At 45.5% G+C, this 70,726-nt stretch overlaps 6 protein-coding genes and 1 pseudogene across 9 annotated transcripts in view; 2 read left to right on the top strand and 5 right to left on the bottom strand.

Moving 5' to 3' along the window:
- LOC123048307 (uncharacterized acetyltransferase At3g50280-like) overlaps positions 1–497 on the bottom strand; it is a 1,559-nt gene extending 1,062 nt beyond the window's left edge. The window contains exon 1 of the mRNA XM_044471436.1: positions 1–497. This exon is cut by the window's left edge and continues 1,062 nt beyond it. Within this exon, the coding sequence (XP_044327371.1) occupies positions 1–463 (463 nt within the window). The 5' untranslated portion in view covers positions 464–497.
- A 4,629-nt stretch (positions 498–5,126) lies between these two features.
- LOC123055508 (disease resistance protein TAO1-like) lies at positions 5,127–7,692 on the bottom strand. Its single transcript, XM_044479506.1, has 3 exons — positions 7,606–7,692; positions 5,367–6,874; positions 5,127–5,199 (listed from the first exon to the last, which is right to left on the bottom strand). The coding sequence occupies exons 1-3, from the start codon at positions 7,690–7,692 to the stop codon at positions 5,127–5,129; spliced, it is 1,668 nt and encodes a 555-aa protein (XP_044335441.1).
- Positions 7,693–20,147: 12,455 nt separating this feature from the next.
- On the bottom strand, positions 20,148–21,744 carry LOC123048306 (putative disease resistance protein RGA4). Its single transcript, XM_044471435.1, has 2 exons — positions 21,415–21,744; positions 20,148–21,164 (listed from the first exon to the last, which is right to left on the bottom strand). The coding sequence occupies exons 1-2, from the start codon at positions 21,682–21,684 to the stop codon at positions 20,475–20,477; spliced, it is 960 nt and encodes a 319-aa protein (XP_044327370.1). The 5' UTR covers positions 21,685–21,744; the 3' UTR covers positions 20,148–20,474.
- A 3,266-nt stretch (positions 21,745–25,010) lies between these two features.
- LOC123051148 (putative disease resistance protein RGA1) lies at positions 25,011–30,168 on the bottom strand (annotated as a pseudogene).
- An 86-nt stretch (positions 30,169–30,254) lies between these two features.
- LOC123051149 (disease resistance protein RGA2) lies at positions 30,255–43,367 on the bottom strand. 4 transcript variants are annotated; one of them, XM_044473954.1, is made up of 4 exons: positions 42,901–43,367; positions 41,775–42,682; positions 35,517–35,760; positions 30,255–30,354 (listed from the first exon to the last, which is right to left on the bottom strand). In XM_044473954.1, exons 1-4 carry the CDS (start codon positions 43,165–43,167, stop codon positions 30,298–30,300), a joined length of 1,476 nt encoding a protein of 491 aa, XP_044329889.1. In that variant the 5' UTR covers positions 43,168–43,367; the 3' UTR covers positions 30,255–30,297. The 4 variants fall into 4 exon arrangements, with proteins under 4 accessions (XP_044329889.1, XP_044329887.1, XP_044329888.1 ...); XM_044473952.1 differs by lacking the exon at positions 30,255–30,354 and adding an exon at positions 31,935–32,023; XM_044473953.1 differs by lacking the exons at positions 30,255–30,354; positions 35,517–35,760 and adding an exon at positions 36,268–36,367 and having other exon boundaries at positions 41,531–42,682.
- A 1,369-nt stretch (positions 43,368–44,736) lies between these two features.
- On the top strand, positions 44,737–56,195 carry LOC123055507 (disease resistance protein RPV1-like). Its single transcript, XM_044479505.1, has 3 exons — positions 44,737–44,811; positions 54,050–55,985; positions 56,179–56,195. The coding sequence occupies exons 1-3, from the start codon at positions 44,737–44,739 to the stop codon at positions 56,193–56,195; spliced, it is 2,028 nt and encodes a 675-aa protein (XP_044335440.1).
- Positions 56,196–56,743: 548 nt separating this feature from the next.
- On the top strand, positions 56,744–62,614 carry LOC123055506 (disease resistance protein RPV1-like). The gene is made up of 4 exons (XM_044479503.1): positions 56,744–56,755; positions 60,468–61,399; positions 61,431–62,404; positions 62,598–62,614. The coding sequence occupies exons 1-4, from the start codon at positions 56,744–56,746 to the stop codon at positions 62,612–62,614; spliced, it is 1,935 nt and encodes a 644-aa protein (XP_044335438.1).
- Positions 62,615–70,726: the final 8,112 nt, after the last annotated feature.

The raw sequence follows: 70,726 nt of genomic DNA, 5'->3' as shown, positions 1-70,726 counted from the left end.
CGGCTGCGTCCACGCCATGCAGACCATCCAGCGGGAAGAAGGACCGGACCAGCGTCGGGGTGCACAGCGGTGTGTTGACGTCGGCCACGGTGACGCCCGGCGCCACGGCATGGACGAACTCGGCGCCCTCCATGCTGCAGCGAAGCCAAATGGCGATGCTCTCGCCGGGCTCCCCGTCGGCATTGTTCCCCGGCGTGACGGCGAGGCGGCCGGCGTAGGGGTAGAAACGGCCCAGGGCACGCGCGAAGGACGAGGCCAGACGTTGGACAACGGCGTGGTGTCCCCGTCCTTCTCCTTCTTCTGTGGCGGGAGGGTTGGGCAGGAGGACGCCCTTCTGGTTGTACTCCAATGCGATCATCGAGAGGTCCCACGGCGTGAGGTCGATGGTCGTCTCCGGCTCCGGCGGCAGCGAAGTCGGCTCCGGCAGGACCATGCGCCGCGACATGATCCGTACATGGTTCATCTTGGTTCTGTTCTTTCGGCTGCGGGGAGCCGTAGCTAAGAAGATGGTTTAATTTGCTGCGATTGGCCTCTGGACTCCTCTATTTATGCGATGATTATATCAGCATCAAATCCTACATCAAGTTGATGTAGGATGAGATCAGATATGTTAAAGAAACGGGGAAATCTGCTCTGATCGAATCGTGTACAACAGATTACAGAATCTAACAAGTATACAATGATATCATGTACAGTAATAAATATTCCCCCCTCAATCTCAGCTTCTCAAGCGGGAGCATCTTAAATCTGAGCCGTTTACCATGTGAAGGCATCTGCGGTCTGATCAGCGGAGCACAAGCAGCTTGTGCAGTTGTGCCGTGCGCTCCAGCTCTGTGCCAGAAATTGCTTTTTATTGTGATCAGTTTCTGCTTATTTTCCGATGTGCTTCAGTTTCATGCGTCCAACGATAGTATGTCGTGGTGTTAATTGATTGTGAGGCGGGGAGTTACGTTCTGGAGTATGTGACAGCTCAAACTTTCTACTCCCTCCGTTCCTAAATATAAGTCTTTGAAGAGATTCCACTGTGGACCACATACGGAGCAAAATGAGTGAATCTATACTCTAAAATGCATTTAGATACATCCGTACGTGGTCCATAGTGAAATCTCTACAAAGACTTATATTTAGGAACGGAGGGAGTAGATGGTAAGGAAACGACTATATTTTGATCATCCAGAGGATATTGGTACTTGGCTGTTTTGCAATCCTCCAATGTTGAGCCAGTTTATGGGAATTTAACATGTGATCAGTCATGGAAAGGATCATTCTTACCTGAACTTGTATGCTCTGCTCTATTCGCAAAAAAAATAAAAAAAAAATAAAAATAATAGCTTGTATGCTCTGAACTGAATATTACCAAATCGAGTTTAACAGGACATGCCTAGCATGAACTTAGTCTTACATTGGCAAGAGTGAGGATTTGCCAGAGCAGAACGCGGCACATAGTCCGCACGAGAGTTCAGATTGACGTATCAAATTGTACACGAACGCGAAAATAAGTTGTCCAAAAACATCATGTCTTGCTGCCAGAAAGTGTCCGATAGAGGAACGTCGTAGTATGCTGTAAGAATAGCTGATTACCAAATGGCATTCCATTCTGCTACGAAATTTGTTCATCGCAACAAATCTAAGCGGTCGACGCGGCCTCTTCCTATGCCGCATCCACCACGTCGATTGACCTGCGGTCCTCCCTGACCTCTGGCCTGCTAGTACTAGCTTGTTCTCTGTAAAATGAACAAGGTCAGCACTTTCAGACCAGCAATACATGAACCAACGCAGGGGATGTAAAACAGAACAGAATAGTTAACAGCAAGCAGTATGGTACATACTCATAATTACAAATGACATTGTCTTGAAGGAAATCCATACACGCGCTAACTATTACAGAGCAGTTAACCACGCCTCCGGTAAAAGCCAGACCTAAACCTTCTAGAAGGTCCCAGTTCCATTTTTTCCTTTACTTGTCTTTTTCCGGTTTCTCTATTTTTTTAGAAAATCTTTTGAATAATTCAGAAAAATCTTTAATATTTCAAGATGATTGCTTTCTTGAATAAATGTCCGTTTTTTGTTAAAATGTGAAGGATCTAAAAAATGTTCCTGTTTTAAAACAAATCCGGATTTTTTTAATGTGTTTTAAATACATTCGCATAAAAAAGTATTTTTTTTGGAATTTCAACAAATATTCCCGTTTTAAAACAAGACCCAAAAAAGGAAGGATAAATAGCAACAAGAAAAACCCACATAAACTACTGTTCACCGAACTCCAGCGAGCGAGGACAAATTTAAAAGGGAAGGAAAACGGTTGAGTTGCACATTCGATAGGCCGGCCGCTCAGAACCCGTGTATGTGATTGCTCTCAACGGTTAACAAATAACATGAAATCGCCAATTAAGGAGTTTTTCTTGCAAAAAAAACCCCACCTTATCAGGTTGTGACAAGTGGCGTGTTGCATGTGCGCCACTTGTCGCAACATGGGAGTTTTCCTTTTTTTTTCGTAGATTCATTTATTCAAAATGTTTTATCTTTTAAATCGTGCGTCTAAATTTCGAACCGTTTTCATTGTTGGATTCGCCGCGTTGAGAACATCAAAACTAGATCACATGTTGATAGGCTTGGACGAACCTTTTTTTCATGAAAAACCCTGAAACCAGAAGTATGTTTTTTTCCCATTCCGAAGAGGCACGTGTTTTTCCCCTCCACCACAAGAATTAAATCCGTGCCTCACACAAACAATTTCCTTTCCGGGAGGCACGACCGTGCCTCTCGCGAAAGCAAATCCATGCCTCTACGAGAAGTAAATCTGTGTCTCTCGCAGAAGGAAAAAAAACATTTTTCCCTTTTCGAGAGGCATGACCGTGCCCCTCGCTGAAGGAAATCCGTGCCTCCACGAGAAGTAAATCTGTGGCTCTCGCGGAAGGAAAAAAAAGAAAACATGTTTTTCACAATTTTTTTGTCCAAATCCTAAGAAAAACCGAAGGAAAACCAAAAATCAAAAAACATCATCCAAAGCCGAAAGCGTACAAGAAAAATAAAAAAAATCCAGAGAAAGCGCCTAAAGCATGACACATGGCGGCGTCTGAGAGCATGCCAAGTGGCGTGCTCCTAGCCCATCCCAAATGACCCTTACGTGGGCTGCCGAAGAAGTACTCCTTGATTAGTTGCTCTCATACATGAAATCACTAATTTGTGATGGTTACAGGGTTGATGTGCACTGCTTTATGTGTGCAAAAAATAGTGGTAAGCGGCCTTTAGTAATAGCCGAAGGTTGTAATTGGTGCTGCCCGTTAGCAATATCGGTATAGTTTCGTTTTCCATTTTCAGAATTTTGATGATAAACATAAATATAAATATTTGAAAATAACACAAAAGTAAGAAAAATATGTGTCGAAGAAAAAATGTTCACTCATATATAAAAAATCTACGTACTTTAATATGTTTTCATGTAATTTTAAATAATGTGCTTGTTATTTTACAAAGTGTTCGCATATTTTAAACAAAGTTTGTATCATTTTTTACAGGGTATGCGTATTTATTAGAAGTCTTCAAGTATTTATAGAAATGTTCTTTCAATTCCAAAAAGTTCTAATGTCATTTTAAAAAGTGTCCGTGCAAATTAAGTGTTCACACATATTAAAAATGGTACACAAAATCTTTACAGAGCATTCACATATTTACTATGTTTTTCCACATTTTTTAAAATGTTCATGATTATTTTAGAAAAAAATGTTTATAACACTTAAATTTATGAACACGTATTTAGAAAGATGTTTGCACATTTTATAAAAATGTCCAGGCATTTGAAAAAACTCACTTAATTTTAAAAATATTTTCAATATTTTCAAAATATTCATGAAATAAAAATTATGATTTTTTAAAAAAGTATTCAAACCTTGGATAGAGTTTGAGCATTTAAAATGTTCAGATACTTTTAAAAATTTGTTCACACATTCAAAATCATGTTCGCGTACTTAAAAAAAGTGTTCATGTATTTGCCAATAAAAGATATGTAGTTTAGAAAAACTAATTGTTTATCATATTTATATTTCTTGTTTATCTTGCGCACTTGTAGCAAAGAAAGATTCGCGGGCTGTCTGGCCGGGCTTTGAGCCTCGGGTTTTACCCCGGGCTGTTCTCAGGCTTGCATTGTTGTAAAATTTAGAACTTCGGGCAGGGCTCGAGCTTATATAATTATAATTTGGGTTTTGCAAGCCCGGCAGAAAATCCGGCCTGGCTCGAGGAATGCCAGGGTTTACTTGTACAGCAACCAGCTCCTCCTCCATAATGTCTAAAAAAAAGCTCCTCCTCCATAAATGTCTGAAAGGAGAAGGGGAAAATACATCAGGAATATCGAACATTCATAGATTCTTGGACCGAACTGTCTCTTTTGCTTCTCCTTAGTTGTATCCTGTTGAACCTGGTGCATGAGGGCTTTATTAATTTAAAGCCGGACGCGTCTAGCGTCTTCGTTCCAAAAAAAAAAACATTCATAGATTCTTGATTACCTGACACTTGACGCTGTGAAACAAATTAATCCTTGCAAATTAATCTGAAAAGATGAAGCAGAATTCCAACCAAGTGATCTTCGATGGATGGTTAGCAGTGAGAGAGTAATATGTACGATGTGCAAACGCCTAGGTCTTGGAAAGACAAGAGGCGTCTATCAGGTTTCAATAGCTGAACCAGCAAAAAGCTGTCGTGACGCGCCGAAATTTGTAGGAACCTGGTCTGCGAAAGTGCAACTTCTCATGACAACAATAACAACACGAGTACGTACATGGCCAACGAGCTTCTAGATTGGTCATGGAAAGACCCATTCTTACCTGAACCTGTATGTGTATGTTCTGAACTGAAATATTACCAAACCGAATTTAACAGCACATGTCCAGTGGTATGAACTTACTTACATTGGGTGACAAACGTGGCAAGATTCAAGGGTTCAGCTGAGCATTACACAGCATATAAATTATGCTCAAGATCTCAGATTAAATGATTAATTGTACAGAATGCGGAAAGAAGCTGTCCGAAATCAAATCATCATGTTCTACAAGAATAACTGGTAATTTTTTTTCATTATGCTGCAAAAAAATTTCATCACAACAAACACAACCCATTGCCGCTGCATCTTCCTACGCCGCCTCCACCTCGTTGCCCGATCTGTCGTCCTCCTCAATCTCCTGCCTGCTAGTACTAGCAGGTTCCCTGCAAAATGTACAAGGTCAGCAACTCACACAATTAAATCGAGTTCAGATGAGCGATGGGTACTGCATTTTTTGTACACAAACTACTTTGAGAAGCGATACACGAACCAACATAAGAAAAGAAATGTAAAATAACATTAAAACAACGAGCAATATGGTGGTACATACTCGTAATTTTTGTTGGGGATGTGCGCCAGCATTTTCTTGTTCTCCTCAACCTGACACCACTTCTCCAATTCCGGACAGTCAAAAATACACAGATCCTTGAGGCCGGTGAGTTTTTGCATTGTATCCGGCAACGATTTGAGCTGCTTGCAGCTGACGATCTTGAGTTCCTGGAGAGAGGTGAGGTCACCAAAGTACTCCGGGAGACATGTGCCGCTGTAACCATTTACCTCAAGGCACTGCACTGTATGTGGTGGTACTAGTTCCCCTAACAAAGCACTGTCCTCCACTGATCTGTGAGAGTCCAAAGTCCAAGAAAGCTTCAACTTTTGAAGCTTTTGTTTCTCCACCAATTTGATTCTCTGTGCTTCCACTCTAGACCTGACATTCTCAAGGCAGCTTATCTGCAGCTCTTGGCAGCTTACACCCTCCAGCTGAACAATGTTGGTGCTGATATATGGTGCATCTTCATCGACCCAAACCACAAAGCTGCAACTTTCTAGGCCCTGGCAGTTCCACAGAGATAAGAACTTGAGAGACTTCATTGCAGCTACCTTCTTCAGTCTAATGCAGCCTGAGAGGTTCAGTGTATGTAGCCTGTTGAGGTCACCTAGACTTTCAGGTAGACCAAAAAGAAATGTGTTATGAGACAGGTCCAAATGCTCTATGGAGGAGATGCCTTTTACACAATCTGTAATGAACTGAAGACTTTCGTCTTGCGATTTGTGGTGGTAAAAGATAGGATTCAGGCACATTGACAAGTTCAGATACCGGAGTTTGGTGAGCTTGGCCACGGCATCCTTTAGCTCTTGGAGATGGGAGCGGTGTTGAGCAAGATGACAGCAAGGATTTGACAGGTTTAAATGCTCCAGATTGGTGAGACCAGCAAGGCATTTCCCAATCCCTTCAAAACAAGACCAGAATGATAAATCCAGGTGCACCAGTTTGTCGAGCTTCCGCAACACTTCCAGAATCTCTGACAGACGATGGCAACCTGATAGATTGATATGCAACAAGTTGACGAGATCCTCAAATGATTCTGGGAGAGCTGCGAGCCCAGAGCAGCCTGACAAGTTGACATGAACCAAACGGATTAGCTTCCCAAACGACTTTGGTAGGTTCAGTAGCCCGGAGCAGCCTGATAAGTCGATGTGGAGCAGATTTGTTAGATCCCCCAATGACTCGGGCAGAGTTACTAGTCCAGAGAATTCTGATATCTTAAGATACCCCAGGTGCTTCAGTTGCCAGATGGAGTACGGTAGCTTCAGGACGGAGCTCTCCGTTAGTTCCAGGACACGTAGCCCCTTATTACGTGAAAATAAGTCGCCCGTAATCTCCAGTTCTCTACAACCGACACAACGCATCGCCCTTAGATTGCTATCGTACTTTTCATCAGGTTTCCCATGATAATTGATGGCTAGACAGTATGTGAAACTATTTAGAAACTCTTTCGCGAAGTCATGCAGCAGATTGTGCATAGTGAACAATGTTGCACTCTCTTTTCCACTGGCCTGCAAGGCATATACACATAATTATAAGATGCATCACGAAATACAGTATTTATCTTGAGAATGTAACTACTAGTGTTCAAACCAATCAGATATGTGGAACCTAGATGTGTTTTAACATTAACTAAAAAGGAGGATGCTAGGCGTCGGTCGATCGATGGGAAGCCCCGATCAATCACCTCATTAGCCATCAGATGTGGTAGCATATCGTTGACAGATCCCGGTGTCCCAAAATATAAGCTTTGTCGAGATATAGAGTTTCTACACTTGAGCTCAAATGCACCCCCATGAACAGTAAAACAAAAAGAGATTAACAAAATTTAAAAAAACACTATTTTTTTTACAACAAACATTGTTGAATTCTCTAAATACGTTCATTTTTTTTTGTGAAGACAAAACATTAATTGCTAATGGTCTGGACGAAAACAACAAATTTGATGCTCCAAAAAGAGTTTTCTGAAAGCATTTTGGTGTGTTGATTTTGTTATATTTTTTGACAACTCCATAAATGTGATTTCATCACGAAAATTTGCAAGCGGAGAGAAAACTAAGCAATGTTTGCTGTCAAAAATTTAGCTTGTTTTCAACACTTCTTATATTTTTATGCATTTTATTGTTCATAGCAGGAGCATTTGAGCTCGGTATTAGATGAACATTTTCGCTTCTATGCCCCTGCTTCCTCCATGCTACACCATGCCCCTAAAATCTGGGCTTCGGTGTCGCTCTGCTCTGACATGCGGTCTGTCGATGAAGACGCCAGTCGCAGTAGTGCGCTCCCCCACATACAACAGCACCGCGATGGCTGGGATCAATACCGGCATCGCCGTTGTGCAGGCTAGACGCACCACTAGCAGAACCGTCACACGGCCATGCACCACTGCCTCGGCTATCGTAATTTGCAGCTCCCTTTGTCGACAGTCGCATCACACCGTCTTGCAATTCCGTGGTGGATAATATGGTTGCCGCACAACGGTCGCCACTTGTAGCTCCACCAGTCGCTCTCACAGCACAAATGTTTAAATGGGATGGGATGATTAGTCCCACTAAATCCCACTCCCACCTACAACCTGATGTTGCCCCTTGCAGCAACAACAGTTGCCCTCCGTAGGACATCAGGTCGTGCTTGTAGCATAGCTAGTCGATCACGTTGGCGGCTTCAATCACAAGCATTGTCGTTACTGTCGCCGCCTCACATCCTCGCCATTGCCGTGTTGTAGCATCATCGTTACCGCGTCTCAGCACCACTCTTTTCCACTAGCAGTATCTACGGCCACCCTGCTACAATCGTCCTAGTCCGTCGGCGGCTCACTACCAGCACCGAGCGACCGGTTGCAACGCGCACGAGCGGGCGACTGGTCCTTGCAACACAGGCACTCCGACTCTGTTATGTCACCGCCCCGCTCTTGCAGCAGCAATGTCGGTGTGCGAGCTAATCCTCCGATAGAAATGGCCGGTCTGGGGTGGTGAAGGGCGGAGAATGCAACGGAAGGCGATGGCTTCACATGCAGAGGTGGAGGGTATGGTTCCGGAAGAGAATTTTTTTTAGGACCTCTTGATTCGCAGTATTTGTAAAACATGTGAATAGGAAAAACATAAAATAGAGTGGAATGTCATTTTCGTTACTATAGAATAGTATGAGCATTTGATTGTGCACATCTAAATGTAGGATTCTTCACACGGGGTTGGGAGTGATGAAAAATTTCCCATGAAAAGTACAAATGAAACTTAAGAAAAAATCCTATGGATTGTAATCATAGGATCAAATAATGCATGTAAGTTTTTTCCTAAAGATTAGAATTATCTAAATTCTTTTCGAAATCCTTTGAATCAAAGAGTCCCTTAGCGGAGGGGTGGCTTACAAAAGGCTAATGTCAAAAGGAGCCAACGATGTGGAGCTCGACCAAATCGGCCAAATTAGAATCCTATTCTTCCAATAAAAAATTAGTAAATTAGTTAATAAAAATAAAAATTAGTAACAAGGAGAGAAATGATTCGATGCCCGGTCTCATTTCCACCGGTGATGAAGACAAAATTCAAAACAAATACTATAAAAATTCAAATAATGCCAAAAAATTGCATGATAGATAATTTGATGCGGGAGGTGCACTCCAAATTTCTGATCATTTGAAGATTTGAGTAGCTCTCGGCAAAAAAGATAAATTTGGGACAATATGTTGGCTTCTATTCAACTCAAAAGACCCTACTGGCTCACACCACCTTACAAGTCCTTATGTAGGCTCACGAACGCACACAACACAATGGCCACACACACCACTTGCCCACGTACGCACTAACCGGCCACCACATTCGGCCACTAACTAAGAGCATTTCCAGCCGCGCCCCCAACAGGCCCTTCCCAGACGTTTTTTCCGCGCCGAAAACCCTACTGGCTCACACCACCTTACAAGTCTTTATGTAGGCTCACGAACGCACACAACACAACGGGCACACACACCACTTGCCCACGTACACACTAACCGGCCACCACATTCGGCCACTAACTAAGAGCATTTCCAGCCGCGCCCCCAACAGGCCCTTCCCAGACGTTTTTTCGCGCCGGCGCCCAAAAATCGGCCCAGTCGCGCCCCCAGGAGCCCGTTTTTCGCCGGTTTGGGCCGAAACTGGCGTTGGCGAACCCAGGCCGAACCCGACGCGCTCATTTTCCCCCCTCTCCGGCGTAGAAAGCAGCACTCTCCTCTCTTCCTGCCGACGAGAAAGATGGCCGAGAGGTACCCAGCCGACGGCGCGGCGGCGAGCGGCTTCGGCCGCCGCCACCTCCAAGAGCCGAAGGCGCGGCTGCTGTACGAGGCCGAGTACCCGGCGCCCCGGACATGCGGGTGCCCGGGACATGGAGGCTGAGCGCCGGCGATATCCCGGTGCCACCAGTGCCCGAAGGGGCAGTGCGGTGGGCCGAGATCGCCTGCATCCGCTCGTTCCTGACGGAGGAACAGCGGAACGAGCCGCGCTACGCCGCCGACAGCCATGGCCTCTGGACCATGTACTTCCAGCGCCGCCGCGAGCAGATCGCCTCCACCAACGGTGTCATCCCGCAGGGCCGCCTCAACGCCGATGGGTGGCGCGAGTGGTGGGGCGTGCCAGGTCGCACCCTCGAGGCCGTCCTCGACAACATCGAGACCGGCAACATGTCGCACCTCGAGTACCCGCCGCGGCCGTCCTTCTCTTGCCGTCGTGTTAGCTCCTAGACGCCGCGGCGGATGGATCCAGGGTTGTCCTCGTCGTCGGGCTCCGGCTCGCCCGCCGCACTCCGCCCCGTCAAACCCGAGCCGGAGGAGACGCCGCTTGGGCGCCGCACCAGCAGCGGCGCCCTCGTCATCAGCGAGGGTGCCTGGCCCTCCCCGCGTGGCTCCTTCCGCCTGGTCTGGCCGAAGCCGGAGCCGGGGCTGCTCCCGGTGAAGCCGGAGCACGTCGAGATGGCGGCCCCCGACGACGAGTCCGCCCTCAAGTGGGCGAAGGAGGACTATGTCCGGGAGCAGGTACGCCGCCAGCGCCGGGCATACGCGGAGCTCCAGGCCCGGCGTCGTGGTCGCGAGGAGGGCGGCGTCATCGTCCTCGACAGCGACGAGGAGGACGAGGCCGGGCCGTCCAGCGCAACATTGCGCCTCGGCGACCCTGGCCAGGGCTGCAGCAGGGACGGCGCCGGCCCAAGCCAGCCGCGCGACGACGACAACGATGGCGACGGCGGCGACTACACCCACTTCTACAGGCTTCTCGGCATGTAGACGACGGCGACTGCGACGGCGGTGGCGGCTAGGCGTAGTTTAGACGTAGTTTGCATGTTTTCATGTTTTTTGTACAAATTTCAATAAAGTTTCACCGAGTTCGTGCAAAAATCGCAGAGTTTGCATATATTTTGTATGGAACGTCGCCAAACCCAAGGCGACATGTGGGCCAACGACTGAAAGCTAGGACGCCCCACACGCCAATCTAGCGCCGGCTCGTCACCAGGTGGCTCTTTTTCGACGCCTTGAAAGGCTGAACGGCTGGAGATGCTCTAACCGGCCCATGCATGCTGCAACTACTTGCCAGGCCATGGCGCACACTGTTGCCTGACCTAGACCACCACCATGGACACGAACGCAAGCACGGACTCACGCACCACCGGGCATACGTGTTATAGACTCGAGAACATGCCTGCGGACTCGGCATGGCCACGAACCAGTGCCCGGCTCGACCAGCACGCATGCACACGCACACTGGTCACCACCACCGTGGCTTATTCCACCAAAGCGCCCCTCATACATCAAATTATCTACATGCAAAAAGTAAAATTGGATTTTTGACTATATTTTGTATTTTTTGTGAATTGTTTTAACCGCGTGCAAATGAGTCTGGGCTCAGAAATGGATATCCGTCTATATATGTCTTAATTTTTTAGATGTATGTAGTTTTTTCGTTTCACTATATCATGTCCGTCCTGCATACCTACTACCATACCTGCATAGTAGTAGTCCATCCAGCAGGAACAAGTATGATACCCCTTTGTTTACTTATACAAGGCCACTATGAAAAATATACTTTGCATCTATACAAAGCCGTCAACAATCAACACAAAAGTTAATGATATTTTATAGAACTAGTAACCTATTTAATACTTGCATGCATGCAGTCATAATGATACTTCAATCAGCTTTATATCCCTTTCTTGCATGCATGCGGTGTATTAATGATCCCACTAAACAAAAAGAAAAGTGGATTTAGAAAGCAAGACATTAAATTTTACCTTGGTATTTGTAATATGAGTTTGTGGCCTTGTATATAAAAATAAAGGAAGTACAATTTAATCAAATTTTACTTCATTTTTGTGTATCTAAAATTCCACAAATTTTGTACTGTCTCTATAACAAAAATATAAGACTTAATAGTAGAGAATTACTCTGGTCGAACTCTGCAGTATGAAGGAATGACATGTCCTGAAGCCTGGTAATATACTCCTCGGCAATCTGTGTGGCAGACAATATTTCCGATGGCTCAATGAGGTCGAGAGCAATCCAGTGATGAACCAGGTCATCTTTGGCTATACTGTGCCCGTTTGTGAAGATTTCACAATAACAAGCAAAGCATAGCCTCAAATCTGGTGGCATACACTAGTAGAAAACATGGCTTAGGTCACAGGGCAGTTTTCATATTAGCCCCGGTTCAGTCACGAACCGGGACTAATGTGAGCATTGGTCCCGGTTCGTGAGCCCAGGGGGCCGGCCGGGGCCTCGTGGGCATTGGTCCCGGTTCGTATGGACCCTTTGGTCCCGGTTGGTGGTACAAACCGGGACTAATGGGCCACGCTCCTGGCCCACCACCCTTTAGTCCCGGTTCATACCACAAACCGGGACTAAAGGGCTGGTCCTAGTTGCGGCCAGTGTTTAGTCCCACCTCGCCAACCGAAGGGCGCTCACACCAGTTTATAAGCCCGTCCCTCTTGCCTTTGAGCTTCTTTAAAGTGAAAATAGATGCCCTTATACAGGAATTTGACCTAAATTCACAGTAAATTTCATAGAAATTTAGTATGAATTTAGGTTGAATTTTCTCTATAAGCGCATCTATTTCATTTTTTATATTTATAAAATAAATAAACCTTAATAAAATAAATAAAACTAAATAAACCTTAATAAAATAAAATAAAATAAACTATAGTAACTACAATAAATAAACCTTAATTAATTAAGTAAAAATAGCAGCAAGTAAAATAAATAAAAATAGCAGCAGTAAAATAAATAAAAATAAAATAATTAAAGTAAAAGACATAAGTAATTAGAAATAAAATAAATAAGTTTTTTGTTGTAAGTAGAAAGAAAACCTTTTCAGAGTTCATTTGAAATGCTTTTCAATTTTAGGGTCTTATAGCTCAAAATAATTAGTAAATGCATGAAAAATAACAAATGAAGTCAGAAAGGATTGAAAATGATGATGTGGCTTTGAATGGTGCATTTTGAACACACAAAAAGTCAGGAGTTCAAATAAGTTTTAAAAAATGAAATCCCTTTGTAACAGACGAGTTTCCGGATGAAATCCTGATACTTTGAAAGAGATTGTCCGTTTTGTACACGAAGTGCATCCAGTTTTTGCCGTAACCCTCTCAACTTTCTTGCACATGCTATGTGGATGAAATGATGATATCATGCCAACTTTCAACCTTTTCAGAGTTCATTTGAAATGCTTTTCAATTTTAGGGTCTTATAGCTCAAAATAATTAGTAAATGCATGAAAAATAACAAATGAAGTCAGAAAGGATTGAAAAATGATGATGTGGCTTTGAATGGTGCATTTTGAACACACAAAAAGTCAGGAGTTCAAATAAGTTTTAAAAAATGAAATCCCTTTGTAACAGACGAGTTTCCGGATGAAATCCTGATACTTTGAAAGAGATTGTCCGTTTTGTACACGAAGTGCATCCAGTTTTTGCCGTAACCCTCTCAACTTTCTTGCACATGCTATGTGGATGAAATGATGATATCATGCCAACTTTCAACCTTTTCAGAGTTCATTTGAAATGCTTTTCAATTTTAGGGTCTTATAGCTCAAAATAATTAGTAAATGCATGAAAAATAACAAATGAAGTCAGAAAGGATTGAAAAATGATGATGTGGCTTTGAATGGTGCATTTTGAACACACAAAAAGTCAGGAGTTCAAATAAGTTTTAAAAAATGAAATCCCTTTGTAACAGACGAGTTTCCGGATGAAATCCTGATACTTTGAAAGAGATTGTCCGTTTTGTACACGAAGTGCATCCAGTTTTTGCCGTAACCCTCTCAACTTTCTTGCACATGCTATGTGGATGAAATGATGATATCATGCCAACTTTCAACCTTTTCAGAGTTCATTTGAAATGCTTTTCAATTTTAGGGTCTTATAGCTCAAAATAATTAGTAAATGCATGAAAAATAACAAATGAAGTCAGAAAGGATTGAAAAATGATGATGTGGCTTTGAATGGTGCATTTTGAACACACAAAAAGTCAGGAGTTCAAATAAGGTTTAAAAAATGAAATCCCTTTGTAACAGACGAGTTTCCGGATGAAATCCTGATACTTTGAAAGAGATTGTCCGTTTTGTACACGAAGTGCATCCAGTTTTTGCCGTAACCCTCTCAACTTTCTTGCACATGCTATGTGGATGAAATGATGATATCATGCCAACTTTCAACCTTTTCAGAGTTCATTTGAAATGCTTTTCAATTTTAGGGTCTTATAGCTCAAAATAATTAGTAAATGCATGAAAAATAACAAATGAAGTCAGAAAGGATTGAAAAATGATGATGTGGCTTTGAATGGTGCATTTTGAACACACAAAAAGTCAGGAGTTCAAATAAGGTTTAAAAAATGAAATCCCTTTGTAACAGACGAGTTTCCGGATGAAATCCTGATACTTTGAAAGAGATTGTCCGTTTTGTACACGAAGTGCATCCAGTTTTTGCCGTAACCCTCTCAACTTTCTTGCACATGCTATGTGGATGAAATGATGATATCATGCCAACTTTCAACCTTTTCAGAGTTCATTTGAAATGCTTTTCAATTTTAGGGTCTTATAGCTCAAAATAATTAGTAAATGCATGAAAAATAACAAATGAAGTCAGAAAGGATTGAAAAATGATGATGTGGCTTTGAATGGTGCATTTTGAACACACAAAAAGTCAGGAGTTCAAATAAGGTTTAAAAAATGAAATCCCTTTGTAACAGACGAGTTTCCGGATGAAATCCTGATACTTTGAAAGAGATTGTCCGTTTTGTACACGAAGTGCATCCAGTTTTTGCCGTAACCCTCTCAACTTTCTTGCACATGCTATGTGGATGAAATGATGATATCATGCCAACTTTCAACCTTTTCAGAGTTCATTTGAAATGCTTTTCAATTTTAGGGTCTTATAGCTCAAAATAATTAGTAAATGCATGAAAAATAACAAATGAAGTCAGAAAGGATTGAAAAATGATGATGTGGCTTTGAATGGTGCATTTTGAACACACAAAAAGTCAGGAGTTCAAATAAGGTTTAAAAAATGAAATCCCTTTGTAACACACGAGTTTCCGGATGAAATCCTGATACTTTGAAAGAGATTGTCCGTTTTGTACACGAAGTGCATCCAGTTTTTGCCGTAACCCTCTCAACTTTCTTGCACATGCTATGTGGATGAAATGATGATATCATGCCAACTTTCAACCTTTTCAGAGTTCATTTGAAATGCTTTTCAATTTTAGGGTCTTATAGTTCAAAATAATTAGTAAATGCATGAAAAATAACAAATGAAGTCAGAAAGGATTGAAAAATGATGATGTGGCTTTGAATGGTGCATTTTGAACACACAAAAAGTCAGGAGTTCAAATTAGGTTTAAAAAATGAAATCCCTTTGTAACACACGAGTTTCCGGATGAAATTTAAACTATTCAAATTTGGAAACTAATGGATTAACAGAAAGTTTATAATTATTCTGAGCTAAAAGCAAAAAGAATAAAAAAATAAAGCAAAAATCAAAAGAAAATAAATAATTCAAAAAACAAAAAAATACTGGAAAAAATAAAAAAATGCCGCCTAATGGGCCACACAGCCTGCATACGACTAGAAACCCATCTGCACATGGGCCAGGATGCAGGCCCGCAGGCCCAATAGGCCCAACATGGCAATGACAAAGGTAGGCATGTATAATGCCTGCATATTAGAGAGGAGCTCAGCACCTGAGCTGCAGCGCAGCTTATAAACAGGTGCTGAGCTCTCTCAGCTAGCGAGGTGGGACTAAACTTCCCACCGCACCGCGCCAGCACATTAGTCCCGGTTGGTGGCTCCAACCGGAACCAATGCTCCCCTTTGGTCCCGGTTGGTGCCACCAACCGGGACCAAAGCCCTCTGCTTCCCGCCCTTTGCGCTGGTGAAAAGAGGCCTTTAGTCCCGGTTGGTGGCACCAACCGGGACCAAAGGGTGGGTATTGGTTCCGGTTGGAGCCACCAACCGGGACCAAAGCCTTTGCTATATAAGTAGCACTTTGGAAATTTTCTGATTTCCATCGCCAGTGTCCCCCCGCCCGACGACGCCGCGAGCTCGATCTACGCCGCCAGGCTGCCCCGTCGTCGTCGCCGTCGCCCGTGCCCCCGAGCCCACGCCATCGCCCGTCGCCGTCGTCCTCCGCCCCCCCCCGCCGCCGTCGCCGTCGGCCTCCGCCGCGCGCCCCCGAGCCGTCGCCCCGTATACGTCACCGTCGCCGCCCTCCGCCCCCGGCCCGCCGCGGTCGCCGTCGCCCTCCGCCACCCTGTGAGCGCCGCCCCGATCCCCTCCTCCTCCTCCCTGTAATGGCCGCCGCCGCTGCCGCCGCGCCCCCTAGCTATAGTACTGTACGTAGTTTAATTTAGATTTGTAATTTAGTTGTATTAATTTGGATGTGTAGTTAGATGTGTAGTTAATTTAGTTGTTGTAATTTAGATGTATTAATTTAGATGTGTAGTTTAGATTTTTCATATTTAGAAGTCATTTATGTATGTTCATATTTAGAAGAAAAAGAAGGAGAGAAAAAAGGAAAATAAGAAGAGGAAGAAGGAGAAGAGAAGAAGAAGAAGAATAAGAAGAAGAGGAGAGGAAGTAGAGGAGAAATAAATAAGAAGATGAAAAAGAAGAAAAAAAGAGTAGAAGAAGAAGAAATAGAGGAGAAGAAGAAGAAATAGAATAATATATTATTCTATTTTTCTTCTTCTCCTCTATTCCTTCTTCTTCTCCTCTTTTTTCTTTTTTTTCTTCGATCTCCTCCTCTATTCCTTTCTTCTTCTCCTCTTTTTTTCGTCTTCTTCCTCTTCTTATTTTTTATCGGGTATGTCGTTGTCGATATATGTACCCCCCTCCCCGATAACTTTTAGTAAGTACTACTTAGAAAGTGTTTAATAGAATTAGTTAGAAAAATAATAGAACTAGTTAAACTAGCTAGTTTATTTGTAGTAAGTACTACTTTATTCTATTTATAGTAAGGAAATTAATAGAACTAGTTTGTTTTTTTAGTTAAAGCAATTATTCCCGCATCGACGTCGACGATGCCTATCCCGCATCCTCGTCGTCGACTCGGCGGAGGAGGCCGGCTTGATCAGAGGGGCCATGTCCGGGACTGGGCTCCGCCGGGCTGGTTTTGGGAGGTGCTACCTTCCGGTGGGCGTAGGTTGGTGAGGAACCAGCCCGTCGTTGACCCGATCCTTGTTTGGTGGCGCTCGCGTGGGCCAGTGACGGTGCCGAGGCTTCCGGACACCGCGGAGGTGGTACGTCACCGTGTCAGCGAGGAGGACCAGCACGTCCGTCGCTACATGGTTGCGTTGGAGGGCAGGTTCGACAATACCTGGCAGGTTCTTCAGGGATCTCACTGGAGCTATGATCCTGTGATGGTTCCGTCCCTTTGGGTGTCCACCGCCCGCGCCGATACCCGTCGGGCGCTACTGTTCTAGCTGTACTAGCGATGCTATATGTATGATAGTATTCGAGGTGTATTAGTGATAATATTCGGCGATGTACGGACGCATGGAGATGATGTAGTTTTGCTTATAATTGAATGCATCCTAATTTGAATACTACTTTATTTTGTGATTTGATTTTGCTTATTGAATGCTCAAAGTGGAAAACTACTCCGATCCTACTTTGAATGCTAAAATTGGAGAGCACTATGATTAGTTGATAGCTTATAGGGTTTTTGTTTTCGCAGAAATCTAGGAGCCCCCCCGGCCCCTCCATCATCCCCGCCGTCGTCCCCGTCACCGCCCCCTCCGACATCGAGGTGAGACCAGCCAAATCCTCTTTTAGAAAGATAATTAAACGATATTTCGGGTTGACTGTAAGTCTGTCGAGTCTCCACCATATATGAGAGGACGAAGAATCCCGACTGTTGTCGTGGGGGTAGCTTCTCCTTCGTTCCCGTGTGCTAGACAATTTGGTGTAATGCACTCGAGAACGAAAGGAGGAGCTACCATCACCGACGGTCGCAAATGTCAGAGAGGAATCAGTGAGGGAGAGTTCCACCATATATATATGAGAGGACGAAGAATCCCGACTGTTGTCGTGGGGGTCGCTTCTCCTTTGTTCCCGTGTGCTAGCTAGACATTTTGGTGTAATGCACACGGGGACAAAGGGAGGAGCGACCATCACCAACGGTCGAATGTATACACCACGTGAGCTGAGAGTTTTCAAGAAAAGACTCGACAAACCGATAGTCAACCCGTGATGAATAATAATGATCTAACTTAGGTTTTTTAGTACATATATTTAATTGTAGATGTTTAATATTTGAATTATATATGAACATAGGAAATGTCGTACTCGGACGACGAAAGTCTCCCGGGGGAGTGCGACTGGTGCCACGACGACCGAGGTCAGTGCGACAGGCCTCACCTGGACGAAGATCGGCGCTTCAGTATTAAGCTGGAGGAGACGTTCGATGTTGAAACGGTACGCAACGACGACAAGTGTTATTTTTTCGTAATTAAGCACGACTTCAACTATTTCAACGTGTACTTTTCATCTTTTACAATTCGGCTAGCTTATCCCATGCCATGCAAGACGCTACGTCTTGGAGAGGATGGGTTTTGAAGACCATGAAAGTATGGAAACAAAGAAAATTCACCTAAGGACCCATCATGATATAGATTTTGAAGTAAAGCTGTATAATTCTGAGAGCGTAACCCATTTTGGTTGCAAAAATTGGGAAGCATTTTGCAAGATGTATGGTTTTGATGAGGGTATGCTTGTCACCATGGATCTTGGTGATCCTGACATCGAGCAAGACAATATGGACATTTGGGTCCTTGTTGATACGCCTCCAATTCTACCGCTATGTGAGTTTCTCAAACATAGTTATTAGCTAATTTATATTGTTCATTTCAAAATAGTTGACAGCTTATTTTCATTGACAGCTTATTTTGATTGTTCAAACAATGTGCGGAACATGGTAGACAGAACCTACTACACCGATGGCTCTGAGTTAACTTATAAGGAGAAAACTCATCTGGTCGGATTTTGTACTGATATTGAGAATTACAATATCTACAATCAAACTCCTCATCATTATGGTCCTCCATACGTGCCACTAGTGCACGTGTTGAACTACGGTAACTACTATGGAGATACCCTGGTAAGATTTCTTACTATTACGACATCCGTGCATATTTTGCATAGTTCTAAAACTAGTGCATTATCATTGCTAACTATGAAGTTATTACTATGTTTTTCAACAGATAATCCCAGAGGATTGTGTGCCTCATTTGATGTATCAGAATGGTAGGCTTGATGTTTTGAATATACAACCAGGTCATCCTACGAATCTCAACTGTCCATACCGGATTTCTAAAAGAAGTGGAGACATGCAAATCAAAGAATGGAAAAAATGTATGGACAGTCGCAAGGAGCTTCTTGGAAGCAAAAGGAAGCGAGGCGCAAGAATTGGAGACAGGATGATCTCCATTCTCCATAATGGAGAGTCAGGGTCTATATTGTTTTATGCTATTTTACCTTAAAGAGGGTATTTCGGTCCTACCTAATACTGATGATCATGTGCTAAGAACAATTAAGTAGGGTTGGTTCGATGACTGTGAGGATGATGATCGTATGACTTGTTATTAATAACGAGTAGAAGTTGTATGATGATGATTAGTAGGACTTGTTATTATATATGATGATGCATGATGCGTGCATGAAGAGTTATTATATATCAGCGGGTGAAATGAACATGGATTGGATTGAAGTGAAGGCAACATGCATGTGGTGCGTGTCGAAAGTAGTACAATCCAAACTTGATCAAGTCCGGATTAGTATTACTTTCGACATGCACCACATGTTGCCTTCACTTCAATCTAAGCCATGTTTAGGCATAGCAGTACGTAGCGTTGGTAAACCAAGCACGGAGATATAAGAGAGGACACTTCTCTCTAATAGCTACCTAATAACAACCTAAATTAACCCCCCAAAACCCCCAACCCCCCCCCCTTTCAAAAAAAACAAAAACCTCAGCTCCTGCCAGGTGCTGACGCGTGGATGCCTATTGGTCCCGGTTGGTGGCACCAACCGGGACCAAAGGCCCTCCTGCCTGGGCTCCCCGCACCGGCCACGTGGACGGCCTTTAGTCCCGATTCGTGTAAGAACCGGGACTAAAGGGCTAGGGCATTAGTAACGACCCTTTAGTCCCGGTTCCTGAACCGGGACTAAAGGCCCTTATGAACCGGGGTAAAAGCCCCTTTTCCTACTAGTGATACTTCTATAGCTTAGGTCGAAAGTTGGAAGAGCTGATGAAAATTGTGAGTCATAACTCCAAAGATAAGACCAGATACCCCTTTCCATGACTCTTTCCATTGCCATAGCATCTGCGGAAGAAGATAATAACTTGTGTGCATATCTTCGAGCTACTGATGGTACACCCCAACACTTGATTGCGATCTCCCGACCAATCTTCTCCAACTCTTCTTCTCCTTCGAGATACTCCCTCTGTTCGGAATTACTTGTCGCAGAAATGGATATATCTAGACGTATTTTAGTTCTAGATACATCCACTTCCAAGACAAGTAATTCCGAACGGAGGGAGTACAATGTTTTCTTGATTATTTCCAAACACGTGTCATCACCCAACCGATTTAGCCTGTATGGCTCAACTGTACAGATCTTCCTGGCGATGGCATGGTTGTATATATGTGGTTATTATTACGTCCATCTTGTCTCCCAAGAAAGTTAACATGGACTTCAATAACTGTAACTGAATGGGATCCTCCTCCCACAAGTCATCCAACACAAGGAGCACCTTCTTACCATTAAGTAGCTCGTGAAGGCGCTTCATTATACTCTCCATCCCCTCCACGTGTGAAGAAGAATGATTGATCTCTTCCTGCCCCATTTCTGACACATGACATATAATGGAGTTGCCTATTGTATGGAAGTCGAACTGGGGAGACACATAAACCCATACCCGGAAGTCGTAGCCTTGGAGGGAGTGCTTATCGTTAAACACCATTTGTGCCAAGGTTGTCTTGCCGCTGCCTGCAAGCCCAAAGATGGGAATAATGGTGTTGTGCTCTTGCATGATGTTGAGCTGGGTAGATAGCAGGGCGGCTATTATCCTCTCTTTATCTGATTCTCTTCCCAGAACCATTGTTTCCTCCAAAACTGGTCCAGTTTTTCGTTTCTCAGTAATTTCCTGGAACATTATGGTGCATTCTACCAGAAATTCTGAGAACCCACGGAACTGCTGCTGTGCCAACATCACAAGTTTTTTCGTCCCCTGTACCTGGATGGCCATGGCATTCTTCATGATGGCAAGGCGGGGCAACATCCCTCTTGTCATCTGCAAATATGGATCATTAGCTTGTGTAGAGAAAACATCAAGCTGTCTTAAAATCAAAATGTTCCGTTTCGAAAAAATAAATTCAAAATGTTGGAAGTTTTAACAACACTGCAGCTAAAACATCGATCATTGAATTATACTCTAACCAATCTCACGTCAGTGAAGACAGCAAGTAAGTAATGGATAGTAGTATTTGCTTCGCAGGAATAAGCAAGGAAAAAAAAATGAACGGCCAGTTGCAGTGCAATACCGTCGTAGCAGCCTGTGATCTCGCGTCCTGCAGCTCGTCCACAGTGTCTATGGTCCTGTAGGCGGCGTTCAACGCACTATGCAGCCAACACGACGACAGCAGTTTATCCCTGACCAGCTGCGTCGCCACTTTGTCCACCACCGGCTGGATGGCCTCGAGCGCCGCCAACATCTCACGCAGGTCACCGGTGAAGTTCGAACGCGCCACGGCTTCATATCCTATGGCGGATCTGAGCTTCGCGCATGCCCTCTGGACGATGACTTCGGCCATGGCTGCTCCTTTGCTCCTACAACGAGCTCTCTTTGCTTGTGGTCAACGATGGAATGGGGATGAGTTGATTGGCAAATGGAGAGAGGTAGACATGATGCGCACGTTACCGTATTTGTTAATGCGTTTAGCCAGCGGAGGAAGAAGCAACCAGCTGGAGCCCGTCGATCGGAAGATGCACCGGTAAAAGGAAATTATATTTTTGTCAGACAACCATTTTCTACATGTGAAAGACAGATCATTGCTCCGGTCACGATGCAGCCAGCCAAATTTTATTCGAGTCTCGAGACAATGCCAAAATCGGGGCCTACACCTTGTCGACGCAGAAACGAGACACCACACGGTATTTATATGAAAACAAAGAAAGGGAGACTCTTCCGCACGATAATGCCTTCACGAAGCATGATAGGTGTTCTGGTGTTGGATCCATCCAACGAAGCTTAGACAAAAGCTTTTCGGTGTGGAGAGAAAAAAAGTGACGTCGCTGCCTTCAAAAGAAGGACGATGCTCGTGCACGTACACAGGTTGCACGTGCACAAGCATCGTCCTTCTTTTGAAGGCCCGCCGTTCCTCTAGTCACTACTCCCGCCGTTCCTCTGGTCACTGCTCCGGCGTGGCTATGGCGTGTTGTGCTTTCTTCAAGGGCCAGAGGATGAACGCGCAGAAGGTGCTCGATGGAATGCTTCATATAAAAAATAGTGTGAAGAAGATGACTTTCTAGTCATTGACAGGCGGGGCCCGCGTCTCATTTGCAACATCAGTCGGTCAAACTTTTTGGTCTTTGCCATGTCAGCCTGACAGTTGGGCCCAATGTGTCAGTTCCGTTGTTTTCGCGAGCAAATAAGACTATCAGTGCTCTGCGTTACATGTTAGATGCAATTTCGGTGGTTTTTTATGCCCTGACACAAATATGGTACTAAGTTGTTACCCAGCCCTAAGTGTGATGGTTTTAGGTAAATAACTTGTTGGGGTCAGTAGATAGCATGGTGGCTATTATGCTCTCTTTATCAGATCCTCTTCCCACAACCATTGCTTCCTCAAAAACTGATCCAGTTTTTCGTTCCTCAATAACTTCCTGGAACATTATTGTGTTTTCTGCTGTATATTTTGATACCCGACGCGAACTCAGCTCTACAGACATCACTAGTTCTTTCGTCTCCCGCACCTGGATGGCCATGGCATTCTTCATGATGGCAAGGCGGGACAGCATCCTTCTCGTCATCTGCAAATATGGACCATTATCGTTCTTAGAGAAAACATCAAACTGTCTTCAAATCAAAATATTGGAAGTTCTAACAACACCACAGCTAAAAAATCGATGAATGAATTATATATACTCTAAGATTAGGTCTCAAGCGGTGAAGTAAATATAGGAAGATTTGCGCGTCCGAGTATAATTTTTATTCCATTATAGGCTATTGGGGATCGATTAGGTCTCGGTTAGAGGATTAAAACCGGTAGGAATCGGTCAGAAATGTCGTTAGGAGTTGTTTCTCACATAGCTAATGCGTCGCAGATTTAGTGAATTAAACTATTGATACCTATTCTTGAACTATTGATGTTGGCTTCCTTTTGAAGGAGGTGTGTGTAGCGTCGCGACGCAGCCGGTGGAGCATGCGGGAGGAGTCCACCTCGTCGAGGAACGGGCGCACGTGAACCTTGGGCGTGTCGAGGAGACCGAGCCAGTCTGGTACCCCGGGCGAGCAATCACTTGAACGGCTCGAGAGCGGCCTTCTCCGACCTGGACAACGGCGGTGCATGACACCATCAAACTATGCGAAGACTCGGTTGTCGCCATCAAGGGGAGAGGCACGGTCCTCTTCCAGTGCAAGGACGGCGGACATCGCGCGCTCGTCGGAGACTCGGAGTCTATTGCATCCCGAGGCTGAGGAACAACATTGTGAACTTCGCCAACTCGATGAGTTCAGGTGCCAGGTCATGATTGAGGGCGCGTCTGCTGCGTGTGGGATCGGCAGCGGCGGGTCCTTGCAAAGGTGTGTCTCGCGGCCGCAGCCACCTCTGTATCTTCAACTTCAAGGTGGCGCAGCCGGCGCACTACGGCGTCGGCGAGGACTCATGGTTGTGGCACGCTCGCTACGGGCACCTCAACGCTACTGCAGTTGGTTCACGGAGATCCCTGTGGGCGATAACGCCGGCGAGACCGAGCGGCAAGCGATATTTCCTCACGCTCGTTGATGATTGCAGCAGGTATATGTGGGTCACTCTTCTGAAGACAAAGGACGAGGTAGCTGGAGCGATCAAGAGCTTAATTATGAGGTGGTGCAAAGCTTGAAGCGGGCCAGCGGCTGCGCACGCTACGCATTGACCGGGGCAGCGAGTTCGTGTCGGGGAGCTCCCACGACTGCTGCGGGGTGGGTGGTGGGTGTGTAGGGACATCTCACGGCCCGTATTCCCATCAACATAACAGGTCGTGGAGACGACCAAACCATCGTGTCCATGGCACACAGTCTTCTCAAGGCAAAGGATGTCCCCAGCGAGTTCTGGGGTGACCACGACGGTGTTCTTGCTGAATCGCGCGCGCCCCACACAGAGCATCACTGGCATGACTCTGTACGAGGCCTGGCAAAGTGCACGCCCAGACGCTCGCGCCCGTGTTCGTGCTGACACCTGAGCCCCCAAGGAACATAACTCTGCTCTCAAGTCTGAACCCGTTCCTGGCCCCCCTTTGTAGCAACGTGCACTCCATGGTCGGCCGGCTCGTTGGAGGAGCTGAAGCCGGCACGAGTCAATCCCGTGCTCTAAAAGTCCAAGGTGACAGTCAAATTCGTCGCCACACATGTTTGATAATATGTCTACCGTATGTGAACTCGTCTGAGATACACCCTCTGTTCCTAATATTTAAACTGCCAAAATGTTTTACATTTAGTAACAGAGGTGGTACATCTTAGACGGATATGATGGGTAACGGCCTGAGACAATGTGCTTGTCTCTCCAACAGTCTAAGAAATGACTGCCGTGTTTTTCACTGACACATACTGAAGTGAAAACCAGCTCAGATAGTCCAACTGAAACTGATATGGGCTGTTCTGTACTAGTGAGTAGTGACCTAGAAAGATACTCCCTTCGTCCCATAATATAAGAACGTTTTTCTGGCTGTTTTAGCTTGAAAAACGTTCTTATATTATGGGACGGAGGGAGTATTTCTTTCACGACTTGTTCGAACGAGAAATAAATACCTATGAAGATTTAGGATATATATGAGAGCATCACACAGCACACAAGTACAAAAGGTACTACCTCTCTAGTTAAAAATAGTTGAACAAGTCGGAGGAAGTACATATCAACGACTCAAAACAATAGTTGAAGCTGAATAAATGTTTTCAGAAAAAAAAAAGTTTCCTAACTGTATCACATCGATTTTAATCTGTCTTGTCTGAATAGCATGAAACAACAGATATGCAGCTTCTAAGTACAACGCCACTTTCAAGGATAAAAAAACAAACAAAGGTGTCTGAAATCATGCTTTTGTGGACACAAGTGTCCGCAGATGAACACAAATTAAATTGTACTCTAATGAAAAATTGGATTTCTGGCGCAAAGTTTCCATCATACTAGAGGACAGTGATCAGTTCATCATGGATCCACTAAGGAAATGCCGACGGTCTTGCGGTACTGTTCCAGTGGCTAATGCTCACTAATGCAGAACTGAGACACTTCTTTTATATTTCTGGAGGATGCACGCCAGTCTTCCTGGTATCAAATTTCCTGCATAATTAACAGGATGAAAACTTTGATCAGCTACAATTTCAGTTTATTTTTTAAGAGAGAAGCTACAGTTTTAATTGAGGTGTATGATGGCGGCTGTGTTTCTACAGAAGGAACTCTGAGCAGCAAACAGCAGTAAAGCAGCGCCATCCTACTAGCAGGACGGTGCTATTGGTTGAACATAGAAAGAAAAAAACAAAATAGTGTTTGTATAGACAATTTAAGTAGCCAAGATCGGCAGGGGACATACTCAAAATTTATTCGGATGTGAGCAAGCTTCTGTTTGTTCTCCTCTGTTTCACACCACTTCTTCAGCTCAGGACAGTCCCAAATATACAGAGCTTTGAGGCCAGTGAGCTTGGCTAACATGTCCTCCGTCAAAGATTGAATGCCATGGCACTCATCGATCGCAAGTTGCTGGAGAGAGGTGAGGTCACACAAGAACGCTGGTAGTGATTCCATAGGCTCATGGCACTGAGAGAAACATAGTGACTGGAGAGAGGATAGGGCGCTGATAATCTCCGGTGAGCTGGTTAGACTGTAACAGTTATTGATAGTCAAGCTGCAGAGTCCAGGGAGGTGGTGAAGCAAACTCCAGTCACCTAGTTGCACATTAAACAAGCAAAGTAGCACTATTAGGAATTGCTGATGCTGGAGTATTACAAAAAATACAAGTACAGGAGATAATTGCTTCTCAAGGATCAAAATATATTTACAGAAAAGAAGGTACATAATGAAAATCATTACCTAGAGGCAAATTGCAGGTCTCGACCACCAGTTCTGTTACCGGAGAAGAAGGGCCTTCCACACCATCTATTGCTCTGACCGATGAAGACATCACTTGGTCAGAGTCTGATATTAGCAACCTGTGAGCTCTGGGCGGTAGAGATCCAAAGCTCAACAAGGGGCATTTCTGAATCGCAAGCTCATCAACGGCAGCAAACTTAAACTCTTTCAGGTTCTCCATATCATCTATAGTGAACTTAGAGACTCGAGTGAATGCCTCTATGTTCCCTCCACTCAGTGCACCGGCATCAATCGTTGTGATTCTGGCCATCCTTCTGAGAACAAGGCGCTGGAGGTTTGGAAATAGACCCAGCGGCGGCAGGGCCACACACCTCGGGAAGTCCTCCATAGTGACCTCTGTAAGATTACAGAGATGAGATGATACGCTTGGTATCCGCCAGGCAGGGAGGCAGGTTTCCCCACCATAGCCACATATCTCGAGGCACCGAAGAGAATGCGGTGGCACTAGCTCTCCTAACAAAGCATTTTCATCCACCTTCATAGATCCTCTAGCTTCACCAACTGTCCAACAAAGCTTCAACCTTTCAACCTTTTGTTTCTGAACTAATCTTATCCTCTGCGCTTCCTCCAAACACTGCAGCCTCTCAAGGCAGCTTATCCCCAGCTCTTTACAGTCCACAACCTCAAGCTGAGCAAGGTTGCTCGTGCTTCTGTATGCCGCTTCATCAACACGGACCACAAATTGGCAACTTTCCAGACCCCGGCATTTGCTCGGATCTATTATAATCTTGAGACACTTCGTTTCACCTACCTTCCTGATTCTGATGCAGCCTGAAAGATCCAGTGTGTGTAGCCTGCTGAGCTCACCAAGACTCGCAGGTAACCAAAAAGAAATGTATGATGAGACAGGTCCAAATGTTCTAGGCTGGAAAGACCGCTGACACACTCTCCAAGGAATTTGAGACTGTCCTCTTGTGACTGGTGGTAGTAAAAGATAGGATTCAGGCACGCTGACAAGTTCAGATACCGGAGTTTGGTGAGCTTGCACAGACCATCTTTCAGACCCTGGAGATCGGAACGGTGCTGAACAAGATGACAGCAAGGGTGCGACAAGTTCAAATGCTCCAGATTGGTGAGGCCACCAAGGCGTTCCCCAATACCTTCAAAACAAGACCAGAATGATAAATCCAGGTGTACCAGTTTGCCAAGCTTCTGGAGTGGTTCTGGAAGCTCTGTCAGTCCATGGCATCGTGACAGATTGACATGGGTTAAGTTTACGAGATCTCCAAATGATTCCGGAAGAGCTGCAAGCCTGGAGCATCCTGATAAGTCAATATGGAACAGATTTTTCAGATGCCCAACAGACTCTGGAAGAGTTACCAGTCCAGTAAATTTTGATATCTTAAGATACCCCAGGTGCTTCAGTTGCAAGATGTAGTCCGGTAGCTTCAGCACGGAGCTCTCCGTTAGTTCCAGGACACGTAGCCACTTCTCATGTGGAAATGAGCCACCTTTAAACTCCACGTTGCTACAGCCGACACAGCGCAGTGCTCTTATGTACTTACCATAAGGCACATCAAGTTTCCCATGATGATTGGTGGCTAGATGGTAGCTTGAACTTTCTAGGAACGTTGTCGCGAGGTTGTGCACCACACCGTGCATAGTCAACAAAATTGCACCCTTATTGGCTCCACTGGCCTGCAACAAATTAAAGGCATATGCACGTGATTATAAGATGCATCACGAAATATTTATCTTGAGCAAGTGTAACTACTATTGTGCAACTTAGACATGTGGAGCTTAGGTATATTTTAACATTAACTTAAAAGAGAACAATAGGTGTCGGTCGACCGGTCCAAAGGCCCGATCGATCACCTCACTAGCCATTAGATATTGTCGCGCATGATCCAAGTGTCCCAAATCAGCTTCTGCGCCTGCTTCCTCAACGCTACACCATCTTCTCCGTACGGTCCTGCACCGACAGTTCGTGCAAAAATCTAGGCATCAGCGTTGCTCCGGCCTGACCTGCGGTCACCATGGTCATCGCCGATGAAGACTCCCGAACGCACTCCCAGCATGTAGCACCACCGTGACGGCTCGCAGCACCACATGCATTGCCGTGGCGTAGCCTGGATGCACTGCTTGCATCACGCCCATCGACGGTTGCAGCTCGGCCATCATTACTTGCAGCTCCCACAATCGCATCATGACTGTCGCTAATTGTAGCTCTTTGGTAGACAGTTGCACCAACGCCATCGAAGCCATTGCCGCTCGCAGCTCCACCGGTCACCGCTCGCAGCAACAAGAGTTGCACCTCATAGCACATCCAGTCGCCACTTGTAGCACGTAGCCTCACATCTTCGTTGTAGCTGGGGCATAGCATCATCGTCACCACATCATAGCACCACCCTTCCCCACTTGCAGCATCTGCAGCCACCCTGCTGCAGATGTCCTTGTGCGTCGGCAGCTCACTCCCGCCACTGATCGACTAACTGCAATATGCACAACCGGGCGGTCTATCCTTGTAGCACCGACGCTCCGACTCTCTCTTGCATTAACATTAATTATGTGTGAGTTCGTCTCCGGCGGCAGTGTCCGGCCCGGGGGTGGGTGAAAGGAGGCGAACCCCATTGATGCAATGACTTCACAGAGAGAGGTGGAGGATGGGATGGTTCAGGAAGGAAACACACTTAGGGCCTCTATGACTCGTAGGTTTTGTAAAACACATAATAGGAACAAAAAAAACAAGAATTGAGTGTCTTGTCTTCTTCAATACTACAAGAACAGTATGAGTGTTCGATTGTGTGCAGGAAAAATATAGAATTGTTCACATTAGGTTGGAGGGGGTAAAAAAATTTCTATGAAAGTAAGAATGAATCATAAGAATAATACCTATGGATTGTAATCCTACAAATCAAACAATGCATGTAGGAAAAAATCACAAAGATTAGAATTCTACAAAATTATTTTAGAAATTATTTGAATCAAAGAGGCCCTTTGTGGAGGGGTGGCTCAGGAAAGGATAATGTCGAAGGGAGCCAGCAACTTGGGCGGCACGTGTTGCTCGACCAAGGCGGCCGATTCCAGCGCGTGATCGGACAGCCGATTGGATCCTCTTCTTCCAATTAAAAATTAGTAAGTAGCCTATATATGTCTTAGTTTCCTAGATGTATGTTGTTCTTTCGCTTCACTATATCATGTCCCTCGGGCATACCTACTACTATATCCACACATTAGTAATCCATCCAGTAGGAACAAGTATGATACAATTCACTCAAATTTTACTTCAGTTTTCTGTCTTTATAAGTCAGCAGATTTTGTACAATAGAGTAGTAGACAATTACTCACGTGGTCCAGCTCTGCAGTTTGAAGGAATGACATGTTCTGAAGCCTGGTAATATGCTCCTCTGCTATCTGTGCGGCAGACAATGTTTCAGATGGCTCAATGAGGTGCAGAGCAATCCATTGATGAACCAGGTCATCTTTGACTATGTTGTGGCCAGTTGGGAAGACTGCACAATAATAAGCAAAGCATAGCCTCAAATCTGGTGGCATACTCCTGTAGCTTAGCTCGAATCTTGCAAGGGATAACCACACTCGGGAAATATCAGGGTTTTTTCCTTTCACAAAGGGTGAATTTACTGACTCCAAATGAAGCGTCAAGTAGCTATAGACACAATACTCAACACATCTGACTCTACATAGTTAGAATGCACACAATAAACAACATACGCACACACAAACACCAAAAAACAAGTCGGCAAATAGCAAAGTAATACAAGACCAAACTATGCCTAAGCGCGAGAGAGAAAAACTCAAAGCGATCGACAAACTACAACAATGACCTATCCTCACCTGTGACGCCCCCGATTCAATCGTACACTAATCATACACGCAAATGTGTATGATCAAGATCAGGGACTCACGGGAAGATATCACAACACAACTCTAGACACAAATAGAAATAATACAAGCTTTATATTACAAGCCAGGGGCCTCGAAGGCTCGAATACATAGCTCGATACACAAGCAGTAGCGGAAGCAACAATATCTGAGTACAGACATTAGTTAAACAAGGATGCCTTAAGAAGGCTAGCACAAACATCAACGATCGAAGAGGCAAGGCCTCCTGCCTGGGACCTCCTAACTACTCCTGGTCGTCGGCGGTCTCCATACAGTAGTATCCATCGACGGTGGCATCTGGCTCCAGGGATCCATCATTTGGTTGCATCAACCGGAAAGAAGAAAGAAGGGGGAAAAGGGGTAGCAAAGCAACCGTGAGTACTCATCCAAAGTACTCGCAAGCATCAGATGTATACTAAGTATGCATTGGTATCAAAAGGAAGGTTTGTATCTGTGGACTGAACTGCAGAATGCCAGAATAGAGGGGGAAGGCCTAGCCTATCGAAGACTAGCATCTTCAAGCAGCTCCAAGCATCTTGCAGCATGTAGAAGAGTAAAGAGTAACATTTTAATATTTAACAAGCATGTTGTAACATCAACGCCCAGAGATCCTTCCTCGACTCCCTGCGGGAAAGCAATCTCGGAGCCACATATCCATCACATATCTCAAGTATCCGTTTCTAGTTATATAAGATCAGGATATAAGTCTGAACATCCATTACCGCGGACACGGTATTCAAATATATATCTTCCCTGCAGGGGTGCACCACGTTACCCAACACGCTCGATCACTCTGGCCGGACACACCTTTCTGGGGTCAATGCCCGGCCTCGGAAGATCAACACGTCGCAACCCTACCTAGGCTCAGCAGAGAGGTCCCCGCCGGTCTACATCCTAAGCGCTCCGGGGTCTTGGGCCCATCGCCCGCAGCACTCCGGGTCATTGCGCGCAGGGTGAATACCAGTACCGCCTCGGATGGCCAGCACGATCCGACCATGCCGCATTGCTGAACTGGACGTCTGACAAAGCTTCGGCTGATACTGCGACGTCGAGGCCCATATCTATTCTCGCGTGGTGGTTAGTGCGTAAAGGCCAGAGGCCAACTCAGAACAAATACCCAAACCTGTTAGTGCATTGGGGGCTCGCGGAGACGAGCAGAGACTCACGATAATGTGACCCCGTCGCCCCGTCTCATGGACTTACGGCAAGGGCCCAGACTGCCCGGCCGTGCCACGTGGAAAACTCGCGGGTGCTCTACGGGCCCGCCCGATTTTCACATCAACTCGCGGGTACCCCTCAGGGCCGACCCGACTTCAACAATGGTCTCAAGTAAAGTCAAGGTAACCGTGTGTCCAGACATCAAGGGGAAAACCCGGGGAATCACCCCCGGTGGATTCCACTCAATGTAATCATCAAGGTGAATTTAAGAGGGACCACCCTCGAGGTTCACACTTGAGGTGTTGAACGACAGAGCCGTATCAGGAATGGTGAAAGAGGAAATCACCCTCGATGACCACGCCCGAATAGCTACACTACAGAATTATCATCAGGAGTGCATTATGAGGGATCACCCTCAGCACTCGATAGTAGCTCTGCAGAGTCGAGCAACTAAAGGGGCGTGATGTGATGTGAGGTGTCAGGCTCTGGTCATCGATCACGTTGATCGAGTCGTCGAAGATGAAGCAGGGGCAACAAGGACAAGGTGGGGGTCACTAATGGATCACTAACCAACCTATACTAAGCAGTTTAGGATAAGCAGGTAAGGTACAATGAGCAGGTTACAAAAGCAGGCTATGCATCAGAATAGGAACAATCAATAACAATAGCAAAATCTAATGCAAGCATGAGAGAATGGAATGGGCGATATCAAGATGATCAAAGGGGGGGCTTGCCTGGTTGCTCAGGCGAGAAGGAGGGTCGTCGTCGACGTAGTCGATCGTAGGGGCATCAGCAGCGGTCCCGGGGTCTACCGGAGAGAAGAGGGGAAGAAACAGTAAATACACGCAAACATATGCATAACATGACAATAAGCGATGCTAGAGGTGTTCTAACACAGGGTTACACGATATAGGTGAAGGGGGAATTCAACCGGAAATGCTTTCCCGGTTCCGGACCTGTGTGAGACAGATGACCGGAGGGGAAATGTTCCATGTTCAGACAGATAGAGGCATGTGACAGGTAAACGGACCACGCATTCCAATTTGCCTTGTCGTTCTGAGCAACTTTCATGTATAAAACTTTTTCATCCGAGCTACGGTTTATTTTCTACGAATTTTCAAAGATTAAAACATATTTTGGAATTATCTAAATTAACAGAATTGGAATTATGACGTCAGCATGACTAGAGGATGACGTCAGCAGCCAGCTGGTCGGCTGACCAGGTCAAACCTGACCTGTGGGTCCAGCGGGACCCACTGGTCAGTGAGAGTGGCTATAACAGCGAATTAACTAATCTAACTAAACTAATAAGGGGTGTGGGCCCAATATGTCAGTGATACATTAGACTAATCTATTTACTAATTAAAGTTTTAACTTCAAATTAGATTAATTACGCGCGGGACCCACACGTCAGTGGCCCACTGGTGCCCAGTCAGCAGTTGACTGGGTCAACCCAGTCATCTGGGGCCCATGGGGCCCGCGGTCAGTGGCTGTGAGGTGGGGCCTGATGGGCCACGTCGGCGGCGGCACCGGAGACGCGCCGGCGACCATTTCCGCGGCGGAGCATCGCCGGACTTCGCCGAAAAAAGCTACAGGGCACGGGGAGAGATGCGGTTAGGCGCGTTCGACCGGGCGTCCGACGCCGCATCGATCTACGGCGGTCCCGTGGGCTAACTCGACCGGAATGGAGCGCTACATCGACAGTGGCGGGCGGCGCGTTCGGCCGGAGTTCAGGATCGGCGCTACAGAGCGTGTGCGAGCGAAGTAAAGGGCTAGGCGAGGTCTATGGCGCTCCAGGAGCTCGTCGGAGCTACTGGCTCGAGCGGAGGAGCTCGGAGGCGAGCCCTATGACGACAATGGCAGACGGCGGAGCTCGGCTTGCGGGCGAGCTAGCTACGGCAAAAAGCACGACGGGAGGAGAGGAAGGGAGGAAGGGAGGAGCTCACCGTGCGGCCAAGAAAGGCCCGTGAGAGGCTTAGTAGCAGCAGCAGTCGCCGGAGTCGAAGAAGATGGCGGCGACCCAAGGAAGAAGGCGACGGCGTTGGGGGGTGATGCAGGGGGTCCCGGCTCGAGCAGGTGGTCGGGGAGGATGTAGCGAGGGCCGGAGAACCGATCTGTCACGGGGACGAGGCGAGGTGGCGACGGTGGCCGTGACAAGGATGGGGCCATGGCGATGGGCGCGCTCGAGATCGAGCGGGAGGAGAGGGGAGAGGTGGATCTGGGGGAGGGGAGGCGCAGAGGCGAGCGAGAGGGGGCAAGTGGGCGAGTGGGGGAAGGGTTCGAGGCGTCGGTGGGGGTGGCGATCTTATCGCCTCGGCGGCGGCGACGGCGAGGTGGTCGGGCTGCGGCCGATGGGCGCGGGTGCTCGGTCGGTCGAACAGGGCGGGGGAAGACGACAGGGGGAGGAGTGGGCTGGGCCGGCTAGCTTGTGGGGCTTAGCCCGGGGGGTTAGGCCCAGGGGGCAGGGCCTTTTCTATTTGTTTTTTTAAGCTTTCCTGTTTTCCTAAACTTTTTAAAACAGAACTAGTTATATAAAATAGAAGACTTGCACCTAAAATAATATTATAAAATAGGCTACTGCCACATATAATTTGGCACATAAAAAAAGTAGTTTGCATTTGTTTAATAATTAAAAGGATTTAATACTAGTTTTAGCCCCTGTTTTATTTATTTTAGGGCATTAAAAACACATTTTAAAATATAGGTTTCAACATGACAAATAACCAGAGATTATTTGACACACTTTGAACATTTTAGCTTTCATGTTTGAAAATTTTAGTTTTGGACTTTAATTTGAATTTGAAAATTGAACCAATTTCGAACCACGCGAGTTTATCAACAGTAATCATGGTGACGTGGCATCATTACAGAGGATTACTGTTGCTTAATTATTCGGGCGTCACAATTCTCCTCCACTACAAGAAATCTCGTCCCGAGATTTAAGGGGTGGAGTAAGGGGGAAAGACTCGGGAAGGACGGAGCTGAACACAAGATAGGTACCTGGGGCTATCTCGGTGAACATGGCATAGAGGCATCTCTCGAGTTGAAATTCAAGAAAGTCATCGAGAGCAAGGTAAGGAGGAGCAATGGGAATAAGTATTGCATCTGATACCAGAGTAGATCACTAGGTGGGTGGCTCATGATGTACATACGAAGCTAAGTGCGAGGAACAATTTTGGAAAACAGGGATGTACAGGAGAGTCAGGTTTCGATCCTGTGAAACTGTGGGTTATGGGCCCACCACGTGGATCAAAAACTAGGAAGGGTTATGTCATCTTGCACGATCTTGATAGCAAGGCATGTCAGACTATAACCTGTCAGTTATGTCGGCAACAACATCGGTACCAAGGGCGAGGGACGAAGAGAACCATTCTCCTGCTCGTTAAGACGAGGCGGACCAATAGGCAAAGTTCTCCTCCATCGGTGGCTACCGGAATGTCACCCACAATAGTAACATGGTCTTATTGACAGAGTTTGTACACCGAGGTGTTTACATAAGCAGGGAATTGTCACTGCTCAGATATGTTAGGTTACAAGAAAGGTTAAACAAAACAATGGAGACTTGAATCGGTTATCGGTGTTCTCGAGTGTCTAACAACTCAGAACCCGTGGAAAATTTGAATCGACGAGAATAATAGTTGATGAAAAACTCATAAGAAGTTATGTAGTTCCATGATATTCTCGAGATACCAGAGGGTAATACTCGAGGGTATAGCAATGTAGAGGTTGAACAGGTGAAACGATCTGAAGAAGACAAGTACTTTAACTTGTTCGATAAATGGATCAAACAAGAACAATATGGTCAGAACCACGATTGCAAAGGACCAAACATGGATACAAGATGAACTTATCGCAAGGGGGCTATTATCATAACAAGAAGCTTCCATGTTGTTCAAAGATTAGAATTCTACAAAATTATTTTTAGAAATTATTTGAATCAAAGAGGCCCTTTGTGGAGGGGTGGCTCAGGAAAGGATAATGTCGAAGGGAGCCAGCAACTTGGGCGGCACGTGTTGCTCGACCAAGGCGGCCGATTCCAGCGCGTGATCGGACAGCCGATTGGATCCTCTTCTTCCAATTAAAAATTAGTAAGTAGCCTATATATGTCTTAGTTTCCTAGATGTATGTTGTTCTTTCGCTTCACTATATCATGTCCCTCGGGCATACCTACTACTATATCCACACATTAGTAATCCATCCAGTAGGAACAAGTATGATACAATTCACTCAAATTTTACTTCAGTTTTCTGTCTTTATAAGTCAGCAGATTTTGTACAATAGAGTAGTAGACAATTACTCACGTGGTCCAGCTCTGCAGTTTGAAGGAATGACATGTTCTGAAGCCTGGTAATATGCTCCTCTGCTATCTGTGCGGCAGACAATGTTTCAGATGGCTCAATGAGGTGCAGAGCAATCCATTGATGAACCAGGTCATCTTTGACTATGTTGTGGCCAGTTGGGAAGACTGCACAATAATAAGCAAAGCATAGCCTCAAATCTGGTGGCATACTCCTGTAGCTTAGCTCGAATCTTGCAAGGGATAACCACACTCGGGAAATATCAGGGTTTTTTCCTTTCACAAAGGGTGAATTTACTGACTCCAAATGAAGCGTCAAGTAGCTATAGACACAATACTCAACACATCTGACTCTACATAGTTAGAATGCACACAATAAACAACATACGCACACACAAACACCAAAAAACAAGTCGGCAAATAGCAAAGTAATACAAGACCAAACTATGCCTAAGCGCGAGAGAGAAAAACTCAAAGCGATCGACAAACTACAACAATGACCTATCCTCACCTGTGACGCCCCCGATTCAATCGTACACTAATCATACACGCAAATGTGTATGATCAAGATCAGGGACTCACGGGAAGATATCACAACACAACTCTAGACACAAATAAAATAATACAAGCTTTATATTACAAGCCAGGGGCCTCGAGGGCTCGAATACATAGCTCGATACACAAGCAGTAGCGGAAGCAACAATATCTGAGTACAGACATAAGTTAAACAAGGATGCCTTAAGAAGGCTAGCACAAACATCAACGATCGAAGAGGCAAGGCCTCCTGCCTGGGACCTCCTAACTACTCCTGGTCGTCGGCGGTCTCCATACAGTAGTATCCATCGACGGTGGCATCTGGCTCCAGGGATCCACCATTTGGTTGCATCAACCGGAAAGAAGAAAGAAGGGGGAAAAGGGGTAGCAAAGCAACCGTGAGTACTCATCCAAAGTACTCGCAAGCATCAGATGTATACTAAGTATGCATTGGTATCAAAAGGAAGGTTTGTATCTGTGGACTGAACTGCAGAATGCCAGAATAGAGGGGGAAGGCCTAGCCTATCGAAGACTAGCATCTTCAAGCAGCTCCAAGCATCTTGCAGCATGTAGAAGAGTAAAGAGTAACATTTTAATATTTAACAAGCATGTTGTAACATCAACGCCCAGAGATCCTTCCTCGACTCCCTGCGGGAAAGCAATCTCGGAGCCACATATCCATCACATATCTCAAGTATCCGTTTCTAGTTATATAAGATCAGGATATAAGTCTGAACATCCATTACCGCGGACACGGTATTCAAATATATATCTTCCCTGCAGGGGTGCACCACGTTACCCAACACGCTCGATCACTCTGGCCGGACACACCTTTCTGGGGTCAATGCCCGGCCTCGGAAGATCAACACGTCGCAACCCTACCTAGGCTCAGCAGAGAGGTCCCCGCCGGTCTACATCCTAAGCGCTCCGGGGTCTTGGGCCCATCGCCCGCAGCACTCCGGGTCATTGCGCGCAGGGTGAATACCAGTACCGCCTCGGATGGCCAGCACGATCCGACCATGCCGCATTGCTGAACTGGACGTCTGACAAAGCTTCGGCTGATACTGCGACGTCGAGGCCCATATCTATTCTCGCGTGGTGGTTAGTGCGTAAAGGCCAGAGGCCAACTCAGAACAAATACCCAAACCTGTTAGTGCATTGGGGGCTCGCGGAGACGAGCAGAGACTCACGATAATGTGACCCCGTCGCCCCGTCTCATGGACTTACGGCAAGGGCCCAGACTGCCCGGCCGTGCCACGTGGAAAACTCGCGGGTGCTCTACGGGCCCGCCCGATTTTCACATCAACTCGCGGGTACCCCTCAGGGCCGACCCGACTTCAACAATGGTCTCAAGTAAAGTCAAGGTAACCGTGTGTCCAGACATCAAGGGGAAAACCCGGGGAATCACCCCCGGTGGATTCCACTCAATGTAATCATCAAGGTGAATTAAGAGGGACCACCCTCGAGGTTCACACTTGAGGTGTTGAACGACAGAGCCGTATCAGGAATGGTGAAAGAGGAAATCACCCTCGATGACCACGCCCGAATAGCTACACTACAGAATTATCATCAGGAGTGCATTATGAGGGATCACCCTCAGCACTCGATAGTAGCTCTGCAGAGTCGAGCAACTAAAGGGGCGTGATGTGATGTGAGGTGTCAGGCTCTGGTCATCGATCACGTTGATCGAGTCGTCGAAGATGAAGCAGGGGCAACAAGGACAAGGTGGGGGTCACTAATGGATCACTAACCAACCTATACTAAGCAGTTTAGGATAAGCAGGTAAGGTACAATGAGCAGGTTACAAAAGCAGGCTATGCATCAGAATAGGAACAATCAATAACAATAGCAAAATCTAATGCAAGCATGAGAGAATGGAATGGGCGATATCAAGATGATCAAAGGGGGGGCTTGCCTGGTTGCTCAGGCGAGAAGGAGGGTCGTCGTCGACGTAGTCGATCGTAGGGGCATCAGCAGCGGTCCCGGGGTCTACCGGAGAGAAGAGGGGAAGAAACAGTAAATACACGCAAACATATGCATAACATGACAATAAGCGATGCTAGAGGTGTTCTAACACAGGGTTACACGATATAGGTGAAGGGGGAATTCAACCGGAAATGCTTTCCCGGTTCCGGACCTGTGTGAGACAGATGACCGGAGGGGAAATGTTCCATGTTCAGACAGATAGAGGCATGTGACAGGTAAACGGACCACGCATTCCAATTTGCCTTGTCGTTCTGAGCAACTTTCATGTATAAAACTTTTTCATCCGAGCTACGGTTTATTTTCTACGAATTTTCAAAGATTAAAACATATTTTGGAATTATCTAAATTAACAGAATTGGAATTATGACGTCAGCATGACTAGAGGATGACGTCAGCAGCCAGCTGGTCGGCTGACCAGGTCAAACCTGACCTGTGGGTCCAGCGGGACCCACTGGTCAGTGAGAGTGGCTATAACAGCGAATTAACTAATCTAACTAAACTAATAAGGGGTGTGGGCCCAATATGTCAGTGATACATTAGACTAATCTATTTACTAATTAAAGTTTTAACTTCAAATTAGATTAATTACGCGCGGGACCCACACGTCAGTGGCCCACTGGTGCCCAGTCAGCAGTTGACTGGGTCAACCCAGTCATCTGGGGCCCATGGGGCCCGCGGTCAGTGGCTGTGAGGTGGGGCCTGATGGGCCACGTCGGCGGGCGGCACCGGAGACGCGCCGGCGACCATTTCCGCGGCGGAGCATCGCCGGACTTCGCCGAAAAAAAGCTACAGGGCACGGGGAGAGATGCGGTTAGGCGCGTTCGACCGGGCGTCCGACGCCGCATCGATCTACGGCGGTCCCGTGGGCTAACTCGACCGGAATGGAGCGCTACATCGACAGTGGCGGGCGGCGCGTTCGGCCGGAGTTCAGGATCGGCGCTACAGAGCGTGTGCGAGCGAAGTAAAGGGCTAGGCGAGGTCTATGGCGCTCCAGGAGCTCGTCGGAGCTACTGGCTCGAGCGGAGGAGCTCGGAGGCGAGCCCTATGACGACAATGGCAGACGGCGGAGCTCGGCTTGCGGGCGAGCTAGCTACGGCAAAAAGCACGACGGGAGGAGAGGAAGGGAGGAAGGGAGGAGCTCACCGTGCGGCCAAGAAAGGCCCGTGAGAGGCTTAGTAGCAGCAGCAGTCGCCGGAGTCGAAGAAGATGGCGGCGACCCAAGGAAGAAGGCGACGGCGTTGGGGGGTGATGCAGGGGGTCCCGGCTCGAGCAGGTGGTCGGGGAGGATGTAGCGAGGGCCGGAGAACCGATCTGTCACGGGGACGAGGCGAGGTGGCGACGGTGGCCGTGACAAGGATGGGGCCATGGCGATGGGCGCGCTCGAGATCGAGCGGGAGGAGAGGGGAGAGGTGGATCTGGGGGAGGGGAGGCGCAGAGGCGAGCGAGAGGGGGCAAGTGGGCGAGTGGGGGAAGGGTTCGAGGCGTCGGTGGGGGTGGCGATCTTATCGCCTCGGCGGCGGCGACGGCGAGGTGGTCGGGCTGCGGCCGATGGGCGCGGGTGCTCGGTCGGTCGAACAGGGCGGGGGAAGACGACAGGGGGAGGAGTGGGCTGGGCCGGCTAGCTTGTGGGGCTTAGCCCGGGGGGTTAGGCCCAGGGGGCAGGGGCCTTTTCTATTTGTTTTTTTAAGCTTTCCTGTTTTCCTAAACTTTTTAAAACAGAACTAGTTATATAAAATAGAAGACTTGCACCTAAAATAATATTATAAAATAGGCTACTGCCACATATAATTTGGCACATAAAAAAAGTAGTTTGCATTTGTTTAATAATTAAAAGGATTTAATACTAGTTTTAGCCCCTGTTTTATTTATTTTAGGGCATTAAAAACACATTTTAAAATATAGGTTTCAACATGACAAATAACCAGAGATTATTTGACACACTTTGAACATTTTAGCTTTCATGTTTGAAAATTTTAGTTTTGGACTTTAATTTGAATTTGAAAATTGAACCAATTTCGAACCACGCGAGTTTATCAACAGTAATCATGGTGACGTGGCATCATTACAGAGGATTACTGTTGCTTAATTATTCGGGCGTCACAATTCTCCTCCACTACAAGAAATCTCGTCCCGAGATTTAAGGGGTGGAGTAAGGGGGAAAGACTCGGGAAGGACGGAGCTGAACACAAGATAGGTACCTGGGGCTATCTCGGTGAACATGGCATAGAGGCATCTCTCGAGTTGAAATTCAAGAAAGTCATCGAGAGCAAGGTAAGGAGGAGCAATGGGAATAAGTATTGCATCTGATACCAGAGTAGATCACTAGGTGGGTGGCTCATGATGTACATACGAAGCTAAGTGCGAGGAACAATTTTGGAAAACAGGGATGTACAGGAGAGTCAGGTTTCGATCCTGTGAAACTGTGGGTTATGGGCCCACCACGTGGATCAAAAACTAGGAAGGGTTATGTCATCTTGCACGATCTTGATAGCAAGGCATGTCAGACTATAACCTGTCAGTTATGTCGGCAACAACATCGGTACCAAGGGCGAGGGACGAAGAGAACCATTCTCCTGCTCGTTAAGACGAGGCGGACCAATAGGCAAAGTTCTCCTCCATCGGTGGCTACCGGAATGTCACCCACAATAGTAACATGGTCTTATTGACAGAGTTTGTACACCGAGGTGTTTACATAAGCAGGGAATTGTCACTGCTCAGATATGTTAGGTTACAAGAAAGGTTAAACAAAACAATGGAGACTTGAATCGGTTATCGGTGTTCTCGAGTGTCTAACAACTCAGAACCCGTGGAAAATTTGAATCGACGAGAATAATAGTTGATGAAAAACTCATAAGAAGTTATGTAGTTCCATGATATTCTCGAGATACCAGAGGGTAATACTCGAGGGTATAGCAATGTAGAGGTTGAACAGGTGAAACGATCTGAAGAAGACAAGTACTTTAACTTGTTCGATAAATGGATCAAACAAGAACAATATGGTCAGAACCACGATTGCAAAGGACCAAACATGGATACAAGATGAACTTATCGCAAGGGGGCTATTATCATAACAAGAAGCTTCCATGTTGTTCAAAGATTAGAATTCTACAAAATTATTTTAGAAATTATTTGAATCAAAGAGGCCCTTTGTGGAGGGGTGGCTCAGGAAAGGATAATGTCGAAGGGAGCCAGCAACTTGGGCGGCACGTGTTGCTCGACCAAGGCGGCCGATTCCAGCGCGTGATCGGACAGCCGATTGGATCCTCTTCTTCCAATTAAAAATTAGTAAGTAGCCTATATATGTCTTAGTTTCCTAGATGTATGTTGTTCTTTCGCTTCACTATATCATGTCCCTCGGGCATACCTACTACTATATCCACACATTAGTAATCCATCCAGTAGGAACAAGTATGATACAATTCACTCAAATTTTACTTCAGTTTTCTGTCTTTATAAGTCAGCAGATTTTGTACAATAGAGTAGTAGACAATTACTCACGTGGTCCAGCTCTGCAGTTTGAAGGAATGACATGTTCTGAAGCCTGGTAATATGCTCCTCTGCTATCTGTGCGGCAGACAATGTTTCAGATGGCTCAATGAGGTGCAGAGCAATCCATTGATGAACCAGGTCATCTTTGACTATGTTGTGGCCAGTTGGGAAGACTGCACAATAATAAGCAAAGCATAGCCTCAAATCTGGTGGCATACTCCTGTAGCTTAGCTCGAATCTTGCAAGGGATAACCACACTCGGGAAGAAATGGACTTCATAATAATAGACCAGATACTCCATTCCATGAATTTTTTCCATGTAATAGCATCTCGGGAAGAAAAATGTAGAATGGATGCATACTCTTGAGCTACTAATGGTACACCGCAGCACTTGCTTGCGATCTCCCGTCCAATCTTCTCCAACTCTTCTTCTCCTCCTTCGAAACCGATGGATTTCTTGATTATTTCCCAACATGTGTCATCACTCAACCGATTTAGCCTGTACGGCTCAACTGTACAGATGTTCCTAGCGATGGCTTGGTTGGATGTGGTTACTATTACGTCCATCTTGTCTCCCAAGAAAGTTAACATGGACTTCAACAGCTGTAACTGAATGGAATCCTCCTCCCACAGGTCATCCAATATAAGGAGCACCTTCTTACGATGAAGTAGCTCGTGAAGGCGCTTCATTATACCCTCCATCCCCTCCATGTCTGAAGCTTCTTGTCGCCTTTCCAACACGTGACAAATAATGGAGTTACCTAGTGCATGGAAGTCCAACTGGGGAGACACATGAAACCATACCCGGAAGTCATAGCCTTGAAGGGAGTGGGTACCGTTAAATACCATTTGTGCCAAGGTTGTCTTGCCGCTGCCTTCAAGCCCATAGATGGGAAGAATGGTGATGTGCTCTTGCGTGATGTTGGGCTCAGTACTACATAGCAGGGCGGCTATTATCCTCTCTTTATCTGATCCTCTTCCAAAAATCATTGCTTCCTCAGAAACTGGTCGAGTTTTTGGTTCCTCGGTAATTTCGGTGTAATAATTTGGAAACCGACTTGGCCTCTCCTCGTCTGCCCGCATCACTAGTTTTTTCGTCTCCTGCACCTCGATGGCCATGGCATTCTTCACGATGGCAAGGTGGGGCAGCATCCTTGTCAACTGCAAATATGGACCACTATCTTGCTTACATAAAACATCAAACTGTGATGAAATCAGAATATTGGAAATTTTAACAATACCACAGCTAAAATATCGATAAATGAATTATACTCTAACCAATCTCACGTCGGTGAAGACAGCAAGCAAGCGATGGATAGTAGTATTTGCTTCGCCGGAATAAGGAGAAAAAAAATAAACGGCCAGTTGCAGTGGGATACCGTTGCAGCAGCCTGTGGTCTCGCGTCGTGCAGCTCATTGACAGTGTCTATGGTCTTGCAGGCCGCGCTGCAGGCAAGCTGCAGCCAACGCGCCACCGGTATACTCCTGAACGGCTCCATCTCGGCTCTCTCCAGCACCGGTTGGATGGACTCCAGCGCCCCCAACATATAACGCAGGTCACCGATGAAGTTGGAACGCACAACGGCTTCATCTCCTATGGCAGATCTGAGCTTCGCGCATGCCCTCTGGACGATGACTTCGGCCATGGCTGCTCCTTTGCTCCTGCAACGAGCTCTCTTTACCTGTGGTCAACGAGTGGGGATGGGGAGGGGTTGATAGGTACATGGAGAGAGAAGCAGAGGGGCCTTTGGGGATGTCCGGAGCCTACCAATGTAGGATTGGATTTGGGGTTGGCTATGAGAAAAGAAAAGATCTGCAGAATTTTGCTTGGTGGGCAAGGAGAGTGTAGAGATAGAAGACACGGCGTGAATGGATAGGGAAAACCATGTGTGTGGACCGCGGCTTTAGTTTTGATACAGGTGGGCCCCACCTTGTAGAATTTAAGCTAGTAGTGTAGAATTTGAGCTAGTACATCAGTTACAGAGAGAAAAATATGTGGAAATTTAGGTCCATCGTCAAATTTTGGTTTGGTGGCAAATTTGAGCACGCTCACGCTGGGCATGCCCTTGGAGGAGCGGAAGCAACCAGGTAGAGGCTATCAATCGGAAGCGGTTCACAACCAAAAATAAAATTATTTGAGCACATTTTGAAAATACCCGAGTATTATTTTTCATATATGTGAACATCATTCTATAACACACAAAAAGTTTAATTGTTTTCTAACCTGATGATATAAATTAGTCAGATGAATATATTTTTAGATTAAATGAATATTGAAAATCATAAACTAAAATCCATTTCATTTTTCTGGTCATATTTTTAACTTTCCCCAATACATGAGTTTTTTAAATCATATAGGAAATATTTTAAAGTTTATGAACACCTTGCTAAAGTTTATGAAAAACATTTCAAACACATGAGCATTTTTAAAAATCCATAAAGTTTTTCCCAAACGCATTAACATATTTTTCTAACACACTTATCAATTTTTTTCCTTGTACATGAACAATTTCTAATCTATGAAAATTTAAATTTCACATGTATTTCAAATAATACATTTTTCAGTCTGTAAAAAAGCCGGATGAACAGTTTTTTTAGGAAGGGCAGCCAACAATTTTTTTCATCACGAGTTCTAGATTTGTTTTCTCCGCGTGCAAGAGGTAATGGGTCGGCCGCTGTGAGTCTTATAATTGTTATTTGGTGCTTCTTCCTTTCTTCATTTTTGAAATATATACTAATTAGCATGTGCTACGTGCATTAAAACAAATTTTTTGCTAAATTGTAGTTGCCTAATTTCAATTTGACGCTCAGCCAAAATTCCGAACTGGCAAATTTTGGAGCATACACAAATCTCAAAGCGTGTTCCTAGAATATTTGTCTCCGTTTTTTGGGGTTCGTGCTCATGAGTTTTAGTGTATTATTAGCAAAACCCATCTGGTTTGAGATGGAGGGATGGGGTGCATTGTGTCAGTCTGTCCTCGTCTGAGGAAAGGGGCGAGCTATTCGCGGTGGAGGGAGGTAGCAAATGAGGAGAGAGGCATGATGAATTGGCTAGGCCGTCGGGGGAAAGTAGTAGCTACCGCCAGCAATAGGATCTCAAAACAGGCTTTCGCTTCGCTTTAGATAAGCCCAAACGACCGAAGTGAAACAAGGTGGTGGGGAGTAGCCCATACAAGCAAGTCAAAAGATAAAAAAAAGGAGTCGCAACACCTAACATGAAGCGCCCACCGTGCGACCCTTGGGCTGTGGCAGCATCCAAGAAGGCGAAGGCAGCCAAAGCTGGCTACTCTGTTAGCTGCCGCTGCTACTCCGGACCCTCCCCCTCCTCCTCCTCCTCCTCCTCCTTCCCCGCTGCTGGTCGTGGAGGATGAGCTGTCAACACTTGCGGCGACCATCACTAGCGCCCGCAACATGTTCGATAGTATGTCCGAAAGGTAAAGAAAAAAATTCCTTCCTTTTTTATTTCGATTGTGCTTCTAGTGTTGAATGCAATGACAAGTGATGTGTTTTTATGTTGAACTGTGTGAATGTAGTGTTGATGATGAAACATTTCTGCAATATTTAAATGTTGAAAATAAATATTTTATCTCTCAAATTTCCATCTCAAGAGTTTGAAACCCCATATGATGATGAAGAAGGATGAGGGGTTTCTTGATGCTATTATCCTAGGGGAAGAACTGGAAACCACACAAATGGTGAAGATATATTGCTATGTATGGGTTGGAAGAATTGATGCGTCCGTCGGAACCAAGCAACCAATCAACACATATTGGATGCGGATCATTGAGTTCTTCGATGAATGAAACAAATTTTGATTTGACCAGTCGACGCTTCTCTCCGCCGTCGATGGTCCATAATATCTGTGGATTTTATCAAGTCGTCGGTGAAACATCGTGGATACCGCCTAGAGGGGGGGGGGTGAATAGGCGCTTTTAAAATAATTACGGTTTAGGCTTGAACAAATGCGGAATAAACCTAACGGTTAATTTGTCAAGCACAAAACCTACAACAACTAGGCTCACCTATGTGCACCAACAACTTATGCTAAGCAAGATAAACAACTAAGTGATAGCAAGATATATGACAAGAAACAATATGGCTATCACAAAGTAAAGTGCATAAGTAAAGGGCTCGGGTAAGAGATAACCGAGGCACGCGGAGACGACGATGTATCCCGAAGTTCACACACTTGCGGATGCTAATCTCCGTTTGGAGCGGTGTGGAGGCACAATGCTCCCCAAGAAGCCACTAGGGCCACCGTAATCTCCTCACGCCCTCGCACAATGCAAGATGCCGTGATTCCACTAAGGGACCCTTGAGGGTGGTCACCGAACCCGTACAAATGGCAACCCTTGGGGGCGGTCACCGAACCCGTACACTTTGACAACCCTTGGGGGCGGTCACCGGTACCCGTCAAATTGCTCGGGGCGATCTCCACAACCTAATTAGAGACCCCGACGCTTGCTCGGAGCTTTACACCACAATGATTGAGCTCCGAACACCACAAAGGTTGGGGCTATCTCCCCAACGACACCACGAAGCTTCACCACAATGGAATATGGCTCCGAGGTGACATCAACCGTCTAGGGAGCCCAAGCACCCAAGAGGAACAAGCTCAAGGGTACCAAACACCCAAGAGTAAAAAGCTTCTCAACTTGTAACTTCCACGTATCACCCTGAAGAACTCAAATCGATGCACCAAATGCAATGGCAATGGCACACGGAGTGCCCAAGTCCTTCTCTCTCAAATCCCACTGAAGCAACTAATGCTAGGGAGGAAAGTGAGAGGAAGAACAAGAAGGAGAACACCAAGAACTCCAAGATCTAGATCCAAGGGGTTCCCCTCACATAGAGGAGAAAGTGATTGGTGGAAATGTGGATCTAGATCTCCTCTCTCTTTTCCCTCAAAAAACTAGCAAGAATCCATGGAGGGATTGAGAGTTAGCAAGCTCAAAGAAGGTCAACAATGGGGAAGAACTCGAGCTCAAAGGATAAGGTCCATTGGGGAAGAAGACCCCCTTTTATAGGTGGGAAAAAATCCAACCGTTAACCTCACAGCCCGCACAGAGCGGTACTACCGCTCCAAGGAGCGGTACTACCACTAGGGCGGTAGAACCCCTTTGAAAAACAACAGTGAGGAGGCAAAGGGCTGGTAGAACCGCCGGAGCGGTACTACCGCTCGTCCTCACGGTACTACCGCTAGGGGTAACGGTACTACTGCTTGCGAGCGGTACTAAAAAAATACAACCGTGCCTACTTCCGCTGAGTTTCGGACAAGTTTTTGGTCCGGAGCGGTAGTACCATTGTAGGAGCCGCGGTAGTACCACTTTGGAGTGGTAGTAAAAAATTACATCCGCTCCAATTCGCGGTAGTACCGCTGCAGCCTTTTTAGAACACCAAAACTGCCACAACTTTTGCAAACGGACTCCGAATTCGATGAAACCAAGTTTGTTGGAAAGCTAGCGACAAGAGCTAACACAATATTGAAAGAAATATAAATAAGAAGCAAAATAGAAAAGTCTCAAGAGAAAATGGTGAGAACCCTTCCTTGAATAAGACTGGTAAAACCTCCAACACCGAAAACGCAATAGAAGAGGCATATGAAATCCGTTTTCGAAGTACTAGAGCTTGTGACGAAGATAACCACAAGCTCTAAAACCTCAAAATAAAATACAAATAAGAATCAAGAAAGATGATGCAAGGATGCAAAGGTTTGAGCTCTCGATGAACGATACGATCAAGCTACTCACTTGAGAGCCCCCCTTGATAGTACGGCTATCGATCCTATAACCCGGTCTCCAAATTATCACCATGAGACCGGTAAAATATAAAACCTATCAAGGGCAAACCTTTGCCTTGCACGAAGTCCACTTGAGCTAGATGATGACGATCTTGACTCCCTCAAGTTGGACCACCTTTCTTGATTGCGTTCGCTCGATGAAGACTAGTTGATTGCTCCCCCATACCTTCAGAGCACTGTCAATGTCATGTTCAGTCAAATTCAGTTAACAGTGTCTGAACCCCTGTCGTTTCTTCAGTGTCCGTTGCCAATCTCACCAGTGCCCCGGCGTCGCAGTGTTTCCTGTCCCCTCCCCCTTGTCCTCTGCACCGCACGAGCGCCTGGATGCTTGCGGGCGTCGGCGACGAGCAGCAGGAGGTGCGCCGCCCCGTGACCGACGCCAGCGGTGGCTTTGCGGCCGCCAGAGAGAGGCACAGCGCAGACGGCGCCGTCCAGCGCCGCCCAAGCCACCGGAGGCCGCCGCGTGGTCTTCCACTCCCCCGTGCGCGCTGCCACCCTCGCCGTGAACCACTGGGCGCGGAGCGCGCTCTCTGCCGCCGTCATGCCCGTACGGCCACCCCGCCGTGGACCAGCGCCATTACGCCATGACCGACCAGGATTAGCGGGGGAACGGCACCAGTACATCTCACTGATGCTGCCTGGCCACTTAAACCCACTGACCATCCACTGCCTCGCCGTAATCGCTCGCCGGAGATTCTCTGTTCACGGCCACCCCCTCGAGCCGCCTATAAATAGAGGCCCCGAGCTCCAGCTAGTACCCACACCACCTCTGCACTCCACCAAGACCCCGCCTAGCCACTGGAAGAGCCCCGAGGGAGTCTCCTTCCTCAACTCCGGCCGCCGCGACCCGCCACGGGATCCAGCTCGATTCGCTCCTGTGCATGCACCTCTGCCTCCCATCTCTTGCCAGTAGCTCTCTAGTGCATCCCTCCTTCTGACCCGCGCTTCAATTCGAAGTTTGCAGCAGACCACCGGAGTTCCCCACCATCGCCCGAGCCGCCGTCCGCCGGAGAAAGTGTCGCTGTCGACGTGGTGCTCCCCGACGCCCAAGTCCACCACCCACCAATGCGGAAGGACACGCTGATACTCTTGGTACACTCCGATCTCCCTGACTCGCCGTGGTTCGACGCCGGCGACCACCGCAGCCTTCGGGCGCCGGCGAGGTTTTTCAAACCTGACATGTGGACCCCCCACGTCAGCCTCTCTTCTTTCACCCCCGAAGCATTTTCTGTTGGCGCCTTCGGGCAGAGTACGTTTTCTCTGTGGGCTGGCGCGTTTCTATTCGAACCATTTTCTGTTTTCTCAGTTAAGTCCCTGGATATTTTCTGTTTCATTACAGATGAGTCCCTGGACAGAAACCCTTATAACTTTTTAATAAAAAGTGATTTTTGAGTGATTCTTTTTCTGACAGTCTTATAATTTTGTCTAGTTTTTTATGGGATTTATTTGAAAAAAATTTGGAACAAATTTTATGCACGCGTTGGTTTTTCACGTTAGTATGCATTTTTCGCTATACCGTAGGTTCCGGGAGAGGTGACGGAGCCGCGAACTTCGCCGAGCTAGACTCCGACTTCTCTGAACCAGGCAAGCATGTTTGAACCTTTGATATGATAGGTGCTTTGCATGTTTGCGTGAAAGGTTGTGCATGGCATATGAGTATCGGTGAGTATCTCGTTGCATGTGAGGCAACTACCCGTGTGTTCCAAAGTTACTGTGATCTCTGATGAGAGATGGCCTAGTCATGTGGTGACATGAAGGGCAGTAAGGTGGTACTGTTGTAGCATGCCAGCCTTACGTCATCCGATTTATTTCCGACGTTAACGTGGACGGAGTCACGTTATCGTTCTTCCCCCTTCCGTGCTACCACATGTTTTCTGCCAGAATGCGGTTTAGTAAGTTGGTAACCTCTTTCCGTGTACACACCAAATAGAAGGGCCGGGATGAGGGTTCCATGGCCCTGGATTAAAGCCAGTCATCCGGTCAGGGGGCATGGGTGTTTCCGGTTGGGACCGAGAGGGGGGCACCCCTTAGAGCGCGCGTATAGAAATTTGATCCCATGCTACGCGAGGTTGTAGCCTCCCCGTCTCAAGGTTTTTCTTGAACGTTGCCGAGGGTGATTCCTGGCTTCGGAATGTTGAATGGGTGTGTACTGGTTAGACGTGTTTCTTCCAAAACACCGTAAACGGAACTAGTCCCCGTGACTACTGAAATCCGTTGGCTGTGGTTAAAGTACAAACTCTGTAGAGTCAAATCCTTCCGAGTCATCGTATCCAAGGTCAAGTATCGTGATCAGTGTACCCATATCTATGTCAAGTCCTCGTGGTATTATCCCCGGTAACCAAACTTGAGTGGTAAACTTGGTTAAACATTTTTTTCCTAAGGATGGACTAACCCTGTTATTTATCTCATGCCTGATTATTCTCTTGATATGATTTAAAATTCATGAGCTACTAAGCTATGAAGATAAGCCCTTTATGTGATGTCGCTTAGACGTCCGACTGTGGCATGTTTGTCTTTTACTTTGAATATAAGCCCTTTATGTGATGTCGCTCAGACGTCCGACTGTGGCATGTTTGTCTTTTACTTTCGATATAAGCCCTTTATGTGATGTCGCTTAGACGTCCGACTGTGGCATGTTTGTCTTTTACTTTCAATATAAGCCCTTTATGTGATGTCGCTCAGACGTCCGACTGTGGCACGCATTGTCTTTCATTTTCTGTTATAAGCCCTTTATGTGGTGTCGCCCCGACGCCCGACTACGACATTATTGTTCCTGCATTTTCCTCTCGAGGAGTCATTCAGACCCTCGTTTGGCACCCAGTATTTGTTTTGGGATTTCGGGAGGACTACCGCCCGACTTCTCTTTTATCTCCCATGCAGTATTATCTCTATGTCTGAGTGCACTTGTTAAACTGTTCAAATGCATCATGTTTACATTTGTTATATCTTATGTCCGAACTGTCTTGCGAGTACTTTCATAGTACTCACCTGGCTTGTTGATTTGGCCAGATGTTGACGAAGGCGATCTCATGGATGAAGAGTTTGATAGTGAGTCCGACGCCTAGAGGAATCCCAGTCAGTGCCGTGCGATCCTGGATATTGGTCACTTGTATAATATACGCTTCCGCCACCCGCAATAAATCTCCTCGAGCTTCAACCCGATGCTCGAAGAGCTGTAGTTTTCAGGAGTCATATCACCCGCTCCGCTGTGATATTTTCACCACCACTTCTATCGTGAGCTAGTAGTTATGCCACCCTATCCGCCATTATGTTTTAATGGTGTGCATGTAATAAATTGTTGAGCAGTCTCCGCTCAACCTTGTATTATATTCAGTACTCCTGGTATTTTTCTTCCGTGACCAAGATATTGTCTACCAGTGAGAAGGAATTCTTCTTTACTGGTCCGTAAAAGGGATTGGTCTCTCAATAAATATTTTATTGAAAAACCGGTCGTGACAATCTTGTTATCTAAGGTGCAAAACTGACGCTGCTATTAATTGTCTCCATGATACGTATGGAATCCTCGAATATAGGCCGTTTACTTATGTTATGTTTGAAAAGCAGTAATCGAATGCAACCTCGGTAAATAAACAGCCTATATCTGATAATTTGCACTGATAAGTTTGAAATGCCCAAATATATTGATGTTTTGCACTGGCAGACGCTGGAAAACGAAGGCTGGCAGTGTACCCCTAAATGAATATGAGATCGGGCGCAAAATAAATATGATCAGGCCGGACTGGTTCAAATCAAACAGCTAGCTGCACATTCCTCCAAGGAGATCGACAAAACAAGGTGTGGTAACACGTCTCTAGTCTGGCTTTATCTTTTAGCGTTCGTCTTTCCGTATTTTAAACAGTCTCGGTGGACGGCCTATTCTTGGGAATCTTTGTTTACATAATTATTATCGGGAAAAGAGAGGTAATCACATGGGCGGCAGAAGAGAGCAAAACTCGAGGTCATCGTTGGACCTTTGGTGGAGCACGTCACCTCCAATTAGTGGGTTGGTGGCATGATTGATCGTGTCATTTGAACCAAACTGCAATAACCAATAGATAGATGGACAGGGCGATTAACGGAGGATTAGGAATTATCTCGCAAAAAAAGGAGGATTAGGAATTGTAGTAATCTTACACTAATATAAGGACAAAGCCATGATGTGCGGGCCGGCTGGTATACTAATACAAGTTGCCTGTGGTTCAAGTACGTTCTCAATGCAATTTGTTTCTCTTTTCTGCCCGTGGCAGGTGGCGCACGGCACGCTGACAAATCCGTGATGACATTTGTGGGCATCCGGCTTCTAATTCACTCAATTGGGACAAGGTTCGGTTTACAAATCAGAATTACAGAGGGGGTGTTGAAGGAAATATGCCCTAGAGGCAATAATAAAGTATTATTTATTTCCTTGTATCATGATAAATATTTATTATTCATGCTAGAATTGTATTAACCGGAAATATAATACATGTGTGAATATATAGACAAACAGAGTGTCACTAGTATGCCTCTACTTGACTAGCTCGTTAATCAAAGATGGTTATGTTTCCTAGCCATAGACATAAGTTGTCATTTGATTAACGAGATCACCTCATTAGGAGAATGACGTGATTGACTTGACCCATTCCGTTAGCTTAGCACTCGATCGTTTAGTATGTTGCTATTGCTTTCTTCATGACTTATACATGTTCCTATGACTATGAGATTATGCAACTCCCGTTTACCGGAGGAACACTTTGTGTGCTACCAAACGTCACAACGTAAATGGGTGATTATAAAGGTGCTCTACAGGTGTCTCCAAAGGTACTTGTTGGGTTGGCGTATTTCGAGATTAGGATTTGTCACTCCGATTGTCGGAGAGGTATCTCTGGGCCCACTCGGTAATGCACATCACTATAAGCCTTGCAAGCATTGTGACTAATGAGTTAGTTGCGGGATGATGTGTTACGGAACGAGTAAAGAGACTTGCCGGTAACGAGATTGAACTAGGTATCGAGATACCGACGATCAAATCTCGGGCAAGTAACATACCGGTGACAAAGGGAACAACGTATGTTGTTATGCGGTCTGACCGATAAAGATCTTCGTAGAATATGTGGGAGCCAATATGGGCATCCAGGTCCCGCTATTGGTTATTGACCGGAGACGTGTCTCTGTCATGTCTACATAGTTCTCGAACCCGTAGGGTCCGCACGCTTAACGTTACGATGACAGTTTTATTGAGTTTTGATGTACCGAAGGAGTTCGGAGTCCCGGATGAGATCGGGGATATGACGAGGAGTCTCGAAATGGTCGAGACGTAAAAATCGATATATTGGACGACTATATTCGGACTTCGGAAAGGTTCCGAGTGATTCGGGTATTTTTTGGAGTACCGGAGAGTTACGGGAATTCGTATTGGGCCTTAATGGGCCATACGGGAAAGGAGAGAAAGGCCTCAAAAGGTGGCCGCACCCCTCCCCATGGTCTGGTCCGAATTGGACTAGGGAAGGGGGGCGCACCCTTCCTTCTTTCTCCTTCCCCCTTCCCTTCTCCTACTCCCACAAGGAAAGGAGGAGTCCTACTCCCGGTGGGAGTAGGACTCCCCCCTATGGCGCGCCTCTCCCCTTGGCCGGCTGCCTCCCCCTTGCTCCTTTATATACGGGGGCAGGGGGGCACCCCAGAGACACAACAATTGATCCTTGAGATCTCTTAGCCGTGTGCGGTGCCCCCCTCCACCATATTACACCTCGGTAATACCGTTGCGGAGCTTAGGCGAAGCCCTGCGTCGGTGGAACATCATCATCGTCACCACGCCGTCGTGCTGACGAAACTCTCCCTCAACACTCGGCTGGATCGGAGTTCGAGGGACGTCATCGAGCTGAACGTGTGTAGAACTCGGAGGTGCCGTACGTTCGGTACTTGATCGGTCGGATCGTGAAGACGTACGACTACATCAACCGCGTTGTGATAACGCTTCCGCTGTCGGTCTACGAGGGTACGTGGACAACACTCTCCCCTCTTGTTGCTATGCATCACCATGATCTTGCGTGTGCGTAGGAATTTTTTTGAAATTACTACGTTCCCCAATAGGTGTATGCTTGTCAATGGATAATTGAGAGGACTAGAGGAGGAAGGAGGCCGAAACCCCTGCACTTGTTGGCCATCGGGCCGAGCCCCCCTTGATAGTACAGCTATCGATCCTATAACCCGGTCTCCAAATTATCACCATGAGACCGGTAAAATATAAAACCTATCAAGGGCAAACCTTTGCCTTGCACGAAGTCCACTTGAGCTAGATGATGACGATCTTGACTCCCTCAAGTTGGACCACCTTTCTTGATTGCGTTCGCTCGATGAAGACTAGTTGATTGCTCCCCCATACTCCACTATGGGTGAGCCACTCTTTGGAACATCTTCACAAGTCCATTGATACCATAATTGACGGCAAGCTTCAAGCACTTGATCTCTTCGTGATGCTCCACTTGAACTTGCACACGGCAATCTTGTTGACGATCACCACTTGATGTCATCCTCTCCATGGCTTGAGTGATATCTTCCTCTTGACGCATGCCCATACACGTACCTAACCCCACATAGAACTCTCACATAGACCATGGGTTAGTACGCAAAGCACAATGGACAATGCTTACCATACCATGGGATCACTTGATCCCTCTTGGTACATCTTCTACGCTTTTTGAGTTGATCAACTTGATTCACTCTTGACTTAGTCTTGATCAACCTTGAAGGAGAGCTTCCTTCAGAAGCTACCAGATTCTATCTGTCAACTAAGGCACTTGGGGTATCTGAATTTAGCAGGATGCTCTGGGCTAGTAACTTTACCAGAATCAATTGGGGATCTAATAAATATGTTTCATATCGATTTATCGGGCTGTGCCGGACTAGTGAATCTGCCCCAGTCATTTGGGGACTTAATAAATTTGTTGTATCTTGATTTATCACGGTGCTACAGACTAACAGAACTTCCAGAGTCATTCAGCAATCTAAAGAAGATGGAGCATCTGGACTTATCATTCTGGTCTTGCTTTAAAGGGATTGTGGAAGCACTTGGTGGCCTTATCAATGTCAAGAGTTTGAACTTATCAAACCCTTGTTGTCATCTTGCTGATCACTGGCCGCAACTCTTGGAGCTAAAAGATGTTTGGGGCAAACTCCCCAAACTCCGGTATTTAAATTTATCCATGTTCCTAAATCCTATCTTTTACCAACTACCAGAAGATGACAGTCTCAACAATTACCTTGAATGTATCAGTGGCCTTTCCAGTCTGGAGTACTTGGACCTATCTCATAACATATTTCTTGTTGATCTACCAAAAAACCTAGCTAAGCTTAACAAGCTACATACACTGGATCTCTCAGGCTGTGCAAGACTGGAGAGAGTAGACAGATGGATGGGTGAGGTGCACTGCCTGAAGTCAATAGTTGTGAGGAACTCCCAGGGTCTTGAAGCATACCAGTTTGTGGTTTGCTCTTATAATAGTAGGAGCAGCAACTTTGTTCAGCTAAATGATGTAAGTTGTAAAGAGTTGGAGATTAGCCGCCTTGAGAACGTGAAGTCTATGGAGGAAGTACAGAATGTGACATTGGTGAAGAAAGAAGAGCTTGAAACATTGAAGCTTTGTTGGTCTATGGATACTGAAGGACATGTGGACAACAAAGCTTTATCGGAAAAAAATGTGGAGGACAAAGATTTATTTGGGGAATTGCAGCCGCCACATAATCTGCAGTACCTTGAGCTACATGGTTATAATGGCGAAACCTGCTTCCCAGCCTGGTGGACACCGTGCAATCTCCCTAATCTTGTAAAGGTTATTATGGAGGACCTTCGGAGGTGCTTGAGTCTGCCACCACTCCGCCTATTACCCAGCCTGCAAGAGCTTGTTCTTAGAAAGATGGCCAGCATCACAAGAATAGACTTGAGTGGTCGCAACAGAGTGCCATTCCATAAGGTTGAACTGCATGATATGATTAGCCTGAAAATGTTCACCGCCACATGGTACACCAATGAATTGGTGATTCATCAATGCTCCAAATTGGTACTTGGACCACTCCCGCCTAGAGCTCAGAGGTTGGTGATATCAGACTGCGACCAGGTGATGTCTTCATGGAGGAACCAAGGCAGTGGTCTTGTTGTGGAGGGCCGTTCTGTTCTAGTAACTGAACTGGAGGTCCAGAACTGCAATTTTCCTGTAGCTGGCTGGAGTTTGCTGCACCACCTTCCTGGACTCCATAGCTTAACTATCAAGAATTGCAATGGTGTCGCTACCAGCTCATCAGAGATCTTTGAGACCCTATCCTCACTGCAGACACTCTGCTTCTCTGATTGCCACAGCATGAGCTCACTTCCACAAGAATTGGGTTGCCTCGCCTCTCTCAAGGAACTACAGATCGTGTCCTGCAATCAGCTGAACTGTTTGCCGGATAGCATGCAACAACTCACCTCCCTCCAATCCTTGCAGTTCACGGACTGCGATAGCATCACAGAACTTCCGGAATGGCTTGGAGGCCTCACCTCTCTTCAGAAACTTGCCTTCCAAGGATGCCATGCAATTAATTATTTGTCGAAGAGCATCAATCAGCTTGAAAAACTGAAGGATCTCCGTATACTGAACTGTCCAACATTGAAGAAGTGGTGGGAGTCAAATGAGAATATGCAAGAGTTCCGTAACATCCGACCAAAATATGAGTATGTACCATATTTTTTCATATATTCTATTTAAATGGTTATCATATTAATTATAACCATTTAGGCCATTCGTTGCCTTCAAGAATTTCTTCTGGATAGTCATAGTTTTTTTAGTTGATGTCAACTGCAAATATATCTAATACAATTATGTGTTTGTTGTTTACTCTGCAGATAACATGCGACTATGAAGCAAAATTTAAAGGCGTATCTCGGCTCCCTTAGGCATTGAACACTGAGCCCTGAAATCACACAAACAGGGGAAAAAAATCCATCCATGAAGATCCTTGGAGAAATTTTTAAGTTGAGTTGATTAAGAAGGTCAGAAGGTGTATTCATCAGTCACGGAGACTTTCAGCCAGCAAAAGATGATCAGAAGAAGCTTTCCCCAGGTCCTTCCATGCTGTGTAAAGCTCTGGTGAATCCTAAACGTTGCTACACTTTTACCTCAATGTAGTTCATCACTACCGTGCAAGGGTGCACAAATGCTCATTCGGGCTTGTAAATTGGAATTATGGCCATGTTTTACTATCTATCCTTGCAGTGGGCTTCGAATTTATTTTGGAAGTGTGTTCGGAATTTTGGTACTTTGTGAAAAACTTGGGCACACAACATTATATTCAGCTCCTGTTTATACATGGATCCTTTTCTGTGAGTTCATTTTTCCTCAATACGGAAAGACCAGTCTTCAGAATTTCCCGCATGATCAATGGGCCATTTGTTCAACTATTTCGGTAGAATGTGTTCAAGGGTAAGTTTAGCGCTTTAGGCAAGTGAATAGAATTGCATCACTATAATTGGTGGTAATGGGCTCGCTGGCTCATGTAGACACCTAGCAGCATGGTGAGAACCCTAAGATAATCCAATAATTGTGTTGCTTTTTATGCCCTCCCATGTTGAAAATCACCATGCCTTTGCCTGTTTGAAGTTACTTGAGCAAAACCTACTGGCCTGTTCGAAGTTGCTTGAGCAAAACCTACTGGCCTGTTTGAAGTTACTTGTGCAAACCTACTGATCGAAACAAAGATGATGCTTCACCCAGGTACATCTTTATACATTCAGTTTTCTTTTTCTTGAGATTCTGTGTGAAGCGTGTTTGATGAGCAATATCAGGATCTTCCAAATTTGATGTTTGGTACTCCCTCTGTAAACTAATATAAGACCGTTTAGCTCACTACTTGTGTAGTGTTCAAGATCGTGTTATCTAAGGTGCAAAACTGACGCTGCTATTAATTGTCTCCGTGATACGTATGGAATCCTCGAATATAGGCCGTTTACTTATTTTATGTTTGAAAAGCAGTAATCGAATGCAACCTCGGTAAATAAACAGCCTATATCTAATAATTTGCACTGATAAGTTTGAAATGCCCAAATATATTGATGTTTTGCACTGGCAGACGCTGGAAAACGAAGGCTGGCAGTGTACCCCTAAATGAATATGAGATCGGGCGCAAAAAAAATATGACCAGGCCGGACTGGTTCAAATCAAACAGCTAGCTGCACATTCCTCCAAGGAGATCGACAAAACAAGGTGTGGTAACACGTCTCTAGTCTGGCTTTATCTTTTAGCGTTCGTCTTTCCGTATTTTAAACAGTCTCGGTGGACGGCCTATTCTTGGGAATCTTTGTTTACATAATTATTATCGGGAAAAGAGAGGTAATCACATGGGCGGCAGAAGAGAGCAAAACTCGAGGTCATCGTTGGACCTTTGGTGGAGCACGTCACCTCCAATTAGTGGGTTGGTGGCATGATTGATCGTGTCATTTGAACCAAACTGCAATAACCAATAGATAGATGGACAGGGCGATTAACGGAGGATTAGGAATTATCTCGCAAAAAAAGGAGGATTAGGAATTGTAGTAATCTTACACTAATATAAGGACAAAGCCATGATGTGCGGGCCGGCTGGTATACTAATACAAGTTGCCTGTGGTTCAAGTACGTTCTCAATGCAATTTGTTTCTCTTTTCTGCCCGTGGCAGGTGGCGCACGGCACGCTGACAAATCCGTGATGACATTTGTGGGCATCCGGCTTCTAATTCACTCAATTGGGACAAGGTTCAGTTTACAAATCAGAATTACAGAGGGGGTGTTGAAGGAAATATGCCCTAGAGGCAATAATAAAGTATTATTTATTTCCTTGTATCATGATAAATATTTATTATTCATGCTAGAATTGTATTAGCCGGAAATATAATACATGTGTGAATATATAGACAAACAGAGTGTCACTAGTATGCCTCTACTTGACTAGCTCGTTAATCAAAGATGGTTATGTTTCCTAGCCATAGACATAAGTTGTCATTTGATTAACGAGATCACCTCATTAGGAGAATGACGTGATTGACTTGACCCATTCCGTTAGCTTAGCACTCGATCGTTTAGTATGTTGCTATTGCTTTCTTCATGACTTATACATGTTCCTATGACTATGAGATTATGCAACTCCCGTTTACCGGAGGAACACTTTGTGTGCTACCAAACGTCACAACGTAAATGGGTGATTATAAAGGTGCTCTACAGGTGTCTCCAAAGGTACTTGTTGGGTTGGCGTATTTCGAGATTAGGATTTGTCACTCCGATTGTCGGAGAGGTATCTCTGGGCCCACTCGGTAATGCACATCACTATAAGCCTTGCAAGCATTGTGACTAATGAGTTAGTTGCGGGATGATGTGTTACGGAACGAGTAAAGAGACTTGCCGGTAACGAGATTGAACTAGGTATCGAGATACCGACGATCAAATCTCGGGCAAGTAACATACCGGTGACAAAGGGAACAACGTATGTTGTTATGCGGTCTGACCGATAAAGATCTTCGTAGAATTTGTGGGAGCCAATATGGGCATCCAGGTCCCGCTATTGGTTATTGACCGGAGACGTGTCTCTGTCATGTCTACATAGTTCTCGAACCCGTAGGGTCCGCACGCTTAACGTTACGATGACAGTTTTATTGAGTTTTGATGTACCGAAGGAGTTCGGAGTCCCGGATGAGATCGGGGATATGACGAGGAGTCTCGAAATGGTCGAGACGTAAAAATCGATATATTGGACGACTATATTCGGACTCCGGAAAGGTTCCGAGTGATTCGGGTATTTTTTGGAGTACCGGAGAGTTACGGGAATTCGTATTGGGCCTTAATGGGCCATACGGGAAAGGAGAGAAAGGCCTCAAAAGGTGGCCGCACCCCTCCCCATGGTCTGGTCCGAATTGGACTAGGGAAGGGGGGCGCACCCTTCCTTCTTTCTCCTTCCCCCTTCCCTTCTCCTACTCCCACAAGGAAAGGAGGAGTCCTACTCCCGGTGGGAGTAGGACTCCCCCCTATGGCGCGCCTCTCCCCTTGGCCGGCTGCCTCCCCCTTGCTCCTTTATATACGGGGGCAGGGGGGCACCCCAGAGACACAACAATTGATCCTTGAGATCTCTTAGCCGTGTGCGGTGCCCCCCTCCACCATATTACACCTCGGTAATACCGTCGCGGAGCTTAGGCGAAGCCCTGCGTCGGTGGAACATCATCATCGTCACCACGCCGTCGTGCTGACGAAACTCTCCCTCAACACTCGGCTGGATCAGAGTTCGAGGGACGTCATCGAGCTGAACGTGTGTAGAACTCGGAGGTGCCGTACGTTCGGTACTTGATCGGTCGGATCGTGAAGACGTACGACTACATCAACCGCGTTGTGATAACGCTTCCGCTGTCGGTCTACGAGGGTACGTGGACAACACTCTCCCCTCTCGTTGCTATGCATCACCATGATCTTGCGTGTGCGTAGGAATTTTTTTGAAATTACTACGTTCCCCAATAGGTGTATGCTTGTCAATGGATAATTGAGAGGACTAGAGGAGGAAGGAGGCCGAAACCCCTGCACTTGTTGGCCATCGGGCCGAGCCCCCCTTGATAGTACAGCTATCGATCCTATAACCCGGTCTCCAAATTATCACCATGAGACCGGTAAAATATAAAACCTATCAAGGGCAAACCTTTGCCTTGCACGAAGTCCACTTGAGCTAGATGATGACGATCTTGACTCCCTCAAGTTGGACCACCATTCTTGATTGCGTTCGCTCGATGAAGACTAGTTGATTGCTCCCCCATACTCCACTATGGGTGAGCCACTCTTTGGAACATCTTCACAAGTCCATTGATACCTAATGGACGGCAAGCTTCAAGCACTTGATCTCTTCGTGATGCTCCACTTGAACTTGCACACGGCAATCTTGTTGACGATCACCACTTGATGTCATCCTCTCCATGGCTTGAGTGATATCTTCCTCTTGACGCATGCCCATACACGTACCTAACCCCACATAGAACTCTCACATAGACCATGGGTTAGTACGCAAAGCACAATGGACAATGCTTACCATACCATGGGATCACTTGATCCCTCTTGGTACATCTTCTACGCTTTTTGAGTTGATCAACTTGATTCACTCTTGACTTAGTCTTGATCAACCTTGAAGGAGAGCTTCCTTCAGAAGCTACCAGATTCTATCTGTCAACTAAGGCACTTGGGGTATCTGAATTTAGCAGGATGCTCTGGGCTAGTAACTTTACCAGAATCAATTGGGGATCTAATAAATATGTTTCATATCGATTTATCGGGCTGTGCCGGACTAGTGAATCTGCCCCAGTCATTTGGGGACTTAATAAATTTGTTGTATCTTGATTTATCACGGTGCTACAGACTAACAGAACTTCCAGAGTCATTCAGCAATCTAAAGAAGATGGAGCATCTGGACTTATCATTCTGGTCTTGCTTTAAAGGGATTGTGGAAGCACTTGGTGGCCTTATCAATGTCAAGAGTTTGAACTTATCAAACCCTTGTTGTCATCTTGCTGATCACTGGCCGCAACTCTTGGAGCTAAAAGATGTTTGGGGCAAACTCCCCAAACTCCGGTATTTAAATTTATCCATGTTCCTAAATCCTATCTTTTACCAACTACCAGAAGATGACAGTCTCAACAATTACCTTGAATGTATCAGTGGCCTTTCCAGTCTGGAGTACTTGGACCTATCTCATAACATATTTCTTGTTGATCTACCAAAAAACCTAGCTAAGCTTAACAAGCTACATACACTGGATCTCTCAGGCTGTGCAAGACTGGAGAGAGTAGACAGATGGATGGGTGAGGTGCACTCCCTGAAGTCAATAGTTGTGAGGAACTCCCAGGGTTTTGAAGCATACCAGTTTGTGGTTTGCTCTTATAATAGTAGGAGCAGCAACTTTGTTCAGCTAAATGATGTAAGTTGTAAAGAGTTGGAGATTAGCCGCCTTGAGAACGTGAAGTCTATGGAGGAAGTACAGAATGTGACACTGGTGAAGAAAGAAGAGCTTGAAACATTGAAGCTTTGTTGGTCTATGGATACTGAAGGACATGTGGACAACAAAGCTTTATCGGAAAAAAAATGTGGAGGACAAAGATTTATTTGGGGAATTGCAGCCGCCACATAATCTGCAGTACCTTGAGCTACATGGTTATAATGGCGAAACCTGCTTCCCAGCCTGGTGGACACCGTGCAATCTCCCTAATCTTGTAAAGGTTATTATGGAGGACCTTCGGAGGTGCTTGAGTCTGCCACCACTCCGCCTATTACCCAGCCTGCAAGAGCTTGTTCTTAGAAAGATGGCCAGCATCACAAGAATAGACTTGAGTGGTCGCAACAGAGTGCCATTCCATAAGGTTGAACTGCATGATATGATTAGCCTGAAAATGTTCACCGCCACATGGTACACCAATGAATTGGTGATTCATCAATGCTCCAAATTGGTACTTGGACCACTCCCGCCTAGAGCTCAGAGGTTGGTGATATCAGACTGCGACCAGGTGATGTCTTCATGGAGGAACCAAGGCAGTGGTCTTGTTGTGGAGGGCCGTTCTGTTCTAGTAACTGAACTGGAGGTCCAGAACTGCAATTTTCCTGTAGCTGGCTGGAGTTTGCTGCACCACCTTCCTGGACTCCATAGCTTAACTATCAAGAATTGCAATGGTGTCGTTACCAGCTCATCAGAGATCTTTGAGACCCTATCCTCACTGCAGACACTCTGCTTCTCTGATTGCCACAGCATGAGCTCACTTCCACAAGAATTGGGTTGCCTCGCCTCTCTCAAGGAACTACAGATCGTGTCCTGCAATCAGCTGAACTGTTTGCCGGATAGCATGCAACAACTCACCTCCCTCCAATCCTTGCAGTTCACGGACTGCGATAGCATCACAGAACTTCCGGAATGGCTTGGAGGCCTCACCTCTCTTCAGAAACTTGCCTTCCAAGGATGCCATGCAATTAATTATTTGTCGAAGAGCATCAATCAGCTTGAAAAACTGAAGGATCTCCGTATACTGAACTGTCCAACATTGAAGAAGTGGTGGGAGTCAAATGAGAATATGCAAGAGTTCCGTAACATCCGACCAAAATATGAGTATGTACCATATTTTTTTCATATATTCTTTTTAAATGGTTATCATATAATTATAACCATTTAGGCCATTCGTTGCCTTCAAGAATTTCTTCTGGATAGTCATAGTTTTTTTAGTTGATGTCAACTGCAAATATATCTAATACAATTATGTGTTTGTTGTTTACTCTGCAGATAACATGCGACTATGAAGCAAAATTTAAAGGCGTATCTCGGCTCCCTTAGGCATTGAACACTGAGCCCTGAAATCACACAAACAGGGGAAAAAATCCATCCATGAAGATCCTTGGAGAAATTTTTAAGTTGAGTTGATTAAGAAGGTCAGAAGGTGTATTCATCAGTCACGGAGACTTTCAGCCAGCAAAAGATGATCAGATGAAGCTTTCCCCAGGTCCTTCCATGCTGTGTAAAGCTCTGGTGAATCCTAAACGTTGCTACACTTTTACCTCAATGTAGTTCATCACTACCGTGCAAGGGTGCACAAATGCTCATTCGGGCTTGTAAATTGGAATTATGGCCATGTTTTACTATCTATCCTTGTAGTGGGCTTCGAATTTATTTTGGAAGTGTGTTCGGAATTTTGGTACTTTGTGAAAAACTTGGGCACACAACATTATATTCAGCTCCTGTTTATACATGGATCCTTTTCTGTGAGTTCATTTTTCCTCAATACGGAAAGACCAGTCTTCAGAATTTCCCGCATGATCAATGGGCCATTTGTTCAACTATTTCGGTAGAATGTGTTCAAGGGTAAGTTTAGCGCTTTAGGCAAGTGAATAGAATTGCATCACTATAATTGGTGGTAATGGGCTCGCTGGCTCATGTAGACACCTAGCAGCATGGTGAGAACCCTAAGATAATCCAATAATTGTGTTGCTTTTTATGCCCTCCCATGTTGAAAATCACCATGCCTTTGCCTGTTTGAAGTTACTTGAGCAAAACCTACTGGCCTGTTCGAAGTTGCTTGAGCAAAACCTACTGGCCTGTTTGAAGTTACTTGTGCAAACCTACTGATCGAAACAAAGATGATGCTTCACCCGGGTACATCTTTATACATTCAGTTTTCTTTTTCTTGAGATTCTGTGTGAAGCGTGTTTGATGAGCAATATCAGGATCTTCCAAATTTGATGTTTGATACTCCCTCTGTAAACTAATATAAGACCGTTTAGCTCACTACTTGTGTAGTGTTCAAGATCGTGTTATCTAAGGTGCAAAACTGACGCTGCTATTAATTGTCTCCCTGATACGTATGGAATCCTCGAATATAGGCCGTTTACTTATTTTATGTTTGAAAAGCAGTAATCGAATGCAACCTCGGTAAATAAACAGCCTATATCTAATAATTTGCACTGATAAGTTTGAAATGCCCAAATATATTGATGTTTTGCACTGGCAGACGCTGGAAAACGAAGGCTGGCAGTGTACCCCTAAATGAATATGAGATCGGGCGCAAAAAAAATATGACCAGGCCGGACTGGTTCAAATCAAACAGCTAGCTGCACATTCCTCCAAGGAGATCGACAAAACAAGGTGTGGTAACACGTCTCTAGTCTGGCTTTATCTTTTAGCGTTCGTCTTTCCGTATTTTAAACAGTCTCGGTGGACGGCCTATTCTTGGGAATCTTTGTTTACATAATTATTATCGGGAAAAGAGAGGTAATCACATGGGCGGCAGAAGAGAGCAAAACTCGAGGTCATCGTTGGACCTTTGGTGGAGCACGTCACCTCCAATTAGTGGGTTGGTGGCATGATTGATCGTGTCATTTGAACCAAACTGCAATAACCAATAGATAGATGGACAGGGCGATTAACGGAGGATTAGGAATTATCTCGCAAAAAAAAGGAGGATTAGGAATTGTAGTAATCTTACACTAATATAAGGACAAAGCCATGATGTGCGGGCCGGCTGGTATACTAATACAAGTTGCCTGTGGTTCAAGTACGTTCTCAATGCAATTTGTTTCTCTTTTCTGCCCGTGGCAGGTGGCGCACGGCACGCTGACAAATCCGTGATGACATTTGTAGGCATCCGGCTTCTAATTCACTCAATTGGGACAAGGTTTGGTTTACAAATCAGAATTACAGAGGGGGTGTATGCTTGTCAATGGAGAATTGAGAGGACTAGAGGAGGAAGGAGGCCGAAACCCCTGCACTTGTTGCCTCCCCACTTTGTATTGCTCTGTACTGTATCTGTCTAGTGAATTCGTAGCAAGCCCAAACCATATTGGCTGCCCCATGACCAGCCCACCGGTAGGCATAAGGTCGCTGACAGTATACTTGGCAACTCCAACTGCACATTCAGACTCACCTGATGGCCAACTACTTTTGCTGTGTTTTTTTCTCGATAAAGAACACGTGGCTGGTTTACAGAGGAAAACTGAACGCAAAGCGCAACATGGCCCTGAAAGTGCTCCACCCAAGACGCTGTTTGTGACATACGCCCAGCCTTGGAAACGGTGGCTCACATCATCCTGCACCGCTGCACTACACGTCTACACAGCAGCTGACATGGCCGGCAAGCCTTCGTCTTACTTCGCTTCTTGAACTTTTTTTAAATTTGTCAACATTCTTTTCCAGATTTCATGAACTTTTTACAAATTTTATGACTCTTTTTAAAATTCCTGAACTTTTCAAAGCTTTTGAAATTTTTTCAAAATTCTTTAACATTTAGGAATTCACTATTTTTTTAAAAAAATTATTATTTTTTGTATTATTCCCAAAAGTCAGCGATGGAGAGTCAAACGAGATCGAGCAACCAGGGAACCAGTCGAGAGCTTGCCTTCTTCTTGGGCTGGCGCATGAGCGCCAGGGACATGTTCGGGCGCCCGACGGGTATCGGCGCGGGCGGTGGACACCCAAAGTGAAGGAACCATCACAGGACAATAGCTCCAGTGAGATCCCTGAAGAACCTGCCAGGTATTGTCGAACCTGCCCTCCAACGCAACCATGTAGCGACGGACGTGCTGGTCCTCCTCGCTGACACGGTGACGTACCACCTCCGCGGTGTCCGGAAGCCTCGGCACCGTCACTGGCCCACGCGACCGCCACCAAACAAGGATCGGGTCAACGACAGGCTGGCTCCTCACCAACCTACGCCCCCCCCCCCCCGGAAGGTAGCACCTCCCAAAACCAGCACGGCGGAGCCCAGTCCCGGACATGGCCCCTCTGATCAAGCCGGACTCCTCCGCCGAGTCAACGACGAGGATGCGGGATAGGCATCGTCGATGTCGATGCGGGAATAATTACTTTAACAAAAAAAACTAGTTCTATTAATTTCCTTACTATAAATAGAATAAAGTAGTACTTACTAAAAATAAACTAGCTAGTTTAACTAGTTCTATTATTTTTCTAACTAATTCTATTAAACACTTTATAAGTAGTACTTACTAAAAGTTATCGGGGAGGGGCGTACGTATATCGACAACGACATACCCGATAAAAAAAATAAGAAGAGGAAGAAGAAGAAAAAAAAAGAGGAGAAGAAGAAAGGAATAGAGGAGGAGATCGAAGAAAAAAAAAGAAAAAAAAGAGGAGAAGAAGAAGGAATAGAGGAGAAGAAGAAAAAATAGAATAATATATTATTCTATTTCTTTTTCTTCTCCTCTATTTCTTATTCTTCTACTCTTTTTTTTCTTCTTTTTCATCTTCTTATTTATTTCTCCTCTTCTTCCTCTCCTCTTCTTCTTCTTATTCTTCTTCTTCTTCTCCTTCTTCCTCTTCTTATTTTCATTTTTTCTCTCCTTCTTTTTCTTCTAAATATGAACATACATAAATGACTTTGATCATACACAATTTTCAGATTCCTACACAATATGTACATATACATAATTTGACAAAGAAAATTGTATGAACAAAAAAATCATAAAAATTCTATGAACAAAATTACAACAGAAAAAAATCATAAAAATTCTATGAAAAAATTGATATATTCTTTGCATATATATGAACATATGAACATTTGCATATTCAATAATAATATCACCAAAAAAAATCTAAACTACACATCTAAATTAATACATCTAAATTAGAACAACTAAATTAACTACACATCCAAATTAATACAACTAAATTATAAATCTAAACTACGCATATATAATAGCTAGCTAGGGGGCGCGGCGGCGCGGCAGCAGCGGCGGCGGCCATTACAAGGAGGAGGAGGAGGGGATCGGGGCGGCACTCACAGGGTGCGCGGCGACGGCGACGAGGAGGCAGCGTCGGGGCAGGGGCGGCGTGGGGCGGCGACGGCGTCGGGGCGGGGCGGGACGGCGTCGGGGCGTGGCGCAGGGGCACGGCCGGCGACGACTTGGGCTCGAGGGCGGCGGACGACGTCGGCGTGGGCTCGGGGGCACGGGCGACGGCGACGGCGGCGGGGCAGCCTGGCGGCGGCGAGGAGGGTCGGCGTCGTCGGGCGGCAACTGGTGATGAAATCTGAAAAAATGCTAAGTGATGGCTTATATAGGAAAAGCTTTAGTCCTGGTTCTTGGCACGAACCGGTACCAAAGCCCACCTTCAGTCCCGGTTGGTGCCACCAACCGGGACCAAAGGCCTCTTTTCAGCAGCCCAAAGGGCGGGAAGTAGAGGCCTTTGGTCCCGGTTGGTGGCACAAACCGGGACTAAAGGGGGGCATTGGTACCGGTTGGTGCCACGAACCGGTACCAATGTATGCCTTTAGTACCGGTTGGTGGCACCAACCGGGACTAAAGGCCTTGTGCTGCCCGCATCGCGGCACGAAAGTTTAGTCCCACATCGCTAGCTGAGGGAGCTCGAGAGTGGTTTATAAGCCCCACTCCCGCTGCCCTCTCGAGCTCCTCTCAAATGCAGGCTTTCAGGCCTAAACACACTGTATCTGCCTGTCGTCCTACTGGGCCTTCTACGGGCCTGAATCCTGGCCCATGGGTGGGTTTCTAGTCGTATTCAGGCGTGGTGGCCCAGTAGGTGGCGTTTTTTTTTTATTTTTCCTAGTTTATTTCTTTTCTTTTTTGCTTTATTTAATTTATTTTGTTTCTACTTACAACAAAATACTTATTTATTTTATGATAATTCTTTTTGCTATTAAAGTTTCTAACAAAAAAAGTTCTTTATGAAAATTCTTTTTGCTTTTAATGATTTTGAATAGAAAAAACTTTGATAATTTTATTTGCATCAATTTTACATAATTTTAGTTTCAGTAATACTAGAGGTTGCTTATAATGTTTTGAACAGAAAATACGTTGATAATTTTAGTTTCATAAATTTTATTTATGTTATTAAAGTTTATTTTATTTTGTTTCTACTTATATATTTTATTAAAGTTTATTTTATTCTGTTTCTAATTATTTATTTATTTTTTAGATATTTGTTATTTTTCATGCATTTACTGTTTATTTTGAGCTATAAGACCCTGAAATTGAAAAGCACTAGAAATGAACTCTGAAAAGGTTGAAAGTTGGCATGGTATCATCATTTCATCCACGTAGCATGTGCAAGAAAGTAGAGAGGGTTACGGCAAAAACTGGATGCACTTCGTGTACAAAACGGACAATCCCTTTCGAAGTATCAGAGTTTCATTCGGAAACTCGTCTGTTACAAAGGGATTTCATTTTTTGAAATTACTTGAACTCCATAGTTTATCTGTGTTCAAAATGCACCATTCAAAGCCACATCATCAATTTTCAACCCTTTCTGACTTCATTTGTTATTTTTCATGCATTTACTGATTATTTTGAGCTATAAAACCCTGAAATTGAAAAGCATTTCAAATCAACTATGAAAAGGTTAAAAGTTGGCATGGTATCATCATTTCACCCACATAGCATGTGTAAGAACGTAGAGAGGGTTACGGCAAAAACTGGATGCACTTCGTGTACAAAACGGACAATCTCTTTCGAAGTATCAGGGTTTCATACGGAAACTCGTCTGCTATAAAGGGATTTCATTTTTTAACTTACTTGAACTCCATAATTTTTCTGTGTTCAAAATGCACCATTCAAAGCCACATCAACATTTTTCAACCCTTTCTGACTTTATTTGTTATTTTTCATGCATTTACTGATTATTTTGAGCTATAAGACCCTGAAATTGAAGGCAACATATAGCTCTCATGAATAGATAAGTGACCAAATTAATAAAAGTTCATCATCACATTAAAACCAAAGTACATACATAGTTCTCATTGAACAACATATATATAGCTATCCAGAGCATCTAATTAAACCATACATTGAAATTATGTAAAACATTTCAATGCAACAACAAATGCGATCATAATCGCAACCAAGGTAACAATTGATCCAACTGCATAATGACACCAAGCCTCGGTATGAATGGCATATTTTCTAATCTTTCTAATCTTCAACCGCATTGCATCCATCTTGATCTTGTGATCATCGACGACATCCGCAACATGCAACTCCAATATCATGTTCTCCTCCTCAATTTTTTTTTATTTTTTCCTTCAAGTAATTGTTTTCTTTTTCAACTAAATTTAACCTCTCGACAATAGGGTCGGTTGGAATTTCCGGTTCAACCACCTCCTAGATAAATAAAATCTATGTCACGTTGGTCGGCATAATTGTCATAAACAATAAATGAACCAAATAGTTATAAAAGGATAATATATACCACATCCGAATCATAGACAGGACGAGGGCCGACAGGGGCGGATACCAAAACCATCGCACTATATAATAAGAAGGAATAATAAAAGTAACAAAATTAGACAAGTATCTATCTGAAGTAAGAATTTTTTTTCTTTCAGAAAGAAGATAAGAACAGGAGGCTCACCACGGTGGTGCTGGCGACGAGATCGGCGCGGGCAATCGACGGCGGTGAAGACGGGGACGGGACGTGACGGACCGCTAAACCTAGACAAATTTCGGGGAAAATGGAGCTCGGAGGTCGAGTTTCGAGAGGAGAAAGATTAACTAGTGTGGCTCAGACATTTCATCGAACACCTCATGTGCATAGGAGGTGAGCTAGAGCACCCAAATACCCTCCCCTCGACGGCCAGAAAAATAGAGCACTGTGGAGTGCTCTGCTGCGGCGATGGGTTATATATAGGCAGCTCATTTGTCCCGGTTCATGGCTAGAACCGGTACTAAATCCGGGCCTTCTGTCCCGGTTCAAGCCAAGAACCGGGACCAATGGTTGTGGGCCAGGAGCGAGGCCCATTAGTCCCGGTTCATGCCTCGAACGGGGACAAATGGTTCCATACGAACCGGGACCAATGCCCACGAGGCCCCGGCCGCCCCCCTGGGCTCACGAACCGGGACGAATGCCCCCATGGGTCCCGGTTCGTGACTGAACCGGGACTAATGGGCTTGCCATGCCCGAACGAAAGCCCTGTTTTCTACTAGTGTGGAAAAGCTACGTCAGAGTTACCTATTCTGCACATCTCCTAATGAGCTGAAAATTTACAGAGAATTATTTTGCAATATATAAAAAATACTGGAGCAAATAATTACCGGAAGAGGCCCACCAAATAATTATCTTGCTATCAAACTACTTGTTACCGACAATTTCAGTGCTTGTAGAAATTACCTTGCTGAAAACCACTTTTCATTTCCTTTTGCTTCTCGTTGGGTTCGACACTCTTACTTATCGAAAGGACTACGATTCATCCCCTATACTTGTGGGTCATCAATGTCATCTCGTGTCACCGACAAATGGGACATGCACCCTAATTAGCAACGGGATAATTAAAAGACTAATTAAACTAACCTAATGAGCCACTAGCACATCAGACCCACCCGTCTAATTAACCACGGTTTAAAAATAAAACTCTATTATACCCACAACCAACGACAGGTGGGTACCTCTCAACTATTCAAGTGGACAGGACCAGCTCAGTCAGCTGCTGAGTCAACCACTATGCCCCCACTGTCAGCCTCTAGTGCCCATAGAAATATACATTTAATAATTTTCAAATTAAAATTAACCCAGAAAATGTTTAAAACTTTGGAAATTCATAAATAAATCATAACTCAGATAAAAATAATTTATATATGAAAGTTGATCAGAAAAAATGAAAAATCTGAATATGCCATCCACATACCTGTCAGAGACCCCTCTAACATAATAAACCTGTATATTTTTGCATCAGGATCCATTCTTTCTCTTTTTTCTTGCATTACAAAGTCAGTTCAGTTGGTGTCTTACAGAGTAGGCTCCCTGATGGTGGAGATCGAGTACACAATGTTGGGGAAGGAGCTTGCATGGAGATCATTGTCCTACCCAATTGTTGTTGATATTAATCGCGCTGCTTCAGACATATTGTATCCAGACTATTAGAAGGACAAGCAATGGGGCGACTCATGAACTAGCCA

This window comes from Triticum aestivum, chromosome 2D (genome assembly GCF_018294505.1).
Source record: "Triticum aestivum cultivar Chinese Spring chromosome 2D, IWGSC CS RefSeq v2.1, whole genome shotgun sequence".
NCBI lineage: Eukaryota > Viridiplantae > Streptophyta > Magnoliopsida > Poales > Poaceae > Triticum > Triticum aestivum.
The sequence above is the reverse complement of the archived record's forward strand: the minus strand, read 5'-3'. Positions and strand labels throughout refer to the sequence as shown.

Bases quoted from the DNA above. Each gene is read 5' to 3' on its own strand.
- LOC123055508 (XM_044479506.1), bottom strand. From the start codon at position 7,692: ATGCCGGTATTGATCCCAGCCATCGCGGTGCTGTTGTATGTGGGGGAG. The intron at 6,875-7,605 runs GTCAGAGCAGAG...TATGCCTTGCAG, and splicing joins TCTTCATCGACAGACCGCAT to GCCAGTGGAAAAGAGAGTGC. The intron at 5,200-5,366 runs GTATGTACCACC...TACATTTTGCAG, and splicing joins ATCCCCAACAAAAATTACGA to GGAACCTGCTAGTACTAGCA.
- LOC123048306 (XM_044471435.1), bottom strand. From the start codon at position 21,684: ATGGCCGAAGTCATCGTCCAGAGGGCATGCGCGAAGCTCAGATCCGCC. The intron at 21,165-21,414 runs GTATTGCACTGC...CCATATTTGCAG, and splicing joins GATCACAGGCTGCTACGACG to ATGACAAGAGGGATGTTGCC.
- LOC123051149 (XM_044473952.1), bottom strand. From the start codon at position 43,167: ATGGCCGAAGTCATCGTCCAGAGGGCATGCGCGAAGCTCAGATCTGCC. The intron at 42,683-42,900 runs GTATCCCACTGC...CCATATTTGCAG, and splicing joins GACCACAGGCTGCTGCAACG to TTGACAAGGATGCTGCCCCA. The intron at 32,024-35,516 runs GTGAGTAATTGT...TCTCTCCGGTAG, and splicing joins AAACTGCAGAGCTGGACCAC to ACCCCGGGACCGCTGCTGAT.
- LOC123055507 (XM_044479505.1), top strand. From the start codon at position 44,737: ATGAAGCGCCCACCGTGCGACCCTTGGGCTGTGGCAGCATCCAAGAAG. The intron at 44,812-54,049 runs GTTAGCTGCCGC...TCAACCTTGAAG, and splicing joins CAGCCAAAGCTGGCTACTCT to GAGAGCTTCCTTCAGAAGCT.
- LOC123055506 (XM_044479503.1), top strand. The intron at 61,400-61,430 runs TTTATCGGAAAA...GGAGGACAAAGA, and splicing joins GGACATGTGGACAACAAAGC to TTTATTTGGGGAATTGCAGC.